Source organism: Porites lutea, chromosome 10 (assembly GCF_958299795.1).
Source record: "Porites lutea chromosome 10, jaPorLute2.1, whole genome shotgun sequence".
NCBI classification, from domain to species: domain Eukaryota; kingdom Metazoa; phylum Cnidaria; class Anthozoa; order Scleractinia; family Poritidae; genus Porites; species Porites lutea.
The window spans coordinates 5,768,914-5,840,847 of record NC_133210.1 but is presented as its reverse complement, the minus strand read 5'-3'; the positions used below and the strand labels follow the sequence as shown (position 1 = coordinate 5,840,847).

The following is a 71,934-nucleotide window of genomic DNA, read 5'->3' as shown; positions in this document are numbered from 1 at the left end:
CACATCTTCCGTTATAAAGAGTAACACCAAAGACAGCAAGAATTACACTCAATAAACAACACATCAGTCTCCATTTTCACTGTCGTCACCATTTCCAGCCAAGTGTACAATGATGGTTGAGAGGGGAATTGCACACCATTATCTCGTCGTCAGGGATGTGGAAAGCAAAGGCCACGTGTTCCCACCTACGATATCGCGGATAAATTTGCCGATGGGCTTGAAGGCGGAGAATGCCACCTCCTCCGGTTGCCTGGGGCCTCCAATACCAGTTGCCATCATCATCACGGGTAATAACAGCTTCATTGTTGACATTTTCCTCTGGCATTAACACATTGGGATAGCCTGCAAACTGCCCAGCGCCATCTACTTGGCTACAAACAAGAACAGCATACATAACTTCCTGCTTGTAGCCAAATGTTCCCAATATTTTGTACTGCGGCTCGCCATCGATAAGTTGACTGTAATGGTCACACAACTCGTTTAGGTCATACCGGAATGAGTGGCCTCCATACCGCAGAGCATTAAGCTGGAAGGCATCAGAAGTAGCGAATTGGTTTTTTAAGGCGTCTAGGTCATCATCCTCTTCCGGATCAGTGAAAGGTTTTATGACTTCTCCAAGATGCCCACGAAGGCTATTTCTCTCTGCATCTGTAAATACTGGACTCCACCACGAGAGCTTTGCGAAAACATCATCATGGTTTTCGTCTTCATTGATTTTCTTTAGCCCACCTCGGAAGCCATCATCATTAACGATCTGATGGGCGGCTCCATGTTTTGTACAGTGGGCAAGATCTTTGATTTGTAAGGGCAAACCTTGAGTTTTGGCGTCTTGTAATTTCTGCCAGCGCTCTTGATTTTCCTGTAAGTGTTGATTATCCACGTGATGGATGGGATGGTTAAAAATACACTCATAGTCGGAGATGTAATCGTAGCAGTGACCCATGCCGTTTGGCAGAAGGAACATGTTGTTCCATTCCGGTTGCCATTCGTTTTGCCTGACATGTCTCCCGGGAGAAATTTTCTCAACGGTTCCAGGACCACTGGCTTTTCCGTCAAGCCAGATCACGTTCTGACCAGCCGTCTCTAGTACTTATTCTGTGTGAAGCGTACTAAAGAACTTGGATTCTGCCAGTCCAATGTAATTTTAAATGAAAGCGAAAACGGAACATGTTCTCGTGGTCGGTTACACAGGTTATTTGACAAATTGTGACGTGTGCTGTAATCACGACTTTGATTGGCTGTAACCAATCAAGGGTAACCAATTCTTGTCTGCTTGATAGCCGGTGGATTGAGGCAGGTGCTATGTTATTAATGCGATGAATGAATTTTCAACTTCGATTGTAGAAAATTTCCTAGGACCTCTTCCTTTATAAATAAATATAACTGAAGTAATTCCGTTATTTACCCTCGGCAGTGTTTATAGCACTAATGCCAGTGGGGCCAAGCAAATGCCTGAAACAATTAATTCAAATTGAACTTTAACAGGGTTTTAAGATATCCCAACTAGCCGGAGGCAAACCAGTTTGCTATTTACAAGCCTTGCCGAGGATTTGAACTCGGGACTACTGTGAACAAATCCAACTAGCGGTCAGGGCGGGACTTGACTGAACCTGGGCCTCCGAATTGCAAGTCGGGCGCTCTAACCGCTTAGCCACGCTGCCTCATCCTTTGATTGCTATTAAAAGCCTGAAAAGCCAAATACACCTTTGCTGTAGTGAAAAGCAGCTTCAAATAAAAGCACGTATACATGTACTACTTACTAACATGTGAGCAAGGAGCAGTCATGGTTTGAACTGTTCATCTCATAGAGGTAACCTTTTCACTGAAATTTTAACCCGACAATTTTTGTTCTTCAAAGACAGAAAAAAAACACCTCAGAGCACCTCAAGTTGAATACAGTGCGCTATTTGAACAGATTGTTACAATTCCGTGTTTTTTCAAGTGTGTTTTTGTCTTTTGCAGAGGGTAAATTCAATGCAACAAATTTTTGAATTTCAGTTGAAATGTTCACTCCGTATAGGAAATTGTTAAAGAAGTTGTCCACCTGCTGAGAACGTCATGGCTCTTATTCAGCCTAAAATTTTATGAGCTCAGAACTCCTTTGTTCAGTATCACTGCTCTGGGATGCATGGATCGTGTTATATAAGTGTTTTAGTCACTATAGCACCAAATGTAATTTGCACTCCGGTCGATCCTACAAAGAAAAGTAAATTTTCTTGCTTATCCATTGAACCTTACCTTACCTTTTCAAAGATAATCTTTTGCAGTCATTTAATGGCGTTTTAATTTTTCCTTGGTTAGCGGGACACACCCACTCACCAACTGAGCCATAAAGCCACTAATGTTGGGAGCTGTTCAATTATGTGTTCTTAAGTTCCCGGTCTCGGTCAATGATCCTGAGATGGTCGACGAGCAAATGACACCGCATTATCTCATCTTTATTAGGGACATGGAAAGCAGAGGCCCCTGTTCCTACCTACGATATCGCGTCATTCTTCCATTTTATATTTTGAATACCTAATGAACCCATACTTGTCATACTTTAAATGCAACTTAAAATGTGTGTGTGGAATTGATTCATGGGGCTTCCCGCTTCGTTGACTTACCTTTTTTTTGCTTTATTTCACTATTTCGTTTATTCGTTTTATGAAAAAAAAAAAAAAGGTTTAGAGCCACTAAACGAAATCATGTTTCCGTGACTGCATATAAAGGGATTCTGTATATATTATGCTGTCCCAGAAACACCGAGGGCTCAGGTTTTCAGTACGTGACCGAGAGTTACGTTAACGTTTACTAAGCACCAAGAGAGGATAAAGGGGAGAGAGAAGGCATCCCCTATACACACCCTATTCCATAGGTAATTCGCCTCGAGTTATTTTTAAGACCACAGATCCCGATGGGGATTAGACAACAGCCAATCGCGTTGCGCAAATGTGTTCCGCGTGGATGACCCACGCATACTTTTGAAAATTTATGCTGACTAGCATACGACACGTCAAGTTTCTAAAAATGAGTAAGTTAAATATGTTTATCACCGCTGATTGTGTTCTATTTCTTATCAAGGTACGATGGCCCAAGAACAAAGGGAGAGGAGTTGCCTCTTTCTGTGCGCGCAAGGGAGTAAACACAAGTAAACGGGCACATTTGGGCTTTGGAGCAGCGCCCGGAGGAGGTGACCTTCCTGCCCAAGAGTCCTGATTCAAGAGTCATGGTACAAGCATGCTAAAATTGAATAGATATCCAAAACGTATATGCCGCTTTCTTCGATTCCCCGGCCCGAAATTAAGCCTGTGCGATTGGATTTTGAAGTCTGGGCATTTTTCACTATTTAAAAAGAATAGTGTGTAGAAGAGGGACCCTTTTTTACGGTAAGATAAAGTTCTCGCACTAGTACTGAGATTCAGTCAAACTTAAGCTCCTTATGGTGGCAATCATATAAACTGAGTTGTAATACAAATTTCGCTTGCAAAACCTCTCTTCTTGGACACTTCCATTTATTAGGTGATTTATCCATTACACGGAATTTTCTATTCAAACAGTCATGAGAAAAGACCAGACAAAACACTTATTAGCCTTGCCCAAAAGTGTTACTGAGTCGCTATAGGGATCTAAAAGAAGTTAAAAAGCACCTGTCATGATAAAACCGAATCAGTGAATTCGGCTTTTTGTGATCTCTATAAACTAATTTTTAAAAAGCGACTGGAATTGTCTTAAGCCCAAGGTAAAGGCCGACAGTCGCGCCGTCACAGGGGAAAAACACTTATCAACTACTCGATCATTCTAAATAAAAGCAAAAACAATGAGCTAAACCAATAACGGTTTCATTATGTTCCTACTTACTGTCGCTGTTATTACACCATGTAATTTTTTTCCTCCACAATTTCGTACAACTTCTTCGACCTTTTTTCACACAATAAAATATACCGAAGCGAAGCTTCATTTTCCTGATGAAGCTACGAATTGAAATAATGGTTAGTTTTTCTCCACAATAAGCAATCTCGTTCCCAGGGCTTGGAAAAAGCCCTGGGAACAAGGTTGGAGAATAAGGGTTGTCTGCCCCTCCCTTCATACTAACAGGCTCACTTGTTTCAATTCGGGGAAAATTATGGCGCGCGATAGAAAGTACGAATAAGCCAGCCCGCAGCTTACCCATTTACGTACATTGCTTATCCGACAGAAAAATGTCACATTTAGTAAACCACAGCATGGACATCGATAGACAAATCTCGTAACTACCCTGGGTCTGACACGGAATTACCCCCCCCTCTCCTTCACCCCCTTGAAAAGTCCTTTCTGCACCCCCGAAATATTGTCGGGCAATGCCAGTGTCAACTGTCAACCACTCGGACCATGTGACTATGCTTCTTATATGGCAAAATACCTAAATTATTCCTGATTTGTCAGCAGTCTCCTATTGTAAGTTTGGCTTAAATACATAATATTTCTTTCGGCCTATGGTGTTGATGTTAATTTTACTCCGCCGAAAGTGATAGTTCCACTTTCGTCTGTCTACGAATATAGCTGGAGGCTCTAGCGAAACTTATCATTCTACCGGGCGGGCCCATTTATTTTATTTTATTTTTTTTTTCATCTTTGCGCAAGGTTTAGTAAACGGTGTAGTTATTAAGTAATGATATTTTTTCCATGAGATTCTTATATCTATGTGTGAAAAAGTAAAAACAAAATAAACGTTTCGTCTTGGTGCGTGTTCAAATTAGCCGGTATAAAACAGTGTTAATTGAGACGAACAAACTTCATAAATTCTCAGTTTTATAGACCTCCTGTAAAGCGAATTGAAACAAGTTTTAAAAACGACTTGCTCTTTTGTTCTCGTGGATAATTGCTGGACTTTTCCCGTAAAAGAATAAGCCTTTTTCAGCTGGTTTTAAAAACATCTGGGTTTAACGACGTTCATGAATTTTCTGTAGGAGAGAACACTTACTTCTGTGAGCAGCTGGAAGCATAAATTATCATAATTATACTACAATCACTTGTAAAAATAAATATGCTTTCTCAGCATATATAGCATATTTACAGTGGAGATTATGAGGACTTCTGGTTCAACTTTATGAGTTCGAATACAAAGGAAAACTGCAATATATTTAATGTGGGAAATTTATCAGCTTTGTTCTACAAAGTTCCTGACGGCGGCTTCAAAGTAGTGTTTTGTCGAGTCAGTATGCTAATAAAAAATGACGCCATGACTTAAACCAGGAAGAATGTTGTTTTGTTATTCATACAACATACAACGGGTGGTATACTCTTAAATAGCATATTTTTAATAATTCCCTTTTTTCAAAAACTAACCGTGAAGTAAAGGAGCGTAAATATATTGGTTAATTCGCTGTCGAGTACATGAATAGGTAAATGTGAGAATATTCTCGATTTTTCTGGTCTTCCAATGCCTTTGCGGCCAAACACGGCTGAATAAACTACAAGTTTGCTCAGTAGTATTGAAAGGGGTATTAAAGAATAGACTAGGTTAAAAGCAATATCTTGCAAAAACTGAAAACTCACACCCAAGTTTAGCCAATAGGAATATTTCTTGATATTTATCTTGTTAAGGCACTTGTTGGGATACTACATTAACTAATCAATTCCCAAAAATCTTTATTACAATCCGCAAACAATGAACTGTGCTTATGGTTGCGCTTTTAAGTCTAAACATAACTGTGATGTTATCGCATTTACTCGCTGTACCTGTTAATTTATGACTACCCTTTTACGTGTCAGAAAAGTCATTAATTTATACGGTACTTTGTGTGTCCATGGCGTAAATCATTTCCTTGAAAGGCAGGCATTACCTGTCAATTGCCAAGGCAACAAAGCACTACTATGGATCGCCTTCTACTCATATTTTTCCGTCCTTCCCTCTGGTACTTCCCCTTGATGTTATTTGTACGTGACGTATGTTTTTATGCGTTCTTATGCTGATTGGTCGAGCAAAAACGACGCGCCAATGAAATTCCCGAGAAGCGTTTAGAAAAGCTTGGTCATTGTTTACTATGAATGGGGCGCTTGAATAGTGGACAAATGACCTTCGCTTTATGGTGTCGGTTTTTAACGCGCCGTGTGGTCCTTTGGCGGGCGAAACACGTGCTACAGACCCAGTTCACCTGTATAAACGCAATAAGCTGATCGATATCTCAAAAATCCAAATTCTGATGTGGCCGCAAGATGACTTTGTAAAGGCTTACTGCCGTGAATGCACGCCCTTCGAAATTAACCCGCGCGGGGAAAACCCATCAGTGTATGCCAAGAGCTGAAAACTTGAAATGGTATTGCACTTCGGAAAACCGGAAAATTCTCTGTTGATTTCATAGTCCAACACTGGCAGAACTTAAAATATATTTTTGACAGAAATATGCTACGGGCTGAAGCGTTGTTTCTCGCTGTGCTTTTGGGAAGCCCTATGAGAAGAGATGACACCGTGAATGCAGGTATGGTGAATATATTTTGAACCGGGAGCTATTTCTGTCCTCGATACGTGTTTATAGTAAGTTGAATGTATTGATACACACTGTAACATTTAAAACTGACTGACCCACGTGTAAATATGTCGTCTAAGTGTGAGCAATAATTTTATTGCTATTTTTCCAGATACAAAGTTTTACTCCGCGCAGCAAATATAACCCGCTAGTCTGTGGAAATAAAGTCTGTCTTCAGCTTCAATACACTTCCGACATTTTCTTTATAATAACGAGTTGTGTGGTTGGTCGTTTGACGGTTTTGGCTCGAACGCCAAGCCGATTGCGCCTTCGCTCGTGGAATTAAAATTTAACAGCTCAAAAATTCGTGAGGTCGGTGCACTCGAAAGGAAAACAAAAACATGAGAGCTACTTTGAATAAAAACACATGATATTAATAAGTTCTCTGATAACTGCTTTAGGAATGTGTTTGTTCTAATTCTAGTAAACAAGAAAACTCGGCAAAGCAGTAAAATTTTCCAATTTTTAGTGTGGTGTTTTGAAGTTGGATTTTAATCTCTTTTCTTGCTAATAACCTTTTAACCAATGTGGCTAGTTCATTTTCAAGTATAAGTTATATTTGGTTCTGTTTTCTTGATAAATATTCCTTCAAGTTGTAAACCGTATATTTTAAACAGAAGTTGTCAAGACATAGCTTCATAATCGTTGAGGATTTAGTCAAAAATAGCAAGATTATCTAAAAGGAGGAAATAGATTTTTGCTTTATAGGAGAAGCAAAAAATATACAGAAAAAGCTGTCTAAGAGGAATCGTAAACACTACTCTCGTATCACGCCATTAGACATCGTTTATACATCTATTTAAAAATATGACGCTTGGTGAAAACAAGAATTATTTTCTCAAAACTCGGTTGTCATGGATTCTCTATTTTCAAGGAAATATTTTTTGATGAATTCTACAGATTTAAAATTGTGTTCATAAAATATATACCTTGACGTTTTGCCATTTCAGGGAAAAGAAGACTTTCTGTAAACATTTTGAAGAAGTTACGACAGATCTGTAGAGTTTCTTTTCCGTGTTTTTGCCATGCAAATCAGGGCAATGAACATTCGAAACCGCGAAGGGGCAAGACAAGTAAAAGATGTCTTAACAAGTCGCTTATTCAACGAGTTTATGAAATATCCTTAAACACCGGTTGCAATAAATATTAGAACTATTTCAAAGGAAAGGTTTTTGCGATAGGTATTTCCAAGCTTTTGGTTCCTTCAAGGAAGCAGGTTTGAGTCTTTCGATTAACATTGTCCATGCTTTTAATCTGTTTACTCTCGCGTAGAGTGAAATAATGAAATGATAAAAGATATCTTCAATTATAAAGCAGCAGGAAAAGAGACCAACTGCAAGGCCGAAACTCTGACCGAAACTCAAATTTAATTGTACATTTTTCGTTTTAAATCTTGCTACGGTGCGACATTATAATTTCCATGATGGGTCAAATGCACATGTTTTAATCAACTGACAGCCCGGCCCAGTGAAGGCCTTTTTTGCATGAATAAATGCCTGCAATTTTTCTTATTTATTTAAGATGGATATTCAGTTTAAACATGTCGGAATAGTTCAAAAAGGCTTCAATGGAAATGACTGCCTAAGTTGTCACATTTCACTCAATTTTTTCAAGGGAAAGGTTAATTGAAGCTAGCTTTGTGGTACTACTATATTCGCAACAGCCCGGTTTTGCGCTAGTTTTCGGGGTTCATTTCTTAACCAAGATCATGACTATAATTCAAGCACATTAAACAAAATGTTTTAAATCGTCTCATAACTGCCTACTTGCTTTTACTCAGATGGTCTTACGAATGCAACTGACTTTCACTTAAACATCAAAGGCTTGCGTATGGGATAATTAATGAAAAATTACAAATTCAGACTTTATCTTCAAAGAAAAATATTGGTTGTCTGCCGAAGTAATCAGTGAATGTTCTAAAAAAATACGAAATGCGAGGGCAAAAAAGTTAGGAAATGTACCTGATTAATCTGCGTAAAATGTTGAACTTGAAATTGCCTTTAATCCAAGACTACTTACAACCATTTCATAATATAACAATGGTGAATATTATGTCGTTATATTCCGCCCTCGAATTACTCATTTACGGAGTAATTTTTTTATTAGCTTACAGCCATAAGGTGTTTTGTATTCTTGTAAAACCAATGAGTCTCTCACAACTTGTTTTATTGTGCTGCTAAGAACTAAACATGACCGTCACGTACTACAAGAGAACTATCAGTCAGGAAACTGTGCCACAGGTGTAAACAGGCGTGATTTTTTACACGCTGTAAAAAATCAATTTTTTAAAGGCCATTTAGCCTTCTTTCCTACAGGCAGGCCGCTCATTTTATTTATAATTTTTCACAACATCTGTTGAGCGACTGTAGTACTCTTGCAAAATTGAATCGAATCTGCTTGGGGGAAATGTGAAACCTTTCCAATGTTTCCATTGCTTTTACTGGCTCTATTTGATTGGGTTTTGTCTGATTTTTTATCACTTTTCGCATCTTTCCGTACTTTTTCATACACTCGACGAATCTTTTAGGTTTCTTAAAAACTTGGAAAGAAGGTGCCAAAGCTGCTTATATCATCGGCAATTTTGTTTTCAATCTAAGCATGTTTCCGAGTCAGCCGAGACCAACAAATTGAGAGGAATGTTTTTATTATAACATTGTCCAAAGGTTTTGTTATACACACGATTATTTTTAAAACATTTTTATATGACGCCTTCAAACAAACCAGAGAACAATCCGTTAAAATTTACTAATGTTCAGCAATGTCACTCCGGTTTTGATTCTCAAGTAAAGCCTTACAACCGAGGATCACTGTTTTTAAATATTTTATAACAGTGAGTATATCTTGAAGTTAATACGACTCATGTCCCTGGCTTGACTATAAGATACATATTACCGACACCTTTTGCAGATTTGTCCAGTTAAAACGAAGACTTCTGAAACTCCTCGTAAATTGTTCTTATTGCGGCAACATTGTTGTAATAATTTGCAATTTATTGTCGGATTATCCAAATTTCTTCTTGCTCGAATTCAACCACAACAATGCGAAAAACAAAACCACGTTGGCTATGTTTCATTCTTAAAGTGCAGGTGTTCTATAGGTCCATTAATTTCACCTTTTCTGATCAGATAACAAGCTGATTATGATTTATATACCCTGAACGCGGCCAGCTTACCGAAGGCGAAATATTCATAGATAACTGATTTATAAAACACTTGTTTTTTTTTTTTACAGTCCATCAGTATAAGAAGACAGGTTTTAGCGTTTCAGATGCGCTTTGCGGCTATGGGTTTATATTCAGAAAGTCGTCTTTTAGATAATTATGGTTTCTTTAGATAAGTCTTGCCTCACAGCAAAAGACATCATGATTTTAAAGCTATATCACCGTGAAGACCATAAGCCTTACAATGTTGCGAGTAATTGATTTATCTCGCACGACTCACTGTCAAGGATATCAAAGTAGTAAAAAAAAAATCGGCTTTACGCATTTTATTTTTTATCACATGTCGCGAATACATCACAGTTCAACCTTTAAATAATTATTGTTAGTCAAAAATCATGAAAAGGTCGAAGCGTACATATTGCTATGAAAAACATGAATGTAAACTCCCTTAATACAAAACAAAGCAAGTTTACAAAAAGTATTAAGCGGCAGTGTATATGGAACTTGTTTCTGTGGGCACTATCGAAAAAAGCAAAAAGTGCCTCATGGAAAATTATTCTTTGAACTTCAATTTTTGGGCTTCCCAGAAAAACAGTTATGAGTTGGAAACAAAATATTCCACAGTGTGTGATTTAAAAAGAAAACGTTTAGCAACCTGCCTGCCTTTTTGTCAGTTCTTAGTGTGTAAGTAAATTGTATTACTGAAACCACGTTCAAAGTCCATGTAATTGTTATCGAGGCCTCCAATTTTTTTATCCGAAGATTATGGTAGCGGAATAAAAATCATGATTATCTTTTAGAAATTTTCCTTTACTAACGCCGAATGATATGAGTGCTTTCTTCAAAAAGATATGGATTTGAGTGGGAGACAAAATGTTTGCCTCTCCAAAAATTGCCCGGGGTTTGCGTCACAACTAAGTGTTACTACTGTGTCTACTGTTCTTGTAAAAATTTTCTTACTTCTGAAAAATGTAAATCCTGCTTTCTGGTAGATCTCTATGAGGGGTGGCGAATGGTACCTCGAAAAACGTGGGTCTCGGAAAATTTTGGCAGGATCTCGAAATCTCGGAAGCGTTTTTGATAAGTCTCGAAGTCTCGTTTTTTCATGGTTTGTTTTTACTTTTTTTGAGTCTCGAAACGTTTCACCAAAGAGTCTCGGGCTCGGATTTCTAACTAGGATCTCGGCGTCTCGGCGAGTCTCGGATTTCACCATTCGCCAGCCCTTCTATGCATGCCTTCAGAGAGATGAATTCTTGTTTTTCAGCGAATCAATTTAAGAAAGTCAACTTGTCGTCAAATGGAATTGTTTTACGTCGAGTTTTTGACCGAAACACCATAGTCGCAGAATATACCCGAAAAACTGATCAAGTTAATAGATGAAACACTTAAACTCTGAAGGTTGAAAGACAAACGTAAGAAAATGCCAGCTCGTGGTCACAAATGAAATCATTGAGGAAAGGAGTGTTCGTGAGATTATACGCGCTTAAGGGATTCATTCAAAAGTATATCGCAAATAGTATAACACAAGAAATTATTATTCAGAGCACCCAACATCACCCCAGGAATCAAGTGCTCATGTGTAGTCACTTTCATTTGATTTGTCAAGATTCAGGATTTCACGCCCACAGACACATACACACCCGGTAAAAGTTAGAACCACCTTGTCCAGCAGATCGCATGCAGCTGCACAAGGAAAAATTCAGGACCATCAAAATCAGATTTAGAAACAGTCTTGACGTCCTATAATCAAAAGCCAAACTTTGTAGCATGAAAAACAGTGTTGGGAGCTTCATTTACATGGACATTGTAAGGCTTTGCATACCTAAGGCTCTGAAAGTTACAGTCATTTCTAATTTGCAACAGTAGAAACGACAGCACCAAATGAAAGCACCGTTCGGTGGCACGGGTTTCATGTTAAGATTCAGAAGTTAGATTACTAGCTTGTACAGCATGATTAGCTGGTAGCACCTCAAGAGGGATACTGCTGAATATCTCCCCTCTTTAGTGAAATGGCCTATACGGCTTGGATCTGACTTGGGATTCATTCACTGACTCGGAAGTCTGAACTGTGTACGGATCGTTACTTCTAAATCAGTGAGCTTTTAGCACCACAGAAAAGTACTGCTCAAAAGCTTTCATTTGAGCGGTCATTCGTTAAAATTTCACCCACGAACTTTAAAGTTAGAACTACCTTGTACAGCATAATAAACAGTACTACAGGAAAGTACTCCTCAGTAGCTTTCACTGATCTGAATGATCACTCTTAATGATTTCATCCACAGAATTAAAAGTTAGGGACCACCTTGTACAGTGTAATAAACAGTACCACGGGAAAGTACTGCTCAGTGTCTTTGATTTGAATGGTCACCAACTTTAGGATTTTATCCACGTGCTCAAAAGTTAGATCACCTGACTGTGTAGCAGGGTAACGTCAATGAAAACCGTTAATATAGGAATCACTGCAGAAAAAGAGTGATCGTGCTTTAGAACTTTAGTGGAAACGAGCGTCATTCTTTAGGGTGTGATGTTAACTGTCCAGAACAAAAGAAAAAAATTACTGTGGAGGGTAATAGACATTCTACACCAACACAACGAAGACTGATTCGAAACTTCAAGCGCTTTAAAAGCAATACAACGTACTGACCTGAAATAATGTATGTACATGTTTAAGCAGTCTAAAAACGGAAGAGACTTTAAGATGTTTTTGTGAACCTCTACCTTATACGACCTAAAATCAAGTTTATACTTAGCTCGTGGAAAAATTTTTCAGACCGAAAAAGAAATTCCAGTTATCACTGACAAGTGATTTATATGAAATCATTTTTCATCTTTATTTTCTGATGTGTCAGCACTTTTGAGTTGCTTATAAACAATGGTATGAAATTCAAAATTTCAGAGGAAGTCTGTTCGAAACACACACCAAAAATAATGCTTGAGTAGAACAGTAAAAACGTAGGAAATACAACGAGTATATGCATGTTTTTTATACCTCGCGTGATCAGGAACAATTTTCAATTACGTACAAGTTGTGAATGTTTAATATCAGTCACGGAAAGTCGTTAAAATGACCTGCTTTTTATTTATCCTGTTCAGTAAACACCATAGCTAAGCACGGAATATTTTCTTTTTTTAAACGTACGGATATTTTGAACAGAAAATGTTACTTTTAGTTTTCCATAGACTCTTAAATACGACGTTTTCTTCTTTTTCCCTCGTTTTCCTTTGCTATGAACAACAGAAGTATGATGCAATATTAAGTTTTTCTTGCAACGTTGTTATTGTTTGTTTCATGCCATACTTTTATCCTTAAAAATGTCTTCTCTTCTTCTGTAGTTAACTTATATTCAGAATGGAACATAGTGGTCTATAAAATCAGTTTTAAAATCTTCGATAGGGGAGTTGCGTGGGAGTAATTCTCTTTCCATTAGAAAGCTTCCGAGTGGCTTACTGCAGTATCACATAACAAGGTAAATTGATTCGGATAGATCTTTATACAAACGTTTTTCAGTGATTCCTTTAGTACAAAATCATAAAAAAATGTTCCGTATTTTCGCAATGAGGGAAAGCAAAATCTACGACCATTGGCGCGATGCCGTCGTTTAGGCAGTTGCGTATTAACCGAGAAAGACGTCACTTATTGTAAAAAATTTTGACTAATTTTCTGAATGGCAGTCATTAAATTTGACAAAATGTCATGCAAAAAATTCGTGAAAAAATAGAAGCCTGCGCGAAATAATTGATATCAAAGATCTTTTCAAGAAATAAAAAGAAGGCTATTTTATATGATATTCTATGTTACAGAGTCAGTTTGTCCAGTCAGTATATGATAGGGGAAAATATGGAACTCCCAAGAAGAACCAAGTAACGCTAAGCTGTTTTCCCTGCTTTCTTGCGAAATATTTATCTTTACATACTGCAGCTGACGTTTCAGCTTAGTCTTTTAATAGTACTTTTGTCTATTTCGCCCTGCAAGAAATGTTTTACCCTCAATGGAAAAATATTGTGAATAGGACTTTGAAATGTTAGGGATTGAAATTAAGCTCCTTTGCCTGGAAAAGAGAAATTTAGCAAGGCCTCATTCGTTGTTCAAAAACTCATCTTTCATGAAACCCGATGCAATCTTTTACGAAAATCCAATCGTGCAGGAATAAAGTGCATACATATACCATTTTATAAAATAACTGAGATAGTAAGCGCGTTCTGATTGGTTTAAAACCTGTGGTTTATTGTACCGGTAAACTCATAGGAAACTAATAAAAGTTAGAGCGATTTTCGAATGACCTTAAAAAATGGTTTAGGCAAGTGTTCGTTATTTGTTTTTTTAGCCAATGGATGAAAAGATCGAAACATGAACTCTTCGTTTTCCCGCCAAAGAAAACCCTAATAAACAGAAGGAATTGTTCGATTGGCTAATAGTGTTGCAGTATGACGTCAAAGCGAAGCATCGTTTGATTTCTAGAAAGTTCTCGGGCATGAAGTTTTTTCACCCGAGCGTTCGCTTAACCGAGCAAAAGTCACGCGAGTTTGTGTCCGGTTCGATAAACCAATCAAATCGCTCTATTTCTGTTCGTTTGTTGTTTTTGTTTTGTTCGCGCGTTTTCATTTCAAGGTCATACGAAAATCGCTCTATTTTATAAAAGCAATAGACTACACTTTCTATGGGTTTACCGGCGTGCTAAACCACGCGGGATGTTGCAGGAGAACACGAGAAAAGCTTGTAAAATAAACTTGATTCCTTTAAGAATTGATCTCATATCGCGGCGTGTCGTTCTTTCTGCGCACGCGCGTGCCAGTCTACAGGTAACGATTTTCAGTGAACCGTAGCCAGTCGGTGTTCACAATAAACAACGTGTATTGACTAACAACCTTCGAATTGTTTATTCAAACGGAACTATTTGAGTATCTTTTAGGTTGTAAATGAGCTGTTAAAGAGGCACTGTTTCCGTTTTATCTCCTTGATGACGTAGCTTTTTAATGGGAAATTAAACTCTCAGATTTATGGGTCGTATACACACCTTGGTCGTAGCCCCAGCAGTGGCGTCAACAAAATTCTACCTTCTGATTGGTCAAAGTTGTAGCGAAGTCACGTGGGATGGTGGGCGGCAACCAAATTCAAACTGTGATTAAACTCTATTCTTGTTGGCGTGTTTTAAAGGAGCTGGCGTCTTACACTTGCAATTTTGTGCCTACTTTTTCAGTGTAGTGCCGAGTCCGACAACAGCAAAAAACGTTTTTTATTTCGTGTGGATTTGCAAAGATTATCACGAAACGAAGACGAGTTGTCATATTGAGTAATCGATATTATGTTAATAATGTGTAAATCCATTAAGTGAAAAGTCTTCCATAACTTCGGAAAATGGACGTACAGTTCTGAACAGAATAAACTTTAGAACATAAAAAAAAATGAAATTGGTTTGTTAACGAATAAATTCTGTGAGCCTTTTATTCCTTTTCCTTAGTCCAAGTTTTTTGTTGCTCTTTCCTCTGCAGGAGAATTCCCCTGGGCTTTGCGGTTTTTAGAAGAGCCAGCGGATATCCAGTTTGCGCATAATCGTTCTGCGATACTCAATTGTAAAGTCGAACACAGACCAACAGCTACGATCAGGTGGCAGATCGCGCGCTCAGGTCTGTTGGTCAGCGGTAACATAACTGGAGTGCGCCACATCTTGCGTAACGGCTCGCTATTTTTTCCCGCCTTTTTGGAAAGTAGTTTCAACCCATCAGTACACAGAGCGGAGTATCAGTGCATCGCAAATAACAGCGTTGGAACGATTGCTAGCAGGATTGTCAGCCTTCGCGCAGGTAGGAAGAGGGAAGGGAGAGAGAAATTTTAATAATTTTAGTGCTCATCTTACTTCTGTTCCACTTTGCAAAATGGATGTGAAAATAAAAGCAATAGATCGATAAATCACTCAATTAGCGGTTTTGGAGGAGCAAGGATTAACCCAGTCGGTTAGTGAGCTGCCTTCTGTACGAGAGTAAGGGAGTTTGATTTCCATGTGTGACTACAGTACAACGGAGCACTTGAAATGGAGGGAGAGAAGTGGGTGGGGGGGGGGGGGGGGGGAGGGGAATAGCGCACCGTCGCTAGGGCGGATCCAGGATTTCTCTTTGTAGGATTGCACCACTAAGGAATGGCATAACTGACTGGTGACGTGACGTGCTTAACTACCACTTTTTACGGCGTTTAACATGAATTCTTCAACCTCGTCTCATGTTTTATTTCAACACCAATAAACCACATAGTTTTTTTTTGCAGAATACCAGTTGTATTAGAAAGCCGCAGGTCATCTCAGGGGGTGAGGGGGTTGCGCACCCCTCGCACCCTCCCCCTAGATCCGCCACAGCGTCGGCTTTAGGTTTCAGTCTAATCAGTACTGTTACGAGTTACCAACGTAAAACAAGGATCTTTACTTATATGTTTGACCGCATTAATACATAAAATATATGGACAAGTAAAACAAACCAGCCGATTGATAACTATAATCGACAAGTGTTAATCAAATGACTTTTATTTTTCATTTTTTCAATGTCAGTTATTGTTCAACCATACATGGTATACGCCCAAGATAGCTTAGTGATTAGTGGAAACACCGCCGTAATAAAGAGTGTAATATCAGAGCATGCTCGTGATTATGTGCGTGTAGTTTCGTGGGATGATGATAGTGATGGCAGGCTCACCTTGGGGGGCAGGTACTTCCTCATGCCTTCTGGTGACTTGGTTATCACAAATGTCAATGATGCTGACACCAAGAGCTTATTTTACTGCACCACGGCGAACATTTTGACGGGAGAGAGGCGCGTCAGTAACCCAGCCAAAGTGTTTTTGCGAGGTACGTAATCCACCTGTCACTGAACGCTTAATGACTCCCATATGGACAATTCACGAAACTGAACGAAGCTAAAATAAAATTATTTATAGCGGAGCCCCATTGCTAAGTAAATCTACCCATCCCAGAAAATTTGGTAATCACGTGACCGTACACCGACCGCCCGTTCGTCCGCACCACAGGAAAACCAATGTTTACTCTCACACTTTTAGCTAGTTTGGGAGCCCAAGAGAAAACTAATTGCACAGGCTGCACATCAATGTTGTGATCAATTGACAGCTATCAAAACAGGGCATCCGCTGACCAGTATCACCTGACCGTACCGCGGGCTCAAGTGTCGACCCATCGAGGTCGAGTATTTTTTAAAGTTATCCGCTGACAAATTACCAGTTTCAAATGATCGCAGGCTCAAATTTATTTTTTGCAAGGATTCATATCAAATATGTTGTGTTTATGTCACTATGGCCCCGAACTATTAGGATTTTGATTTCAAACTGACCTCGGAAGCGAAAATTCACTCTAAAATAACTTAGCCTTTCCCTCAAAAGTCACATGAATGTGCCCTTAAGTTAAATGATTTGTGGATTAAAAGTTTATTGTTTGATTTAAATTATAAATTTATTAAAATTGGAGCTTCGCTTTTAGCCCTGGTTAAATCTATATATTATTCAAGAAAAGCTACCCTTTTCGTCTTCATTCCATTGAAAAATGGTGCCCGTTGCACATACTTTCTAAACTGGAACACTGCATCCCTTTCCTAAACCTTGGAACAAAATAAATAAACAATATTTCGGGAGAGCAAGAATATTAAAGTGATAGAACTATGAGGTTAGTCTTTTCGAAATATTTTAATCAAAGTCTCTTTTAAATACGTAAGAGACAGATTTCATTACCTTTTCATAAACCAAAACTTGAAAGTTACCATCAATTTAGAGATCTCAGGACTGAGGGTACTCCTCCTCCCCGGAACGAGGCCTCCCCCCTACAGATGGCCTCGCCGCGCGGGAACATAATACAAGTTACACACATACTTACGAATTGCGAACCATGTTTCTTTTGCTCGCTGTAGAGAAAAGGTCCTCTCCACCCAGGATACTGAACAAGGCGTTAAATATTACTGTCTTTGAGGACAACGTCAGCGAGCTACAGTGCTCGGCTGAAGGGTACCCTGTGCCAGCGGTTGAGGAGTATAGCTGGAAGAAGGATGGCGTAGCTATTCAAATGGGACACCGCTTCTCGAGGTTTGCTGGAGGGAGTCTTCGTATCGAGCAGACAAAATTCGAGGATCAGGGACTGTACGAGTGCGAAGTAAAAAACAGTTTGGGTACCGTCACCTTGTCTATAGCTCTTTCTGTTCGAGGTTAGTGCAAGAAAACATGGGGATCACATGGTTTCAATTTCATCGGGGAACTGACATTTTAGAATCACCCTATAGGGCAAAAAAGTACAAAAGGGAAAGTAGCACTCAGTATAGCCTTCATTTGAAAGGTATCACTCTAGGGTTTCGCCCAGACTCAATGATCGCACCCTAGAAATATATCCACGACCTCAAAATTTTGAATCATCTTGTCACTGTACAGCATAATAAACAGTACCGCGAAAAGTGCTGCCACGTAGCCTTAATTTGATTGGTTACAATTTAGGATTTGTTTTTCGCTCAAAAGTTAGCGTTATCTTGCATAGCATTACAAATGGTAACTACAAAAAAGAACTACTCGGTAGCATTCACTTCAGTGACACTGCATGATTTCTTAAGATTCTATCCACAGAATCAAAAAGTGAGAATCACCTTTTACAGCATAATAAACAGAACCACAGGAAAATACTGTCAATAGCTTTCACTTGAATGGTCACAATTTCGGATTTTATCCACAGACTCAAACGAGTAGAGCCACCTTTTACAGCACAACAGAAAGTATCACAAGAAAGTGTTTGTCAGTAGGCTACCAAGGCTACAAATAGTATTTTTTTGAAAACGCAGAGACAAATAAAAGAAGAGCAAGGAATACGGTAAAATACGCAGCTGAGAGCTTTTTGCTTTTCAGCCTCATAGTTCTAAATGATCCCTTTTGAATGTTTTTCCTTAGTTCCCTTGAGATTCGTAATTAGACCCGGGAGAAAAGTCACCACAGTGACGTCAACGTCTGGTTACGTCATGACGTGTGCGGTGACGGGTGAACCAAAACCCAGCATCACCTGGTTGCAGAATGGAAAAAAATTCACTGATAATGACAGAATAAGTATCAAACCCAATGGACTGGAGTTTGCTGTCATCTACAGCAAAGACCTTGGCTTGTATCAGTGCGTTGCTGACAACGGTCTGAATGTAATACAGAGTAGCGCTATGCTCATCACAGCAGGTATGACCCGTGCAATGTTTGGCAGGGGCGTAGCTAGGGGGGGGGGTCCTGGGGTGCCCGTGACCCCCCCTTGGTAGGCCTTCTCTTGAGCAAGCAACCTAAAATATTCAGGTGGCGAAAAGGCCATGACAATATCTTGGCCGTAAAAGCCATTTTTTGAAAAGCCCACTTTTTTAAAATTTGTTTTTTTGTAAAGTATTTTCGTCAACGGCTCTTGTCTTTAGTTAATATGGGCCTTTATGCCACGATAATACGACTGAGCCCGCTGATACACGAGGGAGAGCAGCGGTATAAACCATATATAGTCGGCGATCCCTGGATGGTGTCCCTGCTGTGATCCCCCCTTTGAAAACTCCTGGCTACGCCCCTGTTTGGAAATTCATCACAGTCTTAGATTCTGGATTCCATGCCGTGGATTTTAGATTCTTTGTCAGTGATACTTGAATTCCGAATTCAAATCGGTAGTGGGATTCCTGTGTGTTTGAACTGTATTCCGGACTCCAAAGCCAGCAGGATTCCAGATTCACTAGCAAAAAATTCCCGGTTTCCGGAATGCTCAGGTTGTTTGTAGGGTCCAGTGTTGCTTGCCACATGTTGCTATTAAGTTTTCCGCTAGTTTTATACAGTATTATACTGTAAAACCAGGGCTAAGAAATAATTTTTAAATAGAGTTAGGTCAAAGATCGTTTTGCTTTGGCCATTCACTTGATATGTGAATACGTTACATAGCTCAGTAATGTGTCTTCTGAAGTACGTACCAGGAAAATGGTCACGTTTTCTGAACGTTAGCTTTAAAATCGAACTTGCGGCACCCTGCGAGCAGAGATTTCTCTCTTGCATGGCTTTTAACGTTTACGAAGTCGTTCGCGTCGCTTGTCAGTCGCGTAGTTGGTTTGTTTTATACGCCCCCAAGCCAACTACGCGACTATTAAACAAGCGACGCAAACGACTTCGTAAACGCTAAAAGCCATGAATCAGAGAAACCCATGCTCGCAGGGTAACATGCAGTTTCAGTGGAGGTTAATCTCTTTCTTCGGAGCATTCTTGATTGATTTTGTAACCTTAGCTGAAATTGTTTATTAGTCTCATGACTGGCTACGATCTAGTAACTCACACAATTAGTTTTTGTTATTATTTCTTACCAGAACATAATCCTACAGTCATATCCAGTGCGGACACGCATCAGGTCATTCTCCAGCAAGGACAAAGTCTCAATGAATGGTGCCGAGCCTACAGCCAAGGTCGCCGGGAAATAAGGTGGTACCTAGATGGCGTACGACTCCATAATGGGAATGGATATACCATAAGTCAAGTGCGGATTACCGACGGAGGGCAGCCGGGAGATCAAGGAACACGGAGTACCATTAGGGTAGATAAAATTACAGTAGAGAAAACTGGAGAATATAAGTGTGTCGCATGCAATATTGGAAACTGCACTTCGCAAGTGATTCGTGTCTACATGAATGGTAAGTAAAGAGTGAGGTTTTCAGACCGGTGTCGAGCCGGTTACTTCTCCCTTGGGTATTTTGAGACCGGCTCAAGTTTATGACTCATTTTTGGGGACGATCGGTAATCATGATAAGAAACCGGTCAAAATTTTGTCTTCTCGGATAAGACCGAGAAACCTAGGCCCTGTCTCACAACCCTCGCACATATAACAAATTCAGTGGAACGTTTAAAAACCCACATACTGTTCATTAAGAGTAGGGGACATAGTTCCCGGTGTGGTGGTCTATCTCAAATTCACATAGGGGGCATCACTACGCATTACTTCATTACTTATAAACTGCATCATATGTCCCCCAACCAGTGTTGTAAATTATCCCTGAAAAGCCCTGGTGAGAGTGGATAGTAAGATATTTAACAATTAATTATTTCATCTCTTTGTATTTCGACAGGCACATTAAACATTACCTCAATTCCCACGGAAGCAAACGCGACAAAAGGGCAACCTTTTCAACTGCCATGTGTAGCAAAAGGCTACCCATTTCCAACTGTCACGTGGTCTAAAGATGGAGTCAACATTCCGTTTAACCACCGGCAATCCGTCTCTGATGATAACACCCTTCATATCTCCAGTGTACAAACCGGGGACGCCGGTCGGTACAAGTGTTCAGCGGCTGGTAGTAATAAAGTAGAGGAACGCATTGTGGAAGTTACTGTTTATGGTAAGTTGAGATATAATGTTAGTTTATTCATCTTACTTTCTATCCTAAAATATTGCAGAAAATAACAGTGAAAGGTTACAGCTTTTCACAAGAGACCACTTTTTAAGCCGAACTTTGCGCTTGCGCAGTCGCGATTTGAAAACGAGTACTGATTTGAAAACATTCCTGGGCCGGGTTGTTCAAAGCTGACTCAAGATAACCCAGGGTTAGTGCGAAATTTGAATTCAGATATGAAAGCTTAAAAAGTAAATTCAGTTTAATTCTTTTTATCATTAAGTTGATGATTGTATGCTCTCAAAAATAACAGAGAAAATTATCCGAGAAAATCAGGCTTTTGAACAAAAGAAAAAGAAACCCTGGTTAAATTTAACCCTGGGTTAAGCGCTAATCGACCTGCGAACAAATTTCACGTACGTGTAAATGTAAACGTGGCTTGCTTCTTAAAGATCGTTGTAAAAACCTTTACGCAAGCCGTTTTCACACAATTTTTTGCTTCATTTGGGCACGAACTAAAAGCTGAAGAAAAGAGCCTCTAACAAAGCTGGAAAGTGGAGGATATCGAACATCTTCGTTATTTGAGCAAGCCAACTGTGCCAAAGGCCTTTTTAACGGATGAATAAAGGTGTTAAAGCTAGTGCTGTCCAAATTTTTGATGATATTACCCTCATCATCCAAGGCAAAATGATTGTTCCTTCGTGATTTAAAAAATAAAACGTATACAAAAAGAATGCTATAGACGAACTAGAAACCAAAAGCAGTTCTTAGGCAAAAAGCAGGTTAAGCATTTTTTTCATATTCTTTCATCGTTTTAGGCCTTAAAACTGGACCCGAAAACTATAGAATGCTCTAAATCATTTTAGAATGCCTATAATTTCGTTTTCGACTTAATGTTTCATGCTTTAGCTTATTTTTGATTAAAAAAAACCTGGCAACCGCCTTTAACCCTCCCCTATATTTACAGAGCTCCCAGAACCTAAGATAACCGCACAGGACTGGCACGAAGGCAAAGCGGGGACACTCACATGCCACGTGCGATTTAGTGCTATGTGGCTGAAAGATGGTCGTCCTCTTAGCGATACACTCAGCATCACTAAGTTGCCCGGAAGCATGAGCATTCTTCAGATACAGCGTCTGGCCGCCGCAGACTCTGGAACGTACACTTGTATCGCCAGTAACGAGGCTGGGACAGTAAGTGTCTCCAAGGAGATGGTTGTCTATGGTGAGTATGTGCTTCTTACAAATTAATGGCGAAGGGAACAAGGTCAACTTGTCTAATCACTTAAAATTTCATTTTCTTTAACCTCTGAAGTTTCTCAATGTATCTGTGTAACATTAACAATTGCTACCAAGGGGCAGATGTTTCCGATAGTGTACAGGGGGCGATGATTTTAGTCAGATTAAGTACCGAGCAAAGGATGAACGCCGAACGTCAGCTAACCGTTTGTAGTTTGCCGTTCCGTCCGCTGTGTTTGTTTGTTTACGCTTTCCGTCGACACTACAGAACTGAAAACTATGTACACAAATTGTCTAAAACATTTGGAAAGTAACTAGCTATTACCTAAATGTTTCCATATTTCTCAATTTTTCTTTTAAGACTCTTTTAAACTAAGTGAAATACGTATACTGCACGGAAAGTGTTCTCGGTCGCCATTCACTGGGACTGGAAAAAGTATGAGAGAAGTTGTCATCTTTTTTCGCTCAAATTTGAAACTCTTTTAGCTTTACAAACAGTGCATGTGGAAAAAGGATAGTAAATAAAAAAAGTGATCAAAATGAAGGAATAATCGATACAAACGGGCTGCAAATACTAGCTCACGTTTTCGCGTTTCTTTCAAACATGAAAATGTTTTCCTCGCTTTGAAACGGCGGCCGGCAAACGGCAAACGCGGGAAAAGTCAGGTCACTTGTCCCTCTACCTTTCATGGGGAGAAAAAATCGCGGTGCTTAATCTCTATTGTAGAAAAGAGTCAAATTCAACTGGACTTTGTCTAGGCTGATCGTTAGGCAACCCTCTTTCCGCCCAACTTCTAAAAAAATGCATGAGAGGTTACCCTATTCAGTAGTTTGTTACTTTACTACTCACGGGTTCCTGAGTGAGAAAAACCTCATAACGGAGTCTGTAAGGAGAAAAAGAGGTAGCTTTTTAACCCATTTATTAGCGTTTTGGAATTTTCCTTCTCACAAATCTTTGACGAGACGCGCGAGGTAACATTGCTTAAGAGGGAGTAAGACGGATATGGCCTATAGGGGGGATAAACTCATTCTCTCTTGCGGTCACTTGGTTTTGTTCCTAATGGGCCCTCAAAGCAGATCCTGTGCTATTCTGCGTGTTTCGTTAAAAGACTTTTTTCATTCTTAGAGCCGCCCAAATTCATCGAAGAACCCGAGGACAAACAAGTGCTGAAAACCTTCACGACTTCCTTGACATGCCTAACATCCGGGACACCACCTTCGCGCATTGACTGGAGCAAGTCAGTGGGAGGGCGGTTCGTTCCAGTTTCCCTGGAGAAGCCTCGTTTTGAAAAACTGGTCAACGGAACCCTGGTGATCAGAAACGCAAGCGATGAAGACGATGGGACGTATTTGTGCACGGCTGCTAATGGTGTCAGTGATGTGGTGGTGAACCGACAAGTACAGCTTAAAGTTCACGGTATGAAGTTGTTAGTATTTTTTTCTGGGTAACAAAATCGTGTAGGGTCAATACCAGTATTTTAAAACAGAAAATTCAATGATACCGTTTTCTTGCCGTTGTCAAATTTTAAACGAATAATAATTGTCATTAATAGCTAGTTAAGGTCAGTTATCTACACAGTGAACTCTCTCTTAATGAGAATCTCTGTTGGGCAAAGCCCTACTGCAAAAACAGACATCTTGAGTTTCTCCATGCTGCGCTATCATTCGGTCCTTTTCTTTAGGAAGAAACCTGCGCAGTGATTGACCTAACGGAAAGTGAAGATGGTTGGATAATAGGGATCCTTAAGATGCGAGGACAGCGAGGGCAGGTGAAACGACGCTAAAAAAGTGAATTCGCAGTTTTTCAATCTTGAACGGGATTATTTCATGTCGCTTACTTTGTCGAGTGTACGCGAACTCCCCGGGAGTTGAATTCCTGAGAGCCTATCCAAATAAAGAAGGAGAAAGAAAATTTTGTCGTTGCTTGTTTACGTCCTCTGCAAGACATGAAATTAGGCATTTTTACGTCGTAGTCGCGCAAAAACGGCAAAGAAATGTACAAAAAAGTGTGATGCACGTGCAAAGTTGTTGTTTGCTTATTAAACCTATTGCTTTCTATGACGTTCTCGTTGCCGTCGCCTTCGTCTTATCTTAAGGTCCCTATTAGCTAAGGTTCTATTTGCGTTTTGATAGACCCACGACGAGGTCAATAAAAAGGCAAAAAAGAACGAGGTAAATATCCAGCCACCTTGACCAAGCAAGGTTAGTCAATAATGGAGTTATATGCATGGACAAAAGGTAAAATTTTCCTTGGGGGACCAACGCAGGAAATCCCGAGCGAGCATCTTAGAGAAGTATCGGGTATCATCGCTCGGGTTGCCAATCAGAACGCAGGATTCGCTTCATCCCGTGGCCGTTGTGGAATGATTCAACTGTAGTTGATATGGCTGGATTATAAAATATGACATTACAGTGAAACCTGTATTAGGTGGCCACCGACGTTGCCTTCCCTGGTGCCCGCTTTAATAGCAGTCCGCTAGATATAGATTCGTTTTACTTAAAATATGGGACGATACTTTTAAATATACTGAGCTATTTGTCCGCTTGATACAGGTTTTTCGCTTAATATGAAGTCCACTTAATACAGGTTTCACTGTACTTTTATCTTTTTAAAATGTAATGTGTTATATCAGCTTCTCCTTCCCGGGATAACATCACCTCATAATGTTAGTGCGTTCGTTTGTCCAGCAGTGCCAGCTACCATTGTTACTGCGCCGGCGAACACATCAGCCAAGGTTTCCTCTGACGTCACAATCAACTGCGTTGCGGTGGGCAACCTACCAATTACACTAACCTGGTCTAACGGAACAAAAGGATTGTCAAGCAACTCTCGTGTTAGCATTACAAAGTCTACAAAAGACAAATACTACAGGGTTACAAGTACGTTAATCGTGAAAGAACTTGTGCTTGAGGACACCAAGACGTACTCGTGTAGGGTTGTGAACCATTTTGGTTCTGACAACAAGAGTTTCCAAATCACCGTTCAAAGTAAGATTTTTGTTGTTAGCTGTGTCTTATAAAGATTCACGTACATTGCGCAGTATTGTACACTGTTAAACCGGTTGAAAAAACAGAGCGAATATGTTACGCGGTCAGCTCTTAACGGACGCCAAGAGAGGGTTTCTGTCATTCTCTAGACATTTCTCTTGACTCTCTCTATAAGACTCTATCTAGAACAAACCCTACCGAATGGAGTTCAAAATCGCTTTTGATTTTTCCCCAAGGTATTAACAATGTTGCACTTCAGCCTTTTCCCTCCGCCTTGTACAGTGCTTTAAATAATAGTTTTTTTTCTTATAGACATACTCAACTGGCGTTCAGATAGTGAAAAGTGGGCAAGAGACGATAGTCGAACAAAAACTGAAAAATCTATAAAAAGTTAGCTTTTTTACAGTACGCGTCAACCCAAAATTACATGCTAGATGTACGTGGATCATGACCAAATTAACCAAATTTCGGTTTTTTTATCCATTTTAGAGAGGCCATCTCCTCCGTCTAAACCGAAAGTCTCAGGAACAACTGCGCGCTCTATCTTCGTGACTTGGACACCAAGGTTCAACGGTAACGCGCAAATCACAAAGTACACAGTGGAAATCAAACTCCAAACCGCGGATTGGGGAGATAATGACAAGAAAGAGGTGCAGACCATTGGGCTGGATGTTACCGAGCTACGTCCGGCGTCTACGTACGATTTACGCGTGTACGCGACTAACAAAGTAGGAATGAGCGACGCAAGTCCTGTGATAACAGCGTCGACTCGTGAAGCGGGTAAGGATTTTTCTCTGTGCAGCATGCTTGTAACGTTAAGCCGATGGCCCTGTCTCCTTCGTTCACCCTCCTCACCTCCTCCTCACCATCATTTGGAAGGGAACGTTAAAGAGCTCGTGAAATTCGAAGAGAAGACAGTAGTAGGGAATCGACAGAGAATAATCGGACACAGAGGGAATGTTAGGGCGTTGGCTGCGATATGTAAATTTCACTCATGTTATTTTTAGAGGTTGTAATTAAACGGAAGTCTAATTCCTGAGACGTCTGCTCGTTTTAATCGATTGTTTGAAACGTCATCATGCCGATCAAGTCCACGCGCGACTGCCTTAAAGCAAACAATGCAGAATTTTGTGATGGCGACTGTTGGATTCTCTCTTGACAACACTGAACAAACGTTTGCGGACCTCTCCCGAGGCCAACTTCCGATTAATTTCAAGCGTTTAATTAGTCTAAAAATAACTTTGGTGAAATTCACATATCCCAAGGGCTAGACTGGGCGTTTTCCACTCTGTCGCCTAATTCTCTCTTGTAGGAGATGAAAAGAAAAGAAAGGAGTAACGGGATGTAGAACCTGGTGTCATAGTCTATCTGACTTGTGCCATCATTAGGGACCTTAAGCAACGACGACGACAACAACAACAGCAACGTCAAAAAACAATTGGTTTTATGAGCAAAACAACAGCTCTGCACGTGCATCACGCTTCTTAGTACATTTCTTTGACGTCCACTGCACGACTACGACGTGAAACCTCCTAATTTGACGTTTTATGGAGGACGTGGACATACGAGGACGAATTTTCCTTCCTCTTTTTGAACTTGAATAAAATCCTTCAGAATTCAACTCCAGGAAAAGTCGCCTGCATTTGACATATTGAGCGGGTCCAAATAGACGCGATTAAGTTTGAAAGAACGCAAATTCATTTTTTTACCGACGTTTTCACTGCCGTCGTCGTCTTCGTTGCTTAACCCTTTAAACCCTGATATCAAGATTTAAATTCTCATTTGTTGTCTCTATACACTTCCTATAGAAGTAGTGGGGAGAAGTTGTTAGAGTATCAATTGAATTCATCTTGTGTGATCAATCCCTTAATTCTTGTGACCATAATGTTTTATGGAGCAAAGATATTACCAGGAGAAAATTGATGCTGATCACACTTAGGGCTTAAAGGGTTAAGGTCCCATTTGGTCGAAGTGATCAAGGTGAGATCAAATATGGATTGAAGCGGTTGTATACTGCGCCTTCACCTACTGACGTCCGATCTCACCTCTCCGGTTCCCCCGTAATTCAGCCACTGGCTGCATGTGAAGAAATTTGGCAGCGTTTATGTTCATATTTTTTAATCCTATTCATTTTCAAAGTCATCGACACTCGTTACGTTCATATTTAGCGGTCTTTTTTCGTCACTATATTTGGGTTTCTTAAGTGTGTACAAAAGCGATAACATCGTCTTCCTTTTTTTACCAGAGAGATATGGTTTAATTATATACGATTACATTTGTACCATTTGTATGTGCTGCATATGTAACAGCACCTATAAAAGAATCTTTTCCCAGAGTGAATGTAATTAAATTTTAGTTTATTTGTTATTCTGCTAGTACAGACACATACAAAAACAAAGTCAATACTGTTTTCATGTTTCTGGGCGTTTTTTCTTGTCCGTTCTCTAGCAGCTGCTAGAGAACTTTTAAGGTTTAACTTTTAAGTTCTTTATTAATGAAGCGCAACACCTAGTTACGCGAGGGTTTGCGAGATACGTATTTCTAGTATACTAGTAGCACTAAGCGCACACTCTACCTGTACCTTATCGATCCTCTTTATTGTACAATTATTTACCCATCTATCATGTTATCTCTTGTTCTGATTTTTAGTTTACCAATAACCTCTCATGTAAATTTAAATTCAAATTTTAGTAGCAGTTATAGTATTCTTCTTCAGTGTAGCTCTGGCCCTGAGGAAGGCTAATTTTGTTAGCCGAAATACTGGCCTAAAATTAATCAGCCCTTTGCCGCATTGCCAGCCTTTCATTCAGTTTTGGTTTAATTCCCACTAGTAGTACTGTAAAGTACTCTAAAGTTCCATCAGAGTACTCATGCAAAGGCAATAAAAAGGTCGTTAGCTCTAAAAATGAAAATCACGTTATATCCAATTTTTAAATATAACTTAACATTATCGGGTATATCATTGTTTTTGTAGCGCCATCAGAGCCCCCTAAACTCACGAACGTAACGGCGGTGTCTTCAAAGGATATCTTCGTCCGTTGGGAGGTAAGAAAGCTATCGAACATCTTTCACTGAACATCAGAATCTGTGGTTCATTTGGATCTAAGAGACAAGCTAAGGGTATGAGACTCGGCATCGTCATTTAAGTCCCGGGGGGTACTCAACAAAGTCTTATACGGAAAGGCTCCGCCCCGAAGTCCAACCCCTTACACTTTTAAATACCATTTTCGACAGAAAAGGTACCTATTTCGTACACCTTCGAATTCTGTTGAAAAGTGGTACCCCTTTCAGAGTTTAGAACTTTGCATCCCTTTTATCTGCTGCAAGTAGACTGTCTTTGAAATATGAATGAATCATAAAATCAAAAAGTTTTCTCGACTTTTTTTCACGGCCATATAATGCATCTGTTAGCTCTTTTGGGCCTTAACATAGGCAATGCTTCAACAAGTTTAATCCCTACCCTTTCAATTACCTAAAGTCTGAAGGGGAGTGGCCTTTTGGGTGAAGCCTCCCCGTGTAGGCCATTATAGGGAGTACCCCTGGGTTTAAGGGTCGATACTATAAAATCAAATATTGTTTGGTGTTTGATAGGGAGCTATAGGGCACAAGGGGGTATGAGGAAACTAATAGGATTGAATATCAGGGTAAAGCTTTAGACATGTAGGCTTCCGTGGTCTTTATGTAACCTTAAATCTCTGCATTTAACACAGCCACCACCTTTGGAGAGCAGAAATGGCGTAATCAGAGGCTACTGTGTAGTGTACAAACAAAATAATAGACATTATATGAGGAAAAACATAACGGTGAACGGAGGCGACAGAAGAAGCTACACTATCCGTGACCTTGAGCCTTACTCTTTTTACGTTATTGAGATTCAAGCGTTCACAAGGGCTGGTGTTAGCCCGAAGTCAAAGACGAAAAACGAAGTTCAAACTCTCGAGGATGGTATGTATGACAACATCACACAGAAATGAAAGATTTAACCCTTTAAATCCTAACATCAAAATTCAAATTCTCATTTGTTATCCTTATGCGTTTTCAAGAGAAGAAGTAGGGAGAATTTGTTGAAGTATCAATTAGATTCGTCTTGTGTGATCATGTCCTTAATTCTCATGACCACTCTGTTTTATAAAGAAGTGATATTACATGGAGAAATTTGACGCTGATCACTCTTAGGGCTTAAAGGCTTAATCATGAGGTCATTTTTAGGAAAAGTCCAGCCTAAAATTGAGGACTGTATTTTGAGGTGGTCCTTTCATTCGGGTTGAAATCAAACAAAAGTAAATGTTTTTTTTCATTTGTTTTTGTCTCTCTACCAGTCTCGGGCTTAAAATATTCGCGCCTTTTTCGGCACCAAATCGTAACGGAAATGGTATTGTGCAGCTTACCGCCACTGAAAATTGCTGCTGGTTCTGGGCTTGTACATCTTTGTAAGGGGTTTTACGAGGGCTTATTAACGGAAGGGCTTACATCCCAAGGGGGCTTAAAATCGGAATAGAAAAATCACTTCGAAACAAGCTATAGAAGTGGTGATGAAAAATACAATTGGCATTTACTAGTTTTTAATTTAGCTTCCATGCGTCATAACAAATCGAATTCATTCCAAAACAAGCTGGAATGGGCTTGTATGTGGGAGGGGGGGGCTTATAATCAGATGTCGTTCAGTTTCTCTTTACACTGGCCTGTAACTGGAAGGAAGGTGGTGGGGGGGGGGGGCTTAGATTACGAAATGCCACTGTGTACCCAACCATATTTTACCGTCACATGCTAGACGCTAAGCACCTCAGCAGTTTAACTGCAGAATGAAACTGTTGTCAACTGCTGTTTATTTCGTTTTCATCACCAGTCCCCAGTCAGCCTCCCCAGGACGTGCGAATCATGGTACTCACATCACAAAGCATGAGAGTTACTTGGAGTAAACCTCCGTCAAATGCAATCAACGGCCGGTTACTGGGATACAAAGTATATTATTTCATCATTAAGAGACCAGAGAAAATCTTCAACAGAACAGTCAGAGGTTCTGATGCAAGAAACGTTACTCTGACAGAGCTGGGCAAGTTTACCAGATACAAGATCCGTGTGGCGGCCTTCACTAGTAAGGGAGTGGGCGTGGCAAGTGGTCCGAAAGTAGAACTAACAAAAGAAGACAGTAAGTACTTCGATTTTAAAGATTCTTTCTTTCTTTATTAATTGATTGATTGATATTTTTTCCCAAGAAGAAAGAAATTAGAGACCTAGGGGGTACTAAAAAAAAATAATACGGGGAGCATCCGCCCCGAGGTCCAATACCTTACCCTTTAAGATACCATTTTTGACAGAAAAAGCACCCTTTTAAACTTTGCATCCCTTTTAACCGCTGTAAATGAACCATCTTTTAAATATGAGTAAATCATAAAACTAGAAAGGTTTCTCGGCTTTTCCACAGCCATCTGTTAGCCCTTTTTGTTAACGATCGAAATGACAGATTTCCCTAACCTTTCATATACTTAACTTGTGAAATCCTTACCATTTCAGTGGCGGATCCAGACCTCCAGATAAGGGAGGGGGGGAGGGGCATCTAGTCCTTGAGATAAGGGGGCCTGGGCCCCCTGGGTCTCTCCCCTGGATCGGCTACTGCATTTCATATACCTGAGGCCTGAAAAGCTACCCCTTTCGGGCGGAACCTCTCCGTAATAGGCCATTATAGGGAGTGCTAGTATTCCCCCCCACCCTCCCCCGGGGATTAGAAACCTGTAGGTTCGAGGAAGAGGACGATGTTTAACTTTAAGTTTTTTCGCGTTTCGCCAAAAAAAAAAAATACACCGGGAAAGTCCTCTCGACTTTTTTTTCACATGAAAAGTTAGCACGGTTATTTGCCTTTTGTCTTAAAGGGGGTTAAGCCCTCTCCCGATCGCAAAATGATAAAACTTCTAACCGTTGATAATTTGTTTCTGTCACAACGATGCCGTTATTTGTAGTAGAATGACTACAGCTATCACTTTTTCCCGCCCAAAATGACCCTGTTTCACGCGCGTGCAGTACTTAGAATTGAGGAAAATGTTGTCCTCTTAGTCTTTTTCGTCCTAAAATCTAAAGGTATTTATTAATAAGAGGAAGGAAAAGTTAAAATAGTTGCCCGTTGTTCTATCAGAGAAGGTAGGGGAGAGAATGAATCCCCCCATCAGGCTTCAGACAGTTTTTCTTAATCAAAAAATTGAGTTACAAGAAACTCAACTGATCGTGTAATTAATTTGTAAACGCCCGTGTAATTAACCCACGGGGGAGAACATTTGACTGCGTTAAACTGTTCACAGTCCCCTATTTTTCAGTAAGATCGTCAAAAACGTACGCTACATGCGGCTATCCTGACCTGACCTTAAAGATGTCTTCTTAGCATGCGGGCGACGGTCCACCGCTATAAACTCCGAAATTGGAAAACTCATAGTGACGGTGAGCGCTCGATATCGACGATCTTTAGGGAACTGTGAACAGTCTATGACGGCGTTTTCCGGTTGAGTTTTGGGGGAGCAGTTCATCAAAGACTAACCCTTTAGGGGAGTGTCATTCAATCATACAAAATTACTTTGCAGAGCCCGGACCTCCAAGTCACGTTCGAGCTGTTCCAGTGTTCAAAGAAACAATTCGTGTACTGTGGGATCCCCCCTTAGAACCAAATGGCATCATAACAGCATACAGTCTCCACTACAGTAAGGCAGTCAAGGATCCACGCGCAATCAACTCTGATAAAGTCTCCATAGTCCGCCTCGCTGGAAATACTACGTCAAAGTATCTACCCGATCTGGAATCTCTCACAGAGTATTATTTCTGGGTGATGGCGAGCACTTCCAAAGGGTTCGGTAATGCGTCTGCTGTTGTTACGCAAACCACTCAGGAGCAGAGTAAGATAATTGTTCATTGGTTTACGGATACCTCTGGTGATTGTGTTTGTTCCTAAGACAAAGGCCTGTGCAATCCCGTAATTTCGCGGTTTAGTTTTTGGCAACATCTTCCGCGCCTACTTTCAATCCCGAGTCCCGCCCCGGGTTTGCTTTAAAATCCTAAATCCCGAGCTCCAAATAAGGGAAATCCCGCATCCCGAAAATCCTATAGGTGGTTTTCATGCAATCTCGGGAGACACAAATAACAATGGTGAAATGAACAAATGCTGGAGGACAAACAAAACGAGCTAATGAGCAATCTTTTGTTTCCCGTCCACCAGCATGGCGGCGATGACGTAACGCACCTATTGACGTAAACCACCTATTGGGGACCCTGTATTGAAAAAGAAGAAAAAACACTCGGTATCGTGTTCTGCCCTTGAGATTGGGCCCATGGGTAATAAGATTGTTCGTAAAGCCGGGTTAGGACGCACAGCTGCTACAATAGGATCTTATAATAGTCGAGTGAGACACTTAACCTTCAACTTAACTTCATTGTTCACGTCTTACTGTCACGACTATTTACTCAAAAATTTTACTAAATATACCCGTTTGACGAAAGAGGCGCAACAATTTTGTCGCTGATGGTAACTTCAATTTAGATTTTTACTCAAAAGTAAGCACAGTTGACTGTTGTTTATCTGAGCTGGATTTCCTTGATTTTCCTTTCGTTTGAATGCGGCGGGTCACTAAAATACAGGTCAGTTTTCCACAGGTCAGAGTACAGGTCACCATGATAGTGATAAATAAACAGCATTAAAACTGTCTCTCAGCCCTAATCTCTTAACAAATTGCTTTGTAAGATCGAGGGAATCTTTGTGGTTTGGTTAACTTATCGATGGAGCAGTGACCTGTACTCTTGACCTGTGGAGTTGTGACCTGTACTTTTAACCTGGCAGTTTGAATGTGGTAACGCACCCTAACCCCAGTTTACATCAGTTCCACGTTTTGCCATGCCTGACAATAGCTCTGTGTTTTTTGCTGATTCAGTAAGAAAATTTTTTAATGATGCTACTAAAACTTTCGCTTTAAGGCATAATTTTAAGGTGGACTTCAAGTATAACAACGTCTGACATACATGGAAAAAATATTACTCTTAAAAGTCATGTTTAAAGGAAAAAACTCTCATTTTAGTCAAAGCAGATATATTTTACGACAATCTTCTGGTCACTCTTGCTAAACGATCGACCTCTGCCATCTTGGATTGTGAAGCGTATGGCTACCCTGAACCCTCAGTGATGTGGTACAGCAGTGGTCGTGACCTTACGGACACCACCAAATATCGCCAGTTAAAGAATGGCTCACTGGAGATCAAAGAAGTAAAAGAGGAGGACGCTGGTGATTATGAGTGTACCGCAAGCAACAAATTAGGAAGAAAGACAGTGGTTCGAAAACTTAAAGTGAAAAGTAAGTGTGGATTCTTGTGAAGTAAATAGTAACGCAGAGGTCAAGTTACGACGACTAGCCGATGCTCCAAATGTTCAATTGATCATTTCTCGTAATTGATAAATAAAAATTATATAACAGGGAGAGATACAGACAAATCCATTTTCGTGATCTGGCTGTACATTGCGCATGCCCTTACCTCCTTGGTAATGGCAGCATCAGACCACTGTTTTGTTCTTGTCAGAACTTATTAGCGTGGCGTAGCCTCACTTAACTACTGTATCCTCTTTCTGCCGGAAAGCTATTCAGGTAGCAAGCACTGGATTAACGAGAAACAAACCCCGGTACCATCAAGGGTGGGATTTGAACCCTGGACATCTCATTTTGGGCGCGGCGCCCCTACCATTCGGCCACGCTCAAGCTTGCTAACATGTACTTGCCGAATACAAGTACAACTGCAGCTTCAAATTAACTTGAAGCCCAGTTTACGAAGAGCTTGTGTGCGGGATGGAAAAAGCTGAAATGTTTTCACATTAAATAAACCGAGAAGCTTAGGACTGAAGACCTGAGCTAGCTAGGCACCAAAAACATAAAAAACTTCTAGCTCGCCCTTTGCGCTCGAGAAATATCAAGTATAAAAAAACGTTGCAGGTAGTACCATATTAGAAGAAGGAGATTAGGGACTTTGATCTTGTTCGCCCTCATGTTACTTGGGCGGTAGCATGCATCGTACTTATCAGGGTGGTTTTTTATCATGATTAACAGTATATATGATAGTTTCTTCTCCTGGCAATTTCTCTTTCTTTCGTTCCATGCTTTGAAAGTTATTTTTAAATTTGGTCAACTAGCTGGTATGGTTCTTATGTCCCCTGCTAGTCCTTCCCTGATGCTGTCTTCATGTTTGTTTAAAATTAAAATTAAATTGAGTTTTTTCTTATTACGTAAATAACAATTTTAATCTTTATTTCTTTTCTTCTCGCAGCACCCCCACTGCCGCCAACAAAAATTAACTTCAGCATACTTCAACACACACCAGCTCTGAACATTAGCTGGGAGGGATGGAGTGACGGAAACAGTCCAGTAAACATGTTTGTTCTTGAGTACAAAATAAACAACGGCCTATGGAAAGTTCAGTATATTCATAAACTCACATATTTTGTCCTGCACGATGTGGACTTTAATTCTGGCTACTACTTTCGGATCTCAGCTATGAACGCTGTCGGAAGAGGGAAACCCAGCAAAGTGTTTATGGTTAGGATCGGAGGTAAGTTGCCCGAGTCTAGGAGTGAGGAGGTCCGGATACCCCAGGGAAGTTTGGGTAGAGTTGAGTGGCTGAAGTCTTTACACTGTAAACCCTGACCCGGTTTGAAACAAAACTTGCCCATTTGGCTACCCTGTTTTAAGACAAATGACCATAATATATGACCTGCATTAAATTTTTCCGCAGAGATGTAATCGCCGTGATGGCGAAAGCAATAGGAGACGAACGCGGGAATGCATGCTCCTTTATACAAACACTCCCTTAGGGCGATAGAAATGATTGGCTCTTGAAAGAGACGTTAGATTGATCTGAGTCGGAAGATCAACCATTTAGATCACAAAGGCTTATTGTATCGACATAAATAACATTATGCCCTAACATTATGTATGGTTTTCGCGTATTGTCAAAAAATAGACACTTTGGAATTCTTCATTGTACTTTTTGTCACGAGGAAAGTTGGCGCTGTTATCATTATTGAAGGAGGTTAATTTAAGACCTCTTCCGATCGAAAAATGCTAAAACTTCTATCATTTGATAACTTGTTCCCGCCACTACGACACTCTCACTAAAACTCGTAGTAGAATGACGACGGCTGCCACGTTTTCCCGCCAAAATGACACTGGTTCACACGTGAGCAATACTCAGTATTTAGAAAATCTCGTACCCGTAGTCGTCTCCGTTTTAGAATCTAAAGCTCTCTAACGTAGACCGCTCCTCGCCGACCTTCTCAATCTTGTCTTTTTCTCCTGTCAAAAGACGCTAAAGAGTGAAATTGTATTCCCTGTATGTAGACACTGAAAACCATACCCTGTTCAGTGGAGCGTACCCGTATGTGCAAAATAATTGAATACCCCCCCCCCCCCCCTAACCCCAAAGAAGACCGGGGTCAAGAGCCGAAATTTTCTTGAGCGAAACCTTACTTATCTCTTACTTGGCTTCGTGGCTTTTTAACGTGGATAAAATATTTACAAAGTCAACACGTAGAGACAACTGTTTTTATCGATTTGTCTTTTTCAGAAGGAAGAAAAGTCATTGTAAAAGAGGTTGTAGAACCTAATGACACCAAAGCCACTCTCCAGACCAGTCAGCTTTACCGTAACCCTACATTCCTTGGGGTGCTTATCGGTGTTTGTGCATTGATAGTTATTGTCATTGTCTGTTTGCTGTTGGTGGCTTTTCGAGCCGGACACCTAAATGCCGACAAGATTCAAGGTACGGTCCTCGTAAAAAAATTTCTTGTGAGTTTTAAAAAACGTAGGGCGCTTTCCATGTGTCAAAACTGGCCGGCCACACCATTGCCCGACCAGTCAGTTTGATAGTGAAATAGGGTTTTCCAAGAGCTTTTGTTGAAAAGCCATCTCCTTCATACATATTATTCAGGATTTGACTGATCTGGCTGGAGGGATCTGATAAAAAGGGAAATTATCATATCATTGCGACGGGAATTGTCCTTAGCCGGTTAGTTGTGACAAATGGGAAGCGCACTTAGTCTACTAATGTTTGTTTGTTGATAAATCTTTGATACTGGCTTCGTTTACAGTTTGCCTCACAACAAAGTCAGTTTAATGTGAAAGTTTGCAAACCAATTTCGTGTGCCTCATAACCACTTATCACACCACTCGTTCGAACTCCTACCCAAAATGTTTATTTATAAGTTATCCAGCAACAGGAAAGAGCTGATGTTTTGGGTAATGCAGTTAGATCGAAATTTCTAAGTCGTTCTTGTACTTGATTTCTCACTCGTAAGGTCTCTACTGAGAAGTTCTAAAAGCGCCAACTTTTTAAGTAACTCGATGAAAATGTAAAGCACAATTTTTTTTCGTTAATGGAGAAGGAAAGAAAAACTGAATAAATTTCGTTTCACGCGGCTGCCTTAGCGCTGGAAAAACAACTATTATTCCTCAAGCCCGAATGGGCTATTGACTCAGAGGCCATGAGGGCGAGAGGAATAATTGTTTTAGTAAAATCCAACTAGTTGGTCAAAAATATCGAGAATAAAAAAAAAATTTAGCTAGTTAAAGCTAGACTTTAATTTTTTTTGCAGCCAAAAAGCCCGCGCTTTTCGCTACTAGGGGGCTATAACATATAACCTAGTAGTAGCTCAACCAATCAGAACGCAGCATTGATAATAGACCACTAGTTGGATTTTACTAAAATGGAAAAGCACACCATCTCATATAAGTCCCTCATAATCCTCTCAGTTGGCTGGGCACCGTTAGATTCCCCTCAAAATGAAGTCTGAGAAACGAGCGCAGAAAGTCCATACTGATAACGCGTCACTTCCCAGATCTGGGTAGTGCTTCTGATTAGTCGTGCCGCGAGGGAAACTTGTTCTTTAAATCATTCTGAACATGTTTATTTCTCTTTAAAGGATGGAAAAAATATTGGAGGCGAAAAGTATTTAGAGACGAGCTTCAAATACAGGAAGATTATATTGAAAGGTATCGTTTATGAGCCATTTCAGTTTTATTACTTAGCAGTTTATAGAATATGTACAATTAAGAAAACTGCTCGGACAAAAAATAACTTTTAAAATAAGTTTACGTTAAAGGGTCAATATTTGAACAAGGAAGTTTTTTTCCTCCAGTACTGTTACTTGTGGCTGAGGCATTTACGTGTGTGTATCAAATCTGAAAGATGAAATGACGAAGCTAGCTGAAAACATGGAAATGAAAGTTCATATCATGCACAGTGCGTTTAAATAGTCCATTTTCGAGTTCGCTATGACCGCCGAATTAAAGAAGTGAAGACGCATTTTTTACAGCCTTAGCCTCCATCTGAATTAATATATTCACAAATTCCAACCAGAAAAAGACCTGTTTATTACTCTGTCTATTGTGTATATTCAAATTTCAAACACTTACTTGCCAGAATTTCAGAATATGTTACTTAACGTCGAGGCTAACCCTGTATGAATGTGTCGTTAATGTTTGTATTCAGCGGTAATTTTTAATTCGAAACTGGACTATTATCACTTTGTAGAATATAAAATTTAATTTGGGCATCAACAGTCATCACTTTATAAACAATATGAACTTCACCATCATCGCCGCTGTCGTCGTAATTGTCTTCATCATCATCATCATCATCATCATCATCATCATCATCATCATCATCATCATCATCATCATCAATGTGATTATTATTATCGTCATCATTATCGTTATCATCTTCGTGATGCTGTTGATGTCAGTCTCGTGATTAATTGCTGCTTTCTTTTTTCAGGCCGAACAACCTTGTCCAATCGGAAGGAAGCCCTTCCACCAATGGCAACCTAGCGGATTTGTCATCTTCGCCTGAGCCAATGCGCTCAACTCACGGCTCGGAGATCAGCCTTCCCAGAAGCCTAATCCGCGCCAACTTAACTCACGAACCTATCATCGAGGAAGAATACCCTCCACCTCCCCCTCCGTATCACTTGGACACTGGACAACCACCACCCCTTGAAGGGAGCTTTAGTGATACGTCTTCAGAAGGGAATTTTGTTCAACCCGTGTACCACAAGCCCACGCTTCATGACACCGATTCATCTTCTTCCGCGCACCGTTACGTAGACGTAAATGATCATACAACGTATGCTAATTTCTACACGACACAGAGATCGTTAAATGGAACCCCAGAGATAGGGGTGTTGGGTTTTCGTGGGCACGCGGACGGAGGCTCTGAACTCGATACTGCCAGTATCTCAAGGGCCATGGAATCTAATTTTGACTTACGCCACTCATCAACCGCTAGTCGTCTCAGTCGCCCCAGCAAGAGTCGCAATCAAAGTCAAGAGTTTGTACATCCTGTCTACCTTCAGAGCCCAGCAAATGCCATACAAAGACCACGTGACTCTGGTCTGGGTCCCTCGCGGAATGATCTTCGCCGCTCAGGATTCAACTCTAAACGGGGCTCTAGTCAGGTAACTCCTGTCATGAAGCCGGTCCAGACCCCTCAGAGGAGAGAATCAACATCATCAAAAGAATACAGCCCCTATCACGTGACTTATGGTTCACGTGATCCACGTGCATACGACTCCGCATCTTCAGAGTATAGCTCATCACGTGACGAACTCATATCAGCGCTTGAGTTCGGTAAACGCCATAATCTTGATAAATATTATGGAATTCCAACTCTAGAGACAACCTCAGTTTCCTCGAACACAACAAACAGCAGCGAACAAGATGGCATTTGCAAGTTTACTGCTAGTCCCAGGCCACTTGGGGATGGGTGCTATGTGCCTACCCCAGTGCACGCTCCGCCACCCAACACGAGGGCAAGATCCCGGGGGAATGGACAGTATCTGTACGTTCTCGACCCACGTAGACGCGGCGTCAATCAAGGCGCGGTTCCTCAGTCAAATGCATCGGTTGTTTGACAGTTACAGAAGAGAAGTATAGTGCATAGTATTGATGTCTGATTTACCTTGAGTTTGGTCCAATAACAGTATAATGACTGTTAATAGCGCAGAGATTCGTTGTGTCAACATTCGCCGGATACCGATCTTGCCGATAAACTTTGATTTCTCACTTCCAGATTAATTACGTTGGGACGAAAATGATAGTAAAACTCATTGCCATCACAAATACATGTACAAATTCACTTATTTAAAACCTTTATACTTTACGATGGCTTAAATGGTTAAACGAACAAAATCTTTAGAAAAAAGAATGCAAAAATTAAAGCAATAAAATTAATATTAAAGAATAGATAATAATACTATTAATAATAGTCAATCGATTAAAAATAGGTGAATGTGATTTGATTGATATCGATTGTATCGATCAATCGGTAGAAATCGATGACACACTCGTTTCGTTTATCGATTTATCTTGATTTTTACCGATTTCTTCGTTTTGCATCGGAAGGTACATCTGTTCATCAAAATTTGAAAACTGAATTCATGCCAACAGTTAAGTTTTTTGACAATTAAGCTGCAATTGAAAGTCGAAGGATCAAACAATTATCATTTTTTAAAAATCGTTAAAAAAATCCTATCTTTTCTTTAAAACCAGGTTTAAAATCTTCCTCTGATTACTGATATTAGCCAGGTTTGTAGGTGCCCAGTTTTTCACGATTGAGATCTGTTACCCTTTTAAACTAACGTCCCTGAAGTTTCGGGTGTATCATCCTGGATCCTGGAGGTTTTTTTTTAAGTCAATACATAAAAATCGAAATCGATAAAAGCCCCTACCAGTCAAATGATTTTTAATCTATTGATACCGGAAAACGGTGAAAATCTATCTAGGGAAATCTTTTAGCCTGATTTTCAGTCATGGCTTTGACTCGAACTAAAATTCAGGCTAAGAAATGTTTATCTAAAGTTGTATTTCTCGTGATACTAGCCTGCGAGAACTGAATGTAATTAAGCCGAACCGTTTTTGTCATTATTTACAAAATAAAGGGTTTTAGAGAGAAAACTGGGTGTGTAATAGTTTCCACATTTCTCCTTTTCTTGTTTGTGTACCAATTGTTACTCCTGGATGTGTTTTATGACTTATACCAAAAAACAACTTTGGCGGACTTCAGTTATGTATCGTTAAAATCATGAAAAAAATCGATAATATCGATTTGACTCAGCAATATAATTTATCGATTTTCACCGATTTCCGTTATCAATCGATAAAAATCATTTGATTGCTTCCGATTTTTATCGATTGACTACTCCACGTAATGATAAAATTAATATTATTTAATAAGTCTATGGATGTGTAGATAATGTCAATAGTTCAGTGAATGCTGATCAAATGTAAATATGTTTGAAAAAAGTAAGCGTTTTGCAAGCAAGTAGAAAAAGACAAGAACAAGCAAGCTTTTTATTGTATATTGTAAATATTATTATTGGGTTTTAGACTCGTTAAACTTGATGAAAATTAAATTGAATGAAAACTCTCATATGCGTATTTGTGACCGATTTATAAGATCATTTCTCCCCGGTTACTTAGCCCCTTTTTAAGGACTGTTTAAAAACAAGCAGGAGTGTATTATCAGGGTTAAATGTAATAATGATCGCCTTTTTCTAGTTCAGTATTAGAAATATGGTCTTTCACTGTATATTTCTCGGGAAAAAGACGATCGTTACCACATCCAAACACGGCACAAGGATCTTTTTCCCATTACAATCTTATTCTAACAAAACTTTAAGAAAAAAATGTCCCGAAAGCGCTCGAAAATACAAACGAAATGTGCTCATGCCCCATCGTATAATACTCCTTAAATCGAATTAATTAAATATGGCCGCCGTATCGGTAAAAAGGTCTATTAGTGCTCATTCACCAACCCCCCCCCCCCCCCCCAAAAAAAAAAAAAAAAAAAAAAAAAATTGCATAACCATTGTTTCTAATTTCTCCTAGGTATTACAGCCGGCCCAAGAGAAATCGAAGGCAATGGTTATGCAAAATTTTGGGGGGCAAACAGGGTGCATTATGGTATATGTGAAAATGGTGAACTGAGGGAAGAGAATACACCGATTAGCATTTGATCAAGTAAAAAAATGTTTTAATTTCTTATAAATAATCACCTATTTCACAAAACTTTATTCTTAAATATAAAAGGAAATTATTCTTTACACATGTAAATTAAAAAATACTGCGAAACTACAAGGCCGATGTTTAATCATTCGTTCTCTTTTACCAAAATACGAATTCCCTGTTCTTGTCACTGTTTATACAACCACCCGGAAAACCCAAACTCTAAATTAATTATTATTAATTGTTAACAAGTCCAATTACCGTCCGTCTGTGATCATTAGAGACCTTTAGCATCAGGTAAACCGCAAACCGCAAACCACAAACCGCAGTTACGCGTTTGCAGTTTCGCGTTGCCGAGATTTCACACTTTAGCAAGGCGTTCAGTTCAGTGCAGTTCAGTTCATTTTTATTTAGCCAAAATATAATACAATACAAGAATACATAGAGGAATTGTAATGTTGCAAGGGAGCTCAGAAGAAACCAGAAGGCTTTATGAAGCCTGGGCTCCCCAGTCTCAAAGAAATAAGCAAAATAAAATGAAATTCGCGGAGTGATACGTTAAAAATAGGAACTAAACAGAGACTGAGTTAAGATATGAATTCAGTAACAAGATAGAAAAAAAATTTAACACTGGATTGGAACAGAATACTTTCCTTTGTTAGTACGGCAGAAACGAATATAAAATTGATTTGAACTACGGGTTCATTGTTTAGGGCCGCCATGTTGTTTTCATCAAGTCGAAGTGCATCACTTTAATCGCCCAAAACTCAGCAATAATTCATTGATTCGAGATCAAAAATCCAACAAACACATCGCAAACGGATATAAAAAGCTAGTTCATACCTTTAAACGCGAGGCTGTACAATTTTTTGTGGCAAAAAACCTTTCCGTAAATCACTTACCGCTGGAAGCCTCTCCTGCGGTTCAAACGTGAACTGCAAACTGCAAACGTGACCGCAAGGCCGTGGTCACGTGACATTTTGCGGTTTGCGGTTTGCAGTTTCCCATGAAAAACGTGATGCTAAAGGTCCCTATTCTTGTGGTTAAACCTCCTTCGCTACACGGTCGTACGATTTTGTTTAATCTGTCGCATGATTACAGACGGCTATCGAAGACCCATCACTATAATTAAATTTTAAGTTTTAAGATCGTAAAGGCTAACTTTACATCATTCAAAAAGCTAATCTCCTTGATTTAATTTTCGAGGTTCCACGGCGTTGTTTGCCTTCCAGCACGGTGGTTCTCGTCTAACGTGTCCGTTTCGTGCAAACGTCTCATAAGAAAACGAACTTTTCTCTCTGCCTACAGCCAACAGAAGCATCGGGTTCTCCACAAGACCCCTTCTTTATACCTTTAACGAGTCCACGTCTCTGTCATTTCTTTCCCTTCATTACTGGTGTTGAAGAACTTCGCTTCGATGTTCGAGAAGTCGTTTGTGGCTTACGACCTTTTTCTCCCTTACTCCGAGAGGGCGTCTTTCTTTGAGAGCTTGCGGGGGCGGTAGAGGGGGGTGGGCCATCCGGGTCTGTGGTGGGAGTTGGACTGTCCGCTCGGCGACTTGACGCTGTTTTTACTCCTCCTAAGCAAAACAAATGTTATGGAGAGATCAATTGTCACTCTAACTATTAAATCTCTGGACGAAATCCGAAAGTGTTGCCATTCAAATTTTAACAAGAAACTTCTTCAGTAGTGCTTTCACATGGTACTATTTATTTAGTATGTAGATCTAACTTTTGAGTCTGTGGATGAAATCCTATGGTGTTACCATTCAAATGAAACCTCTTCGGCAGTACTTTCACATGGTACTATTTATTTAGTTTGGAGTTCTAACTTTTGAGTCTGTGGACGAAATGCTAAAGTGTTACCATTCAAATTAATTTTAACCTCTTTTGCAGAACTTTCTCTGGACGACCTTAACCCCAGCTCCACGAGCACGAAACGTTATAGACTGCAAGCAGTCTCTCTTTTTTTTCAAATTTAGTGAGGGGGCTGCACGCGCGCGGGAGCTTCGAGCGGCGAAGCCGCGAGCCGCGAGACGCGAGAAAAGAGGGCGGTAGCCCACCGTCTCGCACCCTTCAGTCATGCGCGTGGTCATTTTCGCTCGACGCGTTTCGCCCGACGGACTAAGATAAAAGAGAGACTGCTCGTAGACTAGAAATTTTACGATTAAACCTATCCATATATCAGATATTTTAACTTGATAATAACGTTAGTTGAAAGCCGAAACGTCGTAGTCTCGAAAAAAGTGGGGAGCTTAAGCAAAGACGACGACGACGACGGCCCTGAAACGTCGCTAAAAGAAATGAATCGCGTACTTTTAATTGCGTCTATTTAGACCCGCTCAATTTATCAAATGTAGGCGATTTTTTGGGGGTGAATTCTTGAGGACTTAATCCAGGTTCAAACAGAGAAAGGAAAATTCGCCGTCGTATGTTCACGCCCTGTATAAAACGTCGCATTAGATGGTTTCACGTCGTAGTCGCGCAGTGGACGTCAAAAAAATGTACTAAAAAGCGTGATGCACGTGCAGCCGCTGGTTTGCTCATAAAACCAATTTTTTTTTCGACGTTGTCGTTCTCGTTGTCCTCGTGGTTGCTTACAGTTAGGCTCTCTATTTTCACTTTTTAATCATCTTACCTGTCAATCTTACGCATTCTTCCCTGTGCCTTGCATTCCAAGCTTTTAATTTACAAGATTTACTGCAGTAGAACACCTCTTTACACCGCGTGCATGCTGACAAACGAATCCCAATGGAGCGCCCACATTCATAACAATACCGGAAACGGTTTTTCATCACTTGCTTCCGCTGCTTCAAAGCTTGAGTCGCCAGCGCTGAAATGCTCATATGGTCAGCGGCTTTGGTCACAGCAATGCGTAATCCACAGTTTTCGTCTCGACCTGGTGACGAGGGCTTGATGGACGGCTGATTGGCAGCACTGAGCCCAGACCCAGGGGAACACGGAGTGTTTTCTTTACTGGTAACGGCAGCAGGCGACGTATCTGAAGTTATCCCTTCCTTTTCTTCCTAAGGACGAACCAATAGAAATTTCATTGATAATACGACTAAAGCAAACAAACAAATTTAACCATACGCGGCCTTCTGATCTACATGCGCAGAAAGCAAAATTTCGAGACACCAGTCTTGACTTTTTCTTTCCGCTATCTCTCCTCCTTTCTTCTTCCGCTATTTTTGCCTCGTTTTTTTGCTAGGCATTTAGGAGACTTCATTTCGGTAGGAATCGCTTATGGTAAAGTGTTTTCAAAGGATCCTAAGGTTGGGTGGTGGACCAAGATTCTCATAAGAAAGTTACATGTTTTTTGCCTATTTTTCCGGCGTGGCATGGTTTGAAAGATCTCTTCATCCTGCACAAATTAGATGGAAAACCTCTGTCTACCTTGACCGTTAAAACTGGTAAAGTCACAAGCGGTAGAAGGGACGTGGATCCTCAGGGGCGATTACGGGCGGTCAAGGAGCAAATGAGAGAGCATAACTAATTACTGTATCCTACTTCATCATAAGTCCCCGGACTCTCGCCGTCAGCGCCAGTGATAGCCTCGACTTCACGATCAGCTTCAGCCTCGATTTCATCCCCTCCAAAAACCTCGTTTTCAAGACGAAAGCTTACGCGGCTGAACCTAAGGCTGTCATTTCCTCCAGCCAAGTTAGGATCATTATTTCTCCCTGCCGGGGTAGAGTCGAGATTTCTTGTAACAGTGGTAGAGTGCTGTTCTCTCATCTTGCTTGCTTTATCAGGTGACTTCAGGATCCCCCAGGTAGATTGAGGAGTTCCTTCCGGTTTCTGTGCTACTGAAATGAAAGACGCAAATGAGATCAATATACTATTTCTGTGCCTAAACACTGTACTAGGGGCACTAGTCCACCTTTTTCTGTAATATAACTGTTAGCAAGTAGCAAATATTGTCTAAAAAATTTATATAGCTCGAGAAAGGCTCGAAATGTCTGGACGATCGTTCCATTAGTCTACGACAATTGAAGTATTTCTACTAAGTTATCTCCGATTTTCAAAGGTTGTGTTTTTCACATTTTATTACCAAGATATTGCATTTCTTGTTAAAAAAGGTCTCCTGAAAATTTCGCTTTACATACAAAACGTCCCCTAGATTAGTCTACTGGAAGTATGGCTACTCCATATCCTCGAACTTTCGACCGGACCCATAAGGTTAGCCAACAGTTTTGGATAAAACGAAAAAGCCACCCAAAACGTCTGCGCCTAAGCGACAGAAATTCCACAATGATGACGTAAATCAATGTTTACATGTAAATTTGTTCGATTTTACAGATTTTACGTCACCAGTATGGAATTTCTGTCGCTGAGGCGCACACGTCTCTCCTGGCGAAACGTCACAAGCGGTGAAGAGAGAGGAGAAACGGCTGTTTTCGCTGGCTATAAGAGAAGAAAGAAAGACACCCTGACAAATGAGCCCTGACTGGACTCAGGATGGGAAAACAGCTTACCAGTTTGTTGCTCGGCTTCCTCTATCTGCTTTTCAATCAGTTCTTTTTCCTTCTTCAACACCTTTGTTCGCAATAGGTCTCCTAAATGGTCAAGCATTTCCCGGCGGGCATTGTAACACTCGCGCTCTAACGCCGAGAGGGCATGGTAAGGAGTGTGAGCTATCTTGCGATCCTATGGATGAAACAAAAAGAGAAACTATATCGTTAATCATTTTAGATTACTGCCAAGTTACTTTAAGTTACTTAAGCAGTTTTCTGATAATTAGCCAAAGTGCTATACTATAAAGAATTTCCTTCTGACAGATTACTGAGACACTATAGAAATTAGAATACCCCCAGGGGGTATTCTATGGATTTTGGGATCTGACACTGGTATCCTGACTAACTTGGCCAATACAAAACCATTTTCAGCTGCTTTTTCCAACCCTGTTCTAGACAAGGCACCGAAAAAGCGGTAACTTGTCCCACCCTACCCTCTGGATATGAACGAGAAGCTCAAGTTCTTTACACCATGTACCAATTTTCCATTCTCCATCCAAATCTTCTGATTTCGATACCGCACCACAAACTGGGTCTTAATTCACCCACGGACACAGATCAGAACCAAAGTTTTTCGGATCAATTAAGGTTTTTGGGAAAACGCCTTCCTACCCCTCCCCTAAGCCAACATTTTGCCCTATGTGAGAAATAAGTGTTAATGTTGGCTAAGGGGAGGGGTAGGAGGACAGTTTCCCCATAAACCTAGATTGACCCAGCTTTTCTTTTAAAACCAACCCCCCTGTCCCAAAAAAGGAGAGAAAACAGCCTTTAGAAAATAAAACAAATGTGTACCTGATAAAATACATTGTAAGCATAATCCACTACAGTACCAGGAGGGTACTTGAGGTTCACCGTTATGGGAGATAAGATGTTAGCGCCCGCTCTCATCATTTTGTTAATCTGATAAGGAAATGAGATCAGCGGTCATTAATCCTTTCATTCTAAGACCAAGTTACGGCTAGCCCTCTACGCAGACGCTAGAAATAAATAAAACCTGTACAGCAGTACACACTATCATGTAGTAAACATTGTTTTTCAGTGGCGCAAAACAAAATTCGGGATTTAAAAGTAATTTTGACTCTGTAAGATAGTTCTAACTTGCGCGTTCAAGACGGAAATCCATGGTCTACGTGACCATTCAAATCAAACCTCTTCCACGGTGCTTTAACGTGCTGATGTTTATTTCCATTTTTTTACACAACGAAAATAAATTTAAGATTTTTTGGAAATGACGACTTTGGTTTCTAAGAGGAAAGGAGCAGTTAATGAGTCTTGTGAACTCACAAGTTTTATTCTTCCAGCTGGAGTTCTTCTTCTTTCAGCCATGAACGATGTAGCTGCACAAAGAGCAGACCCCACCCCCCTGGAAAGACGAAGACTGGGGTTAGCTCCATGCTCTAGTAGAGTGTCTACAGCCTGCAAGACAAACACATGATTAATGATGATAAGCAGCTACTACTTACAGCTCCATAGCCTATCAGCGTTCTATCTAGGATTTATCGTTTGGGGGAGAAGTCCCGAGTGGCTGAAGAGAAGGCCAGGAGCTTCCTAGGGGGGTCCGGGGGCATGCCCCTCGGAAATTTTTTGAAATAAATATGCGCTGAGATGCAATCTGGTGCATTTTGAGATACAATTTTGAGAAATGTTACAGTGGTATTTTATTTTATTTTTTAGTCGAGATCATGTTCTTTGGCATATAGTGTCCTTAGACAGGGAATACTTACTTCATGTGCACTGATCTCGTCGCATCTGGATGGTTTTTCCAATATAATTACTTATATACTGTAATGATAACAATATATTTGGGAGGGGGGAGCTGGGCATGTTGGGGGGGGGGAGCTTCTACCCCTCAAATACCCTAAATAGAACCTTGGGGTATCCGCTGACCAGTGTCACCTGCCTGTATTGCAGGCTCAAGTGTACAACTCTCGGTCTGAGATTTCCCTGAAATGACCTCACTCTCAGTTAATAAGTAGGATATCTTACCAGATCATTTCCACTATAGATTGCTAAAGAAAGAGCTGAGTGGCCTTCACAAAGCAAATCAGGATTCGCTCCATATTCCAGTAAAAGTCGCACTATGCCACATGAAACCTGTAAATATACAGATAAATCAGAGTGTAAATTAGTCACTGCCTAAGCCACTTTAATTGACAAAGCTTTTTTGGTAAGGAAGGCTAGATATTGGATTCAAGAACTTCCATTATTAGAGAAAGCATGCCTCTTCTTATAGTCCTTGTTTGTGGCATGATGACTTGTTACCTCAACCTCCTATTTGAGTTTAACTAAGCTTTAAAAATTGATGATTATTTGCGGCAGGATTAGCTCAGTAGGTAGAGCACTTGGCTGCAGAGTGGGAGGTCGTGGGTTCGATTCCCGGGGCCGGACCAATACTCAGGGTCTTAAAATAACTGAGGAATGAAGGTACTTCCTTTGCCATGCAAGTGGCTGGACCTTCGCGTGGAGTGGATGTCCACATAAAATGGCGGACCCGTCTCCAGTAGGAGACGTAAAAAACAGTGTCCCCAATTATTACTTTTGTGCTAAATACATTGCCACTCAAAAAATTACTATTATCTCTTTATTTGATTTGGTCTGCTTAGATGAGTCTGCAGGAGGGGTGATGAATGGTCCATTAAAATTTTTAACTGCTCGCAAAATTTTACCTTTGCTCGATTTGCTCGCAAAATTTAAACGAGTGCTTGCTTGCTCGTGCTCCCCAAATTTTTGCGTTGCTCGCAAGCTCACAAAGCAAATTTTTTATTTCTGCTTGTGCTCGCAAAAAAATCGCAGTGCTCGGCATGCTCGCAAAGACCATTCGTCACCCCTTATAGGCATAAGCGGGCAATTCTATTCACTTCCATAACATTGTTTTTTTTTTCTTATCTTGTTTTTGATAATGCATCCTGAACCATCTATTTTTGATTACGAAAACAAATGTGAGAATAAGAAGATCTATGCGAGTAGTCTGTTCACAAACTTTCTATTTTCTCTTTTTTTCTAGCCTGCTTAGGACGCATTTCCACACAAGTTATTATGCAAATGTTTGGAATGAGTGCAATGCTTGCTGTGTAGGCTCCTTTTAATCTTGTCAAGGACACATATAATTTAAACAAAAACTACTGAGGATAACGCTAAATTACTCAAAAAAAATAAATAAATAAACATTATTCTGTGCAAAAGTTAGAAAAAATCTTTTCAATCTCATTGTTGCTGCTAAAGCTCCCCAATATTACACACAGGTATTATACCTTGTCATTATCCTCTCTTGAGCATACAATATGGCCTGCTGTCCTTCCATTATCCCCTGAACCAAATGCACTGTCTCTAATGTTAGGATCAGCTCCTGATTTAAGAAGAAGCTCAGTGATCTCTACTCCTGTCTCATCAGGCAGGGCTACGGCAATGTGGAGAGGTGCAATTCCTAAATGCTAGAATAATAAATACCAAAAGTGTTTTGTTAATAGCATTTTTGCTGCTGCTAGAGGTAATGTTATGTAGTTCTACTGTCTGCAGATGAAATCCTGTGGTGTTACCATATTCAAATGAAACCTATTTAGCAGTACTTTCACATGGCACTATTTATTTAGTATGTAGTTCTAACTTTTGAGTCTGTGGATGAAATCCCACGGTGTTACCATTCCAATGAAACCTCTTCAGCAGTTCTTTCACATGGTACTATTTGTTTAGTATGTAGTTCAAATTTTGAGTCTGTGGATGAAATCCTGTGGTGTTACCATTCAAATGAAACCTCTTCAGCAGGACTTTCAATGGTACTATTTATTTAGTACGTAGTTCAAACTTCTGAGTCTGTGGATGAAAGTACCCGACATGCAGACATTATTCAAAATTGTAATAATGATTATATTTATTCATTACCTTGTACAGTAGCACAGATTTCAGAGCACAGAAAGTTCTCCTACCATTTTTTCAAGCATGCACTTATCAATATTTTTTTTTACCTCTGTTGAGAGCTTGGCAGAAGTGTCAGCACCTTTCTGAAGTAAAATTTCTACAGCAGCAGAGTCAGCAGCTTTGACAGCAAAGAAAAGTACAGGCATTGGAAGTGATGATGCATTGGGATCTGCACCTCGCTTCAGTAGAAGTCGAACTGTTGCTTCAAGATGAGGACGCCTAAAATCAAATTACCAGTAAACAAAAACCATGTTATAAATATCAAAATATGACATCACACATGTAGCAGAGTTTCAGTGATTTTGTTGCCTCTGCATCCTGTGTCCCTGACACATAACAATAATCCCCAAAGATGCAAAAATTTAAAATTCATAGAATGCATTCCGTAGGATGCAAAGATTGGATCAATACATCGATCTCAACATGTGTAGTGGAAGAATCCCATTCATGTAATTTCTGTGACAGTTGTTTAAAGGATGAGAGATGAGGGGGGGGGGGGGGGGGGTTACTCCAAGGAAGTCTTGGTTGGGTGTGCTTCCCAGTTCTCAAAATCCTGACCATTTTTCAGACCAAATCATGCCATTTTATACTCTTGTCATTAGAACTAGCCTTCCCACCTGGCTTCTAAAAGTTGTACTCAGCTTGCAAACTCATAACCTTGTTCTAGTTTCTTTTTCCTAGCCATACACTTTAGTGGTCACCTCTGTGATCAGATCTTTCTTTTGTTATGTAAAACTAAGTATAAGTTTTAAACCCTTTTAATCTTTCTTTGCAATGCTGTATGTGTGCCTATTTTAAAGTGCCCATTACCTGAAATTTTATATTTTCTTACCTGAAACTATACGTTATTAAAATGACTTCTGCGAAAAAATTTTGCGGTTTGAACAAGACGCGATTTTTTAACCAATTTTTGAAGTCTACATTTTTGCGGTACACCTGCACTGCTGATCATGCAAACTAGCAGGCTCACATATGACGTAATGTGATGTAAATTAAGGAACTCGCATTACCTTGTCTTCACCAGCTGTACACAAAAAAGATAAATTACAAGTAAGGATTGAATCATAATGTCTTCGCAAGAAGAAAGTTTTTCTGAAATAGAAAAACGTACCAGAACTCGTAATGTTTTCCTGTTGATAAGGTCACGTGTTCCTTAAAGTACGTCATATTTAGTCATAGTCCGAGAGAAGACTAAGACGAATGGTGTGCCAAAATGGCGGCAAATTTGAACGTATTTAAAAAGTTCTAAAAAAATCTTCTTTGGACCAAATCGCAAAATTTTTTCGCAGAAGTTATTTTAATAAGGTGTAGTTTCAGATAAGAAAATAAAAAATTTTAGGTGATGGGCACTTTAATGGCAAATTATTCAAAGAAGTGAATAATTTCAACACGTTTTATTTAAGAATTTTTTCATCACATACATGTACGGGTAGTAGTATTGACACTGAACATTTAAAGTGGCTCAGAACCAAACCCTTTGGGTGGCAAATACCTCTATAGCTCACACGGGTCAAGCATACCCCAGCCCCCTCCTGGGTACAGATGTACTGCACTCATGGTCAAATCAACTCTGCAATTAATCTTTTATCTTCAGAGATCATTTCCTTCATATCTCAGAACCTTGAAATTTTTTGTCATAAGCAGCAGTGTGTGCTGTCAAAATACCCATCTTTGACACTTCATATTTGAAAGCTGTAAGTATCATCAAGATTCCTATTACATTTGAGAGTTAGATCGTGGTTTACAACGTGTTACCTCTGAACAGCCAGCAACACTTGCTTGTTTTGCTCCATGCTGTTTTCACTGCGCAAATCATCACCAGACTCTGTCAGCTGCCTTGTGCTGCTCACAGCACTCATCATACTAAACAATGATGGGTTCATTATGTTGAGTTTGCTGGTCTTATCACCAACATTGTAATGTGTCACAGATGCATTACTGTTCGGTGTCAGCATACCAGAATCAAGTACATTTTCAACACTGGAGTCAATGATTATTTCCATTCCTTGTTTCTCAAAGTCTTTCATAAAACCATTTTTCTTGAGGTCTAATTTGCTTTTTAAATTATTGCTTAAATTGTTTTCTAGTTCATGACCGGATTCATCCATATTTCCAGATTTTCTGTCATTAAATTCAATAATCTTGTATGTCCTTTGATCTTTGCTTTCAACTTGGTTGTTCTCACTTTCAGTGCAGTTCGCTACAAATTCATCATCAGAATTTACATCCACTTCTCCTGACTCAGACTTTGTCTCCATTTTAGCATCTTCCACAGCTGCACTTTGACGGTAATTTCGATGAATATAAATCCCTTTCTGTCCATCCTCCTGTATACAATTGAACAAGTTTTCATGAGGAATGTTTTCTGCTATATTATCCTTCCAAGTGTGTTTTGTGTAGAAGAGAACATGACAAGCTGCAAGAACTGACAATCCTTCATCATTTAACTTGTTCACATTGGCACCATTGTCCAGCAAGCAGTTTATGACATCACGGTGACAATTAACCTTGGGGAATAAAAAAATTAGATTGACTTTAATTTCAGGGGCAGATGTAGGGGGAGGATGGGGGGGGGGGGAATCCCCCCAGCAACTTGCTATCTAAGACTCGATCCCTGCATCATATGCTTGATTCTAACTTGTTCACTTCAAACTCATGTCATACATATGGAAATAAAATAACAACCGAGAATAAGATTTAGGATTTACCAAAGGTCGCCCTCTACTACTCACCGAGGCAGCCAATAGCGCAGTGTATCCTGTTTTGTCAGCAACATCCACGTGAACTTTCCCACTCTCAATCAAATTTCGAACTTTAAAGCAGTCTCCTGCAGCAGCAGCCTTTAAAAGCTCCTCTGAAGATTGTTCAGTTGGTCCTTTAGGACCTTTATCACCTCGCACACCTTCCAAAATATCTGAAAATGGAAATGAATTTGGAATCTGAGACTGCAGTTTACTGTCTTCAACTCCTTCAAAGTCTTGCAAGGAAGGTGACGTGTTTCTAATGTTCTGTTTTGCAGTGTTGGCTCGCCTTACTCTGCCTGAAAGGTTGTTTCCTGCATTTACATTGTAATTTGAGTAATGTTGAAAAAGAAATGCACTGTCCATCACTGAACAAAGTTTTATGAGGCGTTCTCCACACCATAAACCAACATCTTGTTCACTGTCAACGTAAGTCATAATTCCTGGCCCATCTCGTTCATCACCTCTATAAATTCCCTGTAAAGTGACAAAACATAATTTCAAACATATTAATAATATTTAAAAATTTATGATTTTGCCTCTTGAACAGCAAGATGTATATAATTCCCCATGGTGTTTTCCATTTATTTTCATGTTGTAATACATTGTATTTAAGAGAGCTTATAGTTGCAACTTCAGTAGAAACAATAACATTACACTGTCAAGTTGTAAGTAAGTAAGTGTAAGCAAGTAAGACACTAACAAACTCTGAAAGCCATAAATGCAAAGTACTCTGATTGTATGAAACAGATGGTAAACAAGGAAAGTCTATAATATAAGTCATTAAATGACTTATATTATAGGCTTTCCTTGTTTACCAAGTCATTATATTGAGTTTATCATTACACATGCAGTCTCAAATTCAATCTGGACATTTTTTTATTTACTGAGGTTTGACAAAAATACCATATTTCCTCGAACAATAGCAGTCCCTCGATTAATTGCCTCCCTCATATAATTGCCGCCCTTTGATGGAAATATTTAAAATAATTGCCTTCCTTGAATAATGCCCCTCAACCCTCTCGCCATTGTCTTTTTCTTTTATCTCCTCCCTGTCGGGTTAAAAATTGACACCTTGAATAACAAACAAAGCTGAAGTGGAGACTGATGTAGCTACACTGATAAGTGATGATTCGCGCTCTGACGTCGAGGATATTGACATTGAAAATTAACCAAGGGACCAAATTTGAAACACAAATAAAGTCCATGTTCAGTATTCTTAATGATTATTTTTTTATTTAATGGGATGATAAAGCAAAATATTTAGGCCATGACTTTCAGTGAGCAGTATTTAAGATAATAATCGCCTCCCTTGAATAATCGCCCCCTTTTGGTGCGAAAAAAAGAATAATCGCCCCAGCTATTAGTCAAGGAAATAGAGTAATATCTTGGCAGGGTCACCACAACAGTGCATGACAGCAATAACTGCAGGCCTATAATAGACACCCCCCCCCCCCCAACCCCCCTTGAGAGATAGATCACACCACCAGGCCAGGAGGGTCTACGTTACCTTGAGTCCCTTTTCAAAAAGCAGTAAGAGTTCCCCATCCCCTTGCTAACACAAGATAAAGGAAACAGGCCAACAGCTTAACTGCACTGCACATGATGCACTGCACATGACGTGATCACCTGAACCGAGACAATATCTTGAATAACAGCCAGCATAATGTCAGCAGTTTTTATAAGACCCCGGCTGTTGGCCTGGACGGGGTTTGAAACCACATCCTACCACTCAGCAGACAAGCACTCACCCAAATGAGCTAACTGGGTAGTGGTAAATTTTAATTTAGCCCGATAGGTGATCATTTTCTTTTAATATTGTACACATGTACTCATGACTCTTAAATTACATAATTAAACTTTATAAGGATCAATCAAAAAGACTTGCAAAAGTGTACAATGAAAACAAACCGACTGAACCTGGGTTTATAATATTATAATCACAAATGTACTTGTCATATTGATCAATAATGGAAGATAATATTCTCACCATGAGTCTAGGAGAAAAAAATTCATGGACAAGTGTTAATTTTGCCATTTCATGTAATTGATTGATTGATTGTACAAACCTCAAATTTGTTGCCACTTGGGAATGTGAATGTTCCAAATCCTTCTTTTTTGTCATTTTCAAAGTATCCATCAAATTCTGTACCATCTGGCCAAGTGTACACTCCTTTACCGTGCTTTCTGTCACGGTAAAATTCTCCGCTGTAACTCTAATATTACAAACAAGATTATTATTAAACATATTATAAGTCATACAGTGGAGAATTTCACTAAGAGAGAGCTTAATATTTACTAATATTTTATTTATTTAATGGTTAATTGTTATGCTGGGACCCCTGGAACCCTTAGCCTATACAAGAGCTAAATCAGCTGAATTCTGCTACCCTATACTAGACTAAACTCCTCAAATCCCCCCCCTATCCTAGAGTAGCTTTCAAGCTGAGTTGTGTAAATTTAAACTTGCCGATTTGATTTTTTTATATCTTTGAGTGGCAATTCCCAGTTTCCCTAGTCTACCCTAAAATCCTCAACCAATGGATCAGTTTCCTGGAGAATTATACCCTATTCTAGACCCAAACTCTCAGAGTAAACTGCTTGAAAACCATATCCTTCACAGTGGCACATTCCCATATAGCCCATATATGGCAGTACCCCCACCCCCACCCCCGGCCTTTTATTCACTTTTTTTTACCGAGACCTTTCCCCCTCCCCCCCCCCCCCCCCCCCCGCACCACACACACACACAAAATTTACATACAGCTGTAACCATTCTATGAAATTTCTCCTAGGTATTACAGTCATCCCAAGAAGAGAAATCAAAGACAATGGTTATCAAGGAAAATTTGGGGGGTAAACAAGGCGCATATTGTGGTCGACATGAAAAGAGTGAATTGCCCACAAATGTATACTGTCGCGATCACTTCTACCTTTTTTGGTACAGGTCAAAATTATATTCAGGTTAAACTTATTTAACCTAGGTTGATACCCAATTTCATTTGTTTCCTAGCCCTTTAACAATTAGGGCTAGCATACAAAGGAAACAGAGAATCAACTCCACTGCTAAGGTTAAAAAAATTTAACCCGAATTAATTTAGACCTGTAACATTTACATATGAATGGATTATAAAGCTGTTGGGTGTAAAATCTACAAAGAAACGTGAAAATTTCTCGTCTCTGATAATTAGGTGTAATTTGCAAAGTCATCTGACCTAAAATAACCCGAAGGAATTTGTAACTGGCCGTGAATAAGCTTTAATTATTTTGCAGTCCACAAACATGGCATCAGAAATGTATTTTCCTGCACCTTGTTAATAAATTATGAGAAGCTTTAGACGATAAACTCACAACATTGTGTCTTGCACAGACGAAGCGTAAAATTTCTGTCAAGAAACTGTGAAAAATAATGGTGTTTAGAACAGCAAATTATTCGTTCGAATCTTAATTTATTTTGAACATACTCGAAAACATAAGCTTATTTTAAGCTTAATTGAACGTTCTGACAAGACCTATAAGTTTATCCTCTTGAAAGTTCTTTCAAATGGCTAATGATATAAATAAAAAAGGCTTAAATGATTCCATGGAAAGCAATCTCAGAAGAGAAGAACCTCTTCCTTCACTATGTTTTATAACCTTATTCAGACCTTACCTCGCCATCTGGCCATGTTAGGGTGCCACGGCCATGCCGAAGATCTCGCACTAATGCTCCCTCATAAATCGATCCATCTGGCCAAAATTGCTTCCCATAACCATGCCTTGTGTTATCAACATATTCTCCATCGTAGCAAGCTCCATTTGGCCACTTAAAAATCCCTTTCCCACTTTTCTTCGTCCCTTCGAGTTCGCCATGGTAGACAGCACCGCTCTTGTACTCCCGGCGATATTGACTAGTGTTCAATCGAAGCGCTCGATTCGAAGTGGAGATTTTCGTCCGCCTTTTCATTCCTCATAACAAACACTTACGAAGCCTTAACAGCGACTTCTGCAGCCTTTAATCGAATACAAACACGTACTCTTAGTGCTTCTAATACACTGATTGCTCATCTGCTCAGCTTTGCATAATGGCTGTAAATGACATGTCTTTGTTATCGAGTGTTGCTAGGCTTCTCTCGGCAACCATATATGGCTAGCTATTGTTCAAAAATCAGAACACCAAGAAATTGCGCGAAATCGTAGGGGAAAACAATAGAGTACTAAAGTGTGACGTCATAAAAATGAAATTTTCTGAAATTATGGGATTTGTCAGGATATTCTGAAAGAACAATGTCCAAGAGGCCTACTTGCCAAAAATGAGCATTTGGGGACAAATTGTCTCTGAGATTGTAGCCCAGTTATGCTTACAAAACTCCATACAAACCCTTCTAAATTTTTTTTGGGTCGACCCAAAAAAAAATTAGAAGGGTTTGTATGGAGTTTTCTGAGTATAACTGGGCTACGATCTCAGAGACAATTTGCCCCCAAATGCTCATTTTTGGCAAGTAGGCCTCTTAGACATTGTTCTTTCAGAATATCCTGACAAATCCCATAATTTCAGAAATTTCACTTTTATGACGTCATCACTTTAGTACTCTATTTTCCCGCAGTTTAGTCGATTTGACGGCAAATATATATGATTTTTTTAAAAAGCGAGAATATAAGCATATAAGCACTATATCAACAAAAGGAATGCAAATCATACTCATATACTATCTTTATGGAATTTCAATGCTCACTGCTGCCAATGCGCCCTTTCCAAGGTAGAGGTTTATTTTTGACTATTTTTGGGTTAAAACAATGATTTGCTCAATAATTTGAAACAGCAAATAAGCAACCGAAACAATACCCTGGGTTCCAGAGGATATTTTTTCTTATCGATTTCTGATAGTTCGCGGCGAAGCCGTGTCAACAAGTTTATTTCGTATATTGAGAACAGACCTCTGGAGACAGGGTACCGAAACAAAGCTTTCTTTGTAGTAAATGGGTGTTTGTATTGCTCAGGGGGTGGGGGGTGGGAGTTAGCTGGGTTAGCCACACAACTCTGCTGAAGTGGCAACAGCTACCAAAATGATAAACACGGAACGAGCTGGAATTTGAAGGAGTACTTCTCTGCAGTTAACTAAGGGAAAATGTGTCTTAGACTCACAGCTACAGGGGCGAATCTAGGGGGAGGGTGCAAGGGGTGTACACTCCCCCCCGTAACGACCTGCGGCTTTCTAATACAACTGGTATTCTGCACAGAAAAAAATTGTGGTTTATTTGTGTTGAAGAAAAACGTGACATGAGGTTGAAGAATTTATGTAAAATGGTGCATCCCCTCGTAAGAAAAATCCTGAATCCGCTCCTGCTATGCTATGCTGGTGAGCTCAAATGTAGGAGAAAGAGCTGTCCATTGTTGCCACTTCCCGGAGGTAAATTCATATGCTCCAAATGTAGCTTTAAGGTTGCTGATTCAACTGGTTTTTTTAAGTGTTTTTTAAGTGGAAGGTAGAAAATGCAGTCGAGAGAAAAGAGGGGTAAAATTGTTGAGCAGCATTTATTCTTCCTTGATCAAGGGAATATTTTTGGAATTATTCAAGGAGGGAGGACATCTCTAAAGCTAATCATAAAAGAAACAAATAATAGTGAATAATAGTAATAATAATAATAATAACAATAATAATAATAATAATAATAATAATAATAATAATAATAATAATAGTAATAGAGGTACTTTTGCTAAGTAGTGGGACAAGAGAAGTTTCTTTTACTCATGACCACAGTCCACTGATCACCAGCCCTGCAGACTTTGTTTTACCATAGTCTCTCAAGTTTTACCAATAAGTTACTCCTTAATCTTGTACCCAGATCTCACTTTGTCTTAATCAGTGCTGGTGACAGTAACATTACTTCTAAATAGCAACAATAGAGGTAGGGGGTAGCACTGCTGGTCTGCTTGTTCATCTTTTGCAGGATTACTTGTCCCCAGAGGGAACACCCCTGCAAAAATGATGGGAGTGTTTATCAAACTTTTTTAAATGGTAAGCTGGTTTTGGCCAGTTTTAACTTATTTGTGCCCTAAGTCATAGTTAAATGGTCCAATCCTAGTACCTAATTGCTGTTTATTATGGACATATGATACATTTTACAGAAACATTTTTTATCTTTAAGAACCCTGGTATTGAAAAACTCTGGGGTCCACTGTTTGCTGCCTGTAAAGTTTTAAAAAGTATGGCATACAAAGACAGTGTACAGAATGTAACTGCATGTTCAAAAATGAGACTTGGGAGTTAATGAAAAGTTAATTAAATACTATTGTGGCAATGAATTATTCATTGTGTACACAGACTTTTATTTTCCCTTTGATAGACAATACAAGATTTGAATTGTGCCAAAACATGAATACAGTCATCCCCAACAATGCAGTCATTCAAGTTGGATTTTTGGTCACTGTTTGGTCATTACTTTAGGTGTGCAGAACACCTAAAACTACAACATAACAAGAAGAACAAAAGAGAAGGTCATGTGACTTCGAAGGGCAGGAAAACAAAAGAAAAGGGAACCCAACCCCTACAACTTCTAGTACAATGCAAAGTGCAAAGGGCCCACGGTCCTTTTAAGAAGTAATGTTTGATGAAAATGGATGCCAACTTACTAATCTGGTCTCAATTTCCTGGATCAAGGTCAAACTATTCAGATCATGGGAAGGAAGCTGCCTTTTTTCAGTCACAAATAGTTATTTTGGACAGATTCTAGTTGTAACTTGTGGCCCCTGGTGACTCACTTTTGTTCTTAAATTGTTTGGCTTGCATAAAAAAATATATATATTCATGGCACCCTGGTTTTCAGAGGTTCAGAGCTTTGACTTCCTACATTCAATATTACAGTATTGAGAACAGAACCCTGAGGGCAGGAAAGTGTTTTCTAGCAGATGTCTCAGCACACACTCTTTTTTAAAGACATCCTCTCTATGTGGGCTGTTGTACCAAAAATATGGAAGCCACATTAGACAGGTAAGTCAGAATCTGACCAATGCTTTTCTAAACAAAGAGAATTCCATTCGTTGCTGTAAGATTTTGCAAAATGGCAAAAAATTGTTTTACTCAAGGAAACATTGCGAAAGTTAGCTGTTATCAGTGTCATGTAGCTTCATAGGGAAAAGCTCAGCCCAACCCCCTCTTAATTTTTTTAAAAAACAAGATACATTACAAGGCTGCCAGAAAAGTTCACAGAAAGTCGGCACTCTTCAAATCCTAACTTTTATCCTTGTTGATGAAGGGGTGGCAAAGGGTAAGATCCAAGATTTGCCAATATGCAGAGTCCCCTGCTTGAAAATCTGAGACCAAGACCTCAACAATTTTAGAAAATCCGAGCCGAGACCTTATCATAGCAAAACTGAGTAGAAAAGGCAACAATAATATTGAATCAAGTAAGTGCAGCATTAACAGAAGGCAGAGTAAATGTGATCTTAAAATGCAAGTTGTGCTGCACTGTCCCAATTTGCCCACAGAGTTTGAGAACTTGTGCCCTTGAACCCCAAAAAACTTGACTCCTGAAAACCAAACAAATGCATGACAAATCCAAAAAGACAACGCACTTCAGCAAAAAAAAAAACAAGACTCTGATATGCAAAAACATACAAAAAGGAGACTTCAAGACTCATTGCAAAAGCTTTTGAGATTTTGAGATTGAGCAAAAATTTTCGAAGAGCCACGTTTTCTAAGGAACCGTTCACCACCCATTAATGAGTTTCTGACCATTTGACAGTACAGTGTTATTTATGTTGGCAGATAGTCAATATCTACAACACTAAGTACATTATCTGTTTCTTTACTTCTCTCTGTACTATCTCCAAGTATCTGCAGATTGGCAAAATGGGTCCTTAGGTGTTCTAGTGCCTTCTTATTTAAGCTGTTTTCTTCCTTCTCCTTTTCGCATTCCTCTCTCAGTCTATCAATGTCTCTTTGCAACTTTGTTTTCTCAAGTAAATGTTGTTGTTCCAAGAAGAATTCACAACTTTTCAAACTTTCCTCAAATTCCCTTTCTCTCCTCTCTAACTTTGCTTGAAGTTGCTCACTGTGGAGTTTTTCCCTGTTCAGGTTTAACTTTGTCTCGTTGAATGATTTCTCAATATCGTTTTTCTCGTTTTGTAGTTCTTGATAATCTCTTCTTGTAACTTTCAAGTTGTTATGATACTTTCTGACGTCTTCCTTCAATGCTCTATAGTTGACTTTCAATCGTTCATATTTCTTTTTCAGAACTTGATATCTATTTTTTACGAGATCCTCCGATTCGGTCACATCTTTAAACTTTTCTTTCCACATTCTTATTTCGCTTTGCGCCGATTCCAGAAGTGCAGCAAGTTGAAGGTTTTGCATCTTAGCTTTTTGTAGAAACTTTCGTAGCATCTTCAGTTCACTTTGACTCCATATACATTCATCATCGTCTTTAGTTTGTGATTTCATCTCAATCTTCTTCTCTTTTCTGCTTGTATCACTGGGATCAGTCTCGCGCTTTCCACGAGCACGACGTCGTTTGGAATTTGATTGTTCATCACTTGGTTTCTTGGCTTTTTCCTCATCATAATAAACTTTACGATACACTTCATCGCCAGTATGAGTCCTTTTGTTCTCCGTTTCTTCTTCCTTGTTATTTTGCAACATCTCATCTACGCTTGAGAACTGAAATCTGGGAGGAAAAACCTTCGCAACCCAATGATCCGCCATCTTTAACGCAACATGTAACAGGCGCACTGTTCTACCGAGGACGCTTGGGGCGAGAAAAAAGAGACCGGGGGCAGTTGGGGGTATTCGGTAACCCTGCCATCAAGCGTTAATTATTTTTTTTATATATATTTGTTTATTCATTTATTTATTTATTTATTTATTTATTCATTTTGTCTACATTTTTGGTATTTGATATTTAGAAACGTCGAGTTTTTGTACATTTTTTCATATGTGAATGTATGTTGACACAATGATCGAAATATGCTCACCAGAAGCAGCCAGAAGTGAGGAGGGAATCAGGTAAAGCAAGAGCCATAATAGGAAGCTATTGGCCGACTGCTGTGCAGCAAAAATTGTGCACTGTAGGTGGGTGTGTTAATGATAACACGCAGCTTTTCGACCTAGTTAGCTATACATCTGTGTGTTATCCCAGGCAGACTGTCCAACCATCCCCTTTTCATTGGATCGGGACTGCCGCATTTCTCGTCAAATACCGTAAAATTCCGAAAATAAGCCCCGGGTTTTATATTTTTCAAAGGCCCTTTTTGAGGCGCTTATTTTTGGAGGGACTTTTCTACAGAGGGAAATTTGCGTTTCAAAATCGATTGGGCTAGCCTTATAGTTGGAAGTAAATTTACCGTTTTTGCTTTGCTTTACTTTGCATTTGAGGGCAATTTTCCAAGTACAAGCCCCTGGTGGGCTTATATTTGGAGGGGCAATTTGCAATCTGCATAGTTTTCTTTGTTTTTAGATCATTTTGTAAGTCTCATCGTTTTTTTTAGATTTGTTTCGCCCCAGAGTTCACAGCAACAACGTTTTATTTTTCGTTCACTTTGTTCAAGTCACACAACGTTTGTAAGTATTTTCGCTTAGTTTGTTTCCTTTCCTGTATTTTTGTTGTTTCATAGTTGTAATTTGTATTCCTTAGTAACTTAATTTTGTTTTGTTTTTAGCAACCGTAATCGTTATTCGGTGTAACCGTAATAAAAGACGTTGGAACCATGGGACTATTCCCTACGTGATTCACTACAATAGTCCCTTTTTGGAAAAGTGTTTTCTCACTAGTATTTTTTAAAAAAGCATAAAAATGAATATTGATTACTAAGAACATTATTTTTACTGAAATTATCCTCTCAGAACACTAGAAACTGGTAAAGGTTTTCGTCAATCGTTTGTCTCACGATTGTCGCAGGTGGCCTCTCCTATAAGCCTGTTGGTTTCTTGAAGTCTCCTCGCCTAATATAACAACTTGCTATATCCTTTAAAATTTGTTCTAACACAAAAGCTAATTAATGATGATGATGATGATGATGATAATGATGATCAGTTATTGATCGAGTTAAAGAGGCTATCCACATAAGACTTCATCCTAACAACATCAACTGGGACAGTGGAATTGAGATTCCTAAAGCGTGGATGCCTATGATCAGACAATATAGCAGCCGATCGTTACCACAAAAGACCGCTGAGGGAACAGTTTCCTCCTCTAATAATGCCAACCATGCTTTGGATCGAAACCCACCAATCATGAGCGACTTTTGTGATACACCAATCACTATCAGCCACGGTGATACAATTAGTTCTACTAAATAAATCGTCACTAACCTGACTATCGCCTGATGAAGAACTACAGTGCGCGGTCGAAACGATTTATGTATTTTTTTTGCGATCAATATCTATGTGACGATCGTGAGCCAAACGATTAACGAAACCCTTTATACACATTATCCACGATGAACAATATCTTTGATAGCATTGACTAGAAATGATATCAACATCTCAAAATTTCTAGAGGAACATGCCCTTATAGCGGCTTGCGCCTTCGATTCTCGCATCTCAGTTTTTCATCCTGTCCATCCCTAAACAGTCTGTCTCATGTTAGGGGGGAGGAGGGCTAAAATGTTGTGTGTGTGCGTTCGGGGGACTTTCAAAAATCGATGAGGCCAGGGGGGATGGCGTAAAATTTGGCTATAGAACTAAGGGCTGACTACATGAGCCGAGGTGGCTCGCTTCGCAGAGATCTTGCACCATGGTTAAAGGGGCTGTGTCATGGCGGTACAGTTCATTTTGTTTAATTTTGCTAATTAGTCGCCCTCAATCGCCATGGAACTTAAAGTGTAAATGACAAAATCAGAGATCCGAGACAAACAAATCTGTCTCCTGACCATTATTTTTGAAGTTGCAAGCAGCAGGGATCAATTTTGAAAGACTGTTAGGCTGAACAGTTTTCAAAAACCCAAATTTCAATCCGTTTGAATCTTCTTCAGTTTTGCCCATCCGTGGCATCTGTTGTTTCTGTTGTGTTATTTTAACCTTCCTTTAATGTTTTAAGCGGTTATTTTTATGTTTCTCCTAATTAAACGGGCATTTTGTAATTTCCTAATTTGGCTGAATTCCATGACACAGCTCCTTTAAAAGCAACAAAAGTCAACTTTGCGATTACATGATAACCAAGGCAGCCCGGTTAGCTGGGATCCCGCGAGGCCAATTTGTTTGCCGCGCGTTATCTGTGGGACGTATGTAACGGGGATAAATACTGTTTCTTGACACATCACGCGGCGACACGCGGCAGATATTCGCGCGCTTGACTTGTTTACGTTCGCACGCATTGCGTGCCTATTGCAACTTTTAATCAAAACAAGCGATGTCGATTACTTTTACCATAACCTACTAACCCCCCTTCCCGCACCCCCCCCGGAAAGGCCTGATAATTTTTTTTCCTCATCTGAACTAAACAAATTACAACAAACTATATATCTAGTTATGGTTGTGGCCAGGACTGCTAAAGTGTATCAAAAGTCAGTCTATCAGTTTTGTTTTCCATGTCCATTCTGTTGATGATCTGCAATAAAGTACCGCAGGGGTTGGAAGCTTCCCGCCGAGAGAATGAACGGGGGGAGAAGAACTTTTTAATATCACGAGGCTTATCTTTTCACATATTTTCGTCAAAAACATGAGTGTTAGCAAATTTTAGTGACCGAAAAGGCACAATCGTTATTGCCGAAACCGCTAGTGTGAGGAAACAATAAAAAAATGTTAAGATACTCTTCACCGGCGTTTCCTTCAACCTTTGTTGATGTTTGAGATTTTTGTTCGAGATTGCGCCCTGGTTCCTCGCCACTCGCCCCTCACGTGTGCTTTCGATCTACTGTGACTAAAAAAAGGCTGAAAAAATATGAGACTGCAGTATTCTTTGTCTAAGATCAACCGAGCTGGAGATTTTCAAGGAAAGTTCTAATGAACAGCCTCTAAAAGCGAAGGGAAAAAGATACCCACGCATAAATTGATCAAATATTCAGTGTTTTTCTAACTTTATTGACGACGGCTAATAAAAATCAAGAACTCTTCCAATTATAGCTTAAGAGACCTTATAAACTAGCCAACTCGAAACGGAAAAACTGTACTTACTGTAAGTGACCTCAATGCATTCTGAAACGGAAAAGGGGTCGGAAAAGTCACCTAGAACCTAGAATTTAAGGACAATACAAGAATATTTTCAGACTAAAATCGCCAGAAAAATAAGAATATCCAGACTGGTCGGAAACAAAACATTCTAACTTACATTTTTAAATTTGTTAACTGCACTTTTCTGTTTTTTTGCCATTGTGATTTCGACTGTTTTTCTAACGGGTAACAGAATTCACACGAGTGAATTTCGTCTTTGTACACTAATTATTTAACAATTCGGTTCCTCATTCTTCACAACTCTCTAATGTCGCAGTTTTTGTCTCAAACTTTGATACTCAGGCCGTTTGAACACGGTGTTTCAATATAATTACATGTTTTTAACTTAATCGTATAAAGTGATTTCTTCTGTCAAAACGGCAAAACCGTGACTAGCCAACAAAACGAAATAACCTGCAATAACTGTAATTTATACCCTAACACATTCTGAAAACGGAAATATATAAGCCGCCGAAGAATTTAAGAATAATACAGTCAAGAATATCTTCACCCTAAAATCGGCAGAAAAATAAGAATATTCAGTCTGGGCCGAAAACACAACCTTCTTAAGAAAAAGATTGTAACGGCATATATCGCTGCACTTTCATGTTGTTCATTGAACCCATTGGGAATTTGATTGTTTTCCTAACAGGTAACAGAATTTATAGCAGTGACTTTCGTCTTTGTACACTAATTTAAAAATTCAGTTCCTAATTCTTGACAATTCTCTAATGTCGCAGTTTTTACTACAAACTTTGATTTTGTGCAGTGGTTGTGGCATTTTAATGAATTCTTTGGCCTGTTCAAGCTGTGTCTCCAATACTCAGGCGGTCTTGATGCCGGCGTTTCAATATAGTTACATCTTAATCGTATAAAATTATTTCTCCGTTTCTCGTGGCTAGCCAACAAAACGAATTAACCTGCACTAACTGTAAAATTCATACCCTGATATATTCTGAAAACGGAAATTCATAAGCTACTGCACAATTTAAGAATGATACGAGAATATGTTCAGCCTAAAATCGGCAGAAATTTAAAAATATTTAGCTAGCCTAAGCAGGAAATACAACACTCTTATATTTTGTGGAAGAGAATTTAACGACGTATATATTACGGCTGCATTTTTTATGTTGTACATTGGCATTGTTAAGTTGATTGTTTTTCTAACGGTAACAGAATGAAAAACTCTCTTTTTTTATTCTTGAAAATTCTCTAATGTTGGAGTTTTTACCTCAAACTTGTATTTTGTACAATGGTGGTGGCATTTTAGTGAATTGTTTGGCCTGTTGATCCTAGTGTCTCCTGAATACTGCTGTCAGTCTTGATACCGGCTTTTTCGAAGGTCACATTTGTCTTTCGGAGCGTGTCCTTGGCAGGTTGGCCTTCAACGAACGAATAAACGAATTGGTAACTGGTAATTTGAATGGGAAATGGTCCTTTTCCATAGAACACAAAAACCCCTCCTATAGCGACGATTCCAATAACCATTTCTTATTGTCGCATTCGGATTTATTTTGTCTATGAAAAAGGCCTTGTAAGTAAGTATTCTTTTTATTGTTTTCAGCAATGAATGGTTCAGTAATTCTTTACCCGTCAGTAATTGAATTCTACATTTTACAAGGGGCAAAAAACACGTGGATTGTAAATGGGTGACCGAAAACAAATTTCTTAGGTTTCTCGATTTGCTTGCCATGGGGAAGCCAAAATAAAGAAAACGGTGGCCCCAAGAGGTTCAAACTCCACAAAAAATTCATTTGCATCACTACGCCGCCGTTTGAAGTGAGTGAGTTGCTAGTTTAACGTTTATTGAAATAATAATGTGCGAATTCGGTTTCTCGAGCAGTCATAAGGTTGCCGACTCGTATTCGCATATCAGAACCTCTTTACTGTGGACTTAAATGTTTGGTTTGTGTTGGGTATGGAAAAACGTAATAACTTGAAAAAGTAGCGCGTTTCGTAGGAGAAACGCAAGGGGAGAGCTTGTTAAGAATACTTCATAAATATTTCCGCTTTGTAAATACACAACTGACAGGCGCTTGGCCAGCAAGAACAAGGAGTATTTTCGCGGCTAGATATTACTAGCAATGCTTTAATTCTAAGCCATGAAATTGTCAAAAGTTTCAATAAACCAACACATTTCATTTAATATTAAATTGACCTCGTTATTTTAAGAGAATATGTTCAAAAAAGATGTTTCTATTTTTTTAACAGAGCCTTAATGAACCTATAGGTAGGTCCCGCGCGAAGTACATTTTGTTGCTTCAAAATTGCATCGTATCAAATAGATGTCAATATTTTGCTCACAGGCAACCTTGGCCGTTCCCTTTTTAAACTTTGTACTGAAAGAGACAAAGAATTGGCTGACACAAAATTAAGAGAACTGAATGGAGCGGTTTCAAAGAAAGCGCAAACGCGTCCAAGTGGCGAAGCAATTAACAGATGTTTCCTGAACTGCAAAGACACAATTGCGAGATTCTTTAATTTAAAGTGTGAAAATTCTGGTCTCGGCGGCTGAACTTTGTGGAGCACCCGTCTTTTTTCACAGGTGCCGATGCTCCATTAACCTGAATGATTGATGACCTCTTTTTTACGCATGCGCATACCATTGTTTTGGCTGGTCCAAACTTTGCACCTCTCCGAAATGGTTTCTAGGTGTTAGAATCCCGCTGCAATTTTTCTCTTTCCTTGGACTATTGTTTAAAGGGCTATTTTCACGGATAACGTACTGTCCTAAGGTTTTGAAATCAAAATTTCACTCTCAATGTCGTTTAAGTCAGGTTTCCCATGGAATGAGACAAAAATTAGAAACACTAAAAGATGAGTTACGAACTAATTGTTTTTAAAAACAAATTATTATTTTCAGCCTTTTATTTAATTCATGTGATAATTTGACAGACATCTCTTAAATTTTAGTTTAATTTGCTAAATAGTAGCTTATGTTTCCGATTAGGTTTTTACAAGTTGGAAATATATATTGACTTACCAAACCGAACTTTCCCAAAATTACATGAAATCTACAATGTAACTTATGTAGAGACTATACCAGTAGAAAAGAAGTGCATTTTAATGCACGTTACTGTCTGCGACTGAAACATGTTTAACGTTTCACGTAGACAGTAACGTCTCAGTGAAAGAAAACTACTGAAGATAATGTAGTACGTACATGCATCCACAACCGATTATTGTCTTCTGAATGAATGCATGGTTACGCATTGTAGCTTTGTTCCTTGTGTTTAATGCACCAAGCCAAAACGCAAAAGTAGGATTTAACCACCTTGCAGATTCAGAACCGAAAAAAAACTAGAACAGCAAAATGTATGGATTGCTTATATAAATGATAAAACTCCACGGAATGGAAGACATACAGACTCACCGTTGGCCTAAGAACGGCTGTCTCTTTTCCAAAATGCCCGTAACTCGTAAAAAATTGAAGGACTTCGTTTATCGTAACTAGGTTGTACAAGTTAATGTTATTTCTGTAGTGATATTTATTGTTTGCTTTGGTCCTAAACAATCACCAAAACAACCGTTGCTGCGTTTTAGAAATTTTTTACTTAAAAGATCTTTAAGTGCAAAGAGCTTTTCTGTAGAAAGCGACTAAGGCGTTGGACGCGAGTCATGGCATGCAAATAAAGAAATATCGCTATAAGTTATCTATTTGTCGGTACGTATCAAAAGGAGGAATCTACCCTTTTTGAGCCATTTCACTTGCAATAAGATATTTTCTAAATCATGTGAGAATTCATTCTTTATAATTATATGGGTGTTACAAGAGTTATTATGCGATATAAATCAAATGATTTTTTTTTCTTCAGGCATTTATTCTTTCTTGACAGGTAACTTAATTTTCTAGACTGATTTTTCTATTAACTTTCAACCTGCTACAACTGGTTTTGGAAACAAAACTAATTTTTATACAATTAGAAACCGAACAAGAGGTGTCGTTCGCAATTTCCACCCGATTTAAGCGGTTTAAGCTAAGGGATTTAACAATTAATCCGGCGGACGGCGTAAAAACTCAAAGCGCCAACTCGAGCTAGCTTTTAGTTCACTTTTGGCTGTAATAAAACTCTCCTTTTCCAGACGAGACGTTTATGTTTCAACCAATGGAAACTCTTACGAGTCTATTAGCTGACAGGATAGGCCGGCAATCGAAGGTCAATATATAAAATTTTATTGTTTGAATTGTCTGTGTGTCTTTTACTTTACAAATAAACACAGTTTGGAAATGGCCTCAAAAGAAACATAAGATAATCAAATAATATTCTTTATTTAAAACAAGTGTATTTTTCTTTCACGGCAGTTGAAACTGGCCATATAAACTGTCACCAAATTTTATATAGTTGACTAATATTTGAATTTTAAATGACTTCCTGGCAAAAGATATGATTTTACCAGCCACATGCTTTGCTAGTCGCAAAGATGTATGTCAAAGTAAAGTGTTCTTAGCCTTGTATGGTTTCCATGGAGAAACTGCTTTATTCTTTTGTTAAATTTTGATTCAAACGACAGACTAAAACGTGAAAAAAGAGTAATCAATATTTGAAGCTTTTCTCTAAATGTCCTCGCGCATAAAAGAATAATCAACGTAGAACAAAAGAACTTTTCAGTGTATTTTCTATGGCATCTTGAAATGATATTATTGCTTTTACAGTCATACCTAGGCATAATCGTTTTTGTACCTTTACAAAGTAAATGTAAAAAATTGATTTTCTCCTTTTACAAACATGTACGCGAAGGCTTGATGATTCGGTACAAAGATACCGATCGCAAGCCAACGCGCTGTGTTATTTGATAATAAAAATATTTCTTTTTACATATGCATTCATGATACAATTAGCTTTGATTCACCAGTGTTAAGAGCAAGAAAAAAGAAAAAAAAGAGAGATTTCACAGGTCAAGAAAAACAACGTCTGATTCTTGTGAATTCGACGCACAATTCCTATGGGTCAATTCTTATTTTAGAGGAGACTGCGGTTGGAGTTTCCGTATCCGATAGAGATGTATCACTTTACAAAGTAATTCAAAGCTTTCTTGACGTTTCGTGTTAACTACGAAATCCCCGAAACTAAAAACAGAATTAAATTAATCACACCGCCTAAGTAACCGATTACTACCTGAAAACGCAAAGTCCATGGTGTTAAAATTGATGCTAAACTGAAAAGAAGTCGGTCACTTGCCAGACGAAAAATAAGAATCTCGGTTTCTCTGTAGGTAGTCAGTGATCATAAAAGTTTATGATTAACTTGTTTTGCTCCATGCGATATCAATAAATATCTTTCGATGGGTTTGTAATTTGTGGTTTGTTTGATGATTGAGCAATCAAGTTCTAAGTCAACATTCAACCGTTTTTGTTAACTCCCCTACCAGTTGTTTCAAAGGTTTTATTTGCGGTCTAAGTAAATATGATGCCCTATTCGCCTCTTTGTGTGGGAGGAATTTTAGAAACTGGAAGCGTCAATTTTTCATTTACTGGGCGTATTTTTAAACGAAAATTTGAATAGCAATCATTATTTTTTGTTACGATGTGGGCAGCGTTTAGTAGGGTAATTACAACGAGAAGCACTTTGAAGCAAACGGAATTATTCATTAGGGGGACCCTTAATTGCGAGGCCTTAATGTAATCCCTTGATAATGTCAGCTTCATCCATAATGGATTGTTGTTAGTTGAGGAGATGTGAATTTGTGTTTATTGTATGGTCGAGGGAAAAAAAGGTTTACATTTAAAATTCTCCCATGTCGTGATTGTGCAATAGTAAAGGACTAAAATATCACAATAAGAAAAATAAATATACGACGCTTCCTTAAGTCTGTTTTAATGTCTGTTTCCTGCTTTCAGGAAAATTTTTACAACGTAAAGAAACATATCCGCTAAAATTAGTTTTGTGGCAGCTGTTTTACAAAGTTCCTTCCTCTTAGTACAAGCCGTACAATCATTTCTTGCCATAAACACGAACAACTCTCCAATTAGGCCACAAAACTGGCGTACAATGTGGAATAATTAACGGCTTGCTTTGTTAAACAATATCGCTCTTTACAACTTCTTTTTTTCTTTATGTTTCCTTTGCAATGAGCATGCGCGCTGCCTCGCCTGAAACCCTACCATTGGTCAATTTTTGGCAGGTGCGCTGCACATTACATTGAGAAAGGGAAAACCATTTCAGTGTCACTCGAGTTCTTCATGGTCTCTCTTGCGTTCTCCAACGACAATATTTACTTAGCGTTCGTTCGTAAGATTTCAGAATGCCAAAGTCTTTCCTGGTTAAGAAATCTGCGGGCCTGGCCAATTTGCACTGCAGGAGCTCAGAAGGTAAAACGGTTTGTTGAAATCTTTGTTTGAAAGTTGCTAAAATCATGATTTTTACAAAATATTGTGGCTCTCGGATGTAACAACTGGATGTCAACTATGCCCGCCCCAATCAGGCTAATTTCCCCTGGGCGAATTTCTCTCTGCTAAAAAAAGTTGAAAAGCGATTGCTTTTTATTTTTAGTCACATAGAAAAAGACTCACAGGGGAGACTATTAACGACAATGTTTGACAAATCTTTCTCGATGAAGATCGGCCAAATTAGTGCGATTTCCCGCTGAGGTTACCCTGAACGTGTTCACATAACCTGTGACTTAAAATCAACAAAACCAAGCACCCTATCTTAAAAAGGCAAATAATTGATTCACCATAAGCAAAAATTGTTTGAAATAAGACGGCATTATATCCGTGAAGAGTTGTAAACCAGACAATCAAAGCTCTTGAAAGAATTGTTTTCTAAGTACCATTTTTTAAGTTGAAAATGTGGCTCTCGGAAAGAAAGATTTATTTACGCACGAATAATCTTCAGTCAAAAAGCTAGCCGTTTTCAGTTAGCACGCATATTAACCTGCAATTTCAGGCATAGTGGTGTAGATCCGGGAAATTGCGATAAAATTGCTCGTGATAACACTTTGTAAATCCCTCAGATGAAGAGATATGGTCAAGAAAAATGACCGTAAAGAGAAAGAAAAATTAAAAAGCTGTATATACAATGAGTAGTTTATAAATCTGTATCTTGTTTTAATTTATTGTTTTTAATTTTGCGGTGAATAGACCATAGTACAAACGCGAGAGATTGTAAAATGGACAGTCCAATAGAATACAATTGAATTACAAGAAAAAAGTGAAAACTAAACTGATTTTCAAGCAAATATAGGTCCCCTGCTGTGAGTGAGTTGCAACTAGGTTCTCTCTTTAACACAGGTGTTTGAAAGTGGTGGATTCAAGAAAAGATCCTTATTAAATATTCATGCCTCTTCTCTTTCACTTGTTTGGCATATCACAGGTTAAATCTTCTGGTGATAAAGGAAGAGTTAAATTAACCCAGCGAAATAGGATTCCACCCGTTACGACATGTGCTTAA

The 71,934-nt window shown here is 39.3% G+C and overlaps 4 protein-coding genes across 5 annotated transcripts in view; 2 read left to right on the top strand and 2 right to left on the bottom strand.

Annotated features, from left to right (window-relative positions):
- Positions 1-15,004: 15,004 nt before the first annotated feature.
- On the top strand, positions 15,005-40,666 carry LOC140949420 (cell adhesion molecule DSCAML1-like). The gene is made up of 20 exons (XM_073398580.1): positions 15,005-15,010; positions 15,108-15,450; positions 16,185-16,481; positions 17,548-17,838; positions 18,566-18,838; positions 19,984-20,304; positions 20,737-21,006; positions 21,968-22,225; positions 23,366-23,656; positions 24,928-25,227; positions 25,717-26,007; positions 28,202-28,272; positions 28,938-29,172; positions 30,074-30,376; positions 31,797-32,105; positions 33,279-33,551; positions 34,513-34,794; positions 35,809-36,003; positions 37,163-37,232; positions 38,017-40,666. Exons 1-20 carry the CDS (start codon positions 15,005-15,007, stop codon positions 39,149-39,151), a joined length of 5,814 nt encoding a protein of 1,937 aa, XP_073254681.1. The 3' UTR covers positions 39,152-40,666.
- A 1,635-nt stretch (positions 40,667-42,301) lies between these two features.
- LOC140950182 (uncharacterized) lies at positions 42,302-56,494 on the bottom strand. Of its 2 annotated transcripts, none has more exons than XM_073399379.1 (13): positions 56,068-56,494; positions 54,485-54,631; positions 52,407-52,892; positions 51,430-52,181; positions 49,722-49,893; positions 49,011-49,190; positions 47,746-47,853; positions 47,044-47,175; positions 46,552-46,659; positions 45,721-45,892; positions 44,753-45,048; positions 43,881-44,268; positions 42,302-42,822 (listed from the first exon to the last, which is right to left on the bottom strand). In XM_073399379.1, exons 1-13 carry the CDS (start codon positions 56,359-56,361, stop codon positions 42,617-42,619), a joined length of 3,441 nt encoding a protein of 1,146 aa, XP_073255480.1. In that variant the 5' UTR covers positions 56,362-56,494; the 3' UTR covers positions 42,302-42,616. The 2 variants fall into 2 exon arrangements, with proteins under 2 accessions (XP_073255480.1, XP_073255479.1); XM_073399378.1 differs by having other exon boundaries at positions 42,303-42,822; positions 44,753-45,051.
- A 3,655-nt stretch (positions 56,495-60,149) lies between these two features.
- LOC140950669 (uncharacterized) lies at positions 60,150-61,105 on the bottom strand. Its single transcript, XM_073399917.1, has one exon. It carries the CDS (start codon positions 61,097-61,099, stop codon positions 60,152-60,154), a length of 948 nt encoding a protein of 315 aa, XP_073256018.1. The 5' UTR covers positions 61,100-61,105; the 3' UTR covers positions 60,150-60,151.
- A 9,615-nt stretch (positions 61,106-70,720) lies between these two features.
- The window catches only part of LOC140951021 (uncharacterized), a 9,123-nt gene continuing 7,909 nt past the window's right edge, over positions 70,721-71,934 (top strand). The window contains exon 1 of the mRNA XM_073400242.1: positions 70,721-70,853. Coding sequence (XP_073256343.1) covers positions 70,787-70,853 — 67 coding nt within the window. The 5' untranslated portion in view covers positions 70,721-70,786. The remainder of the gene's footprint in view (positions 70,854-71,934) is intronic.

Excerpts from the sequence above, each read along its gene's own strand:
- LOC140949420 (XM_073398580.1), top strand. Across the intron at positions 17,839-18,565 it reads TATAGCTCTTTCTGTTCGAG|TTCCCTTGAGATTCGTAATT; the intron begins GTTAGTGCAAGA and ends GTTTTTCCTTAG. Across the intron at positions 37,233-38,016 it reads CAGGAAGATTATATTGAAAG|GCCGAACAACCTTGTCCAAT; the intron begins GTATCGTTTATG and ends TTCTTTTTTCAG.
- LOC140950182 (XM_073399378.1), bottom strand. The coding sequence starts at position 56,361 with ATGAAAAGGCGGACGAAAATCTCCACTTCGAATCGAGCGCTTCGATTG. Across the intron at positions 52,893-54,484 it reads CAAGTGGCAACAAATTTGAG|GGAATTTATAGAGGTGATGA; the intron begins GTTTGTACAATC and ends GTCACTTTACAG. Across the intron at positions 44,269-44,752 it reads GTCCGGGGACTTATGATGAA|GAAGAAAAGGAAGGGATAAC; the intron begins GTAGGATACAGT and ends GTTCGTCCTTAG.
- LOC140950669 (XM_073399917.1), bottom strand. The coding sequence starts at position 61,099 with ATGGCGGATCATTGGGTTGCGAAGGTTTTTCCTCCCAGATTTCAGTTC.